We start from the raw sequence: 70,255 nt of genomic DNA on the forward strand, positions 1-70,255 counted from the left end.
AATTCAAATCTTCTCCCCTCCCCAGCTGTTTTTAAAGGCTTTAAAAAGTGTAGTTTGGACCTTAGTGTCATGGGTTAAAAATGCTCTCCCTACATCATTTCTGTTAAATTGAGGCACATTTTAAAAATAAAACTTTGTGCAAACACTAGAGGGCGATAGAACATAAAGGATGGGGGATACGGGAGAAAACTTGAGCATTAGTAACATGCAAAATATCTGCAGGTATTTTTTAAGTCTCACAGACATACTCAGTTTTGCAAGCCACACACAATCATGTAAGGCTGTAGTGAAACTCAGAAGTCTATATGCTGGACTGTGGTAATTATGGGATTACTGCAGGTGGTAGACTACATGAGTGTTCCTGCAGAATTGCTCTCCAACCCGTTTGTTTTTTATAACAAGGTCAACATCTGTACTCTAGGATCACTCCATTCTCCACACAGCTGAAGTGTATTTTACCTCCAATGAGATCACCCACCACAATAAAGCTGTCGCCATGTTAGAGCTTCCTAAATGAGGAGCCCATCGTAAATACATACCTGTGCACAGGGCACATGTTAACACTGCTTGATTTTCTACGTTACATGAGTCAAAGAGAAAGATGTTGACATTTCTTCATCATCATCATCATCTTTTATTTGTATCCTGTCCTCCCCAGCCAAAACCAGGCTCAGGGCAGCTAACATCCAATATATAATATTGGTATAAAATCAAACATTAATTAAATTACCTCCTAAAAACAAGTCAGGATCAAATTAAAATCTAATTAGATGGCTTTCCGCAGGATTAGGGTTGGGAACAGTAAATGCTCACCAGGCCCAACTGTTTACGCTGTTCTTATATGAGCCTGTGAGAATGATGGGAGGCCTCTTTCATACTAGTTCTTATACAAAAAGAGAAGGGGAGTCAGGCTGAGCCCTGACCAAAGGCCTGGTGGAACAACGCCATCTTGCAGGCCCTGCAGAAGGATGTCAAATCCAGCAGGGCCCTGATCTCTTGTGGCAATCTCCCCAATTCTTACAACCCTTCTTTCCCTTCAGAATGGACATGTGGGCAAACCTTTGAACTATTCCTCAATCAAAATTTGGTAGGTCCATCAGGGATTAAATGGCACTCCTTCCAGGAAAGGTGGATCAGCAAGGCAACTTTTACCCATCCTTCTTCTATAGGAAGGAAAGCTGGCCATACTCCGATGAGGCAAGTTGTCACTGCTCAGCCGTGGTGTCTCTCAGTCTACCCTAGACTGTGAACCTGAAGGAGCTTCTCCACCCCCATCATCCAGCCCAGAGACTGAGGTCTAGCTCTGGGGTCCTTCTTGCGGTTCCCTCATTGTGAGAAGTGAAGCTACATGGAAACAGGAAGGGCCTTCTCGGTAGTGGTGCCCACCCTGTGGAATGCCCTCCCATCAGATGTCAAGAAGATAAACAAGCATACAACCTTCTCCAGACAAGTATACAACCTTCTGTTAAATTAAATCTGAAGGCAGCCCTATATTGAAACACTTTTAATGTGTGATATTCTGTTGTGTTTTGTATATTCTGTTGGAAGCCACCCAGAGTGGGCTGAATCAACTTAGTCAGGTGGGTAGAACTCAAAAAATAAAGTAACAACCACCATGCAGGGCTGCTATGAGGATAAAACTGGATCATGTGCTTTACCCTGCTTTGAGCCTTGCTAATCTTTTTAAATCTTTGTTATGGGAACCAAACACAAGGCATTGCCCAAAAAGCAAAGAATGCAGGTTTTTACTGGTTAAAGTAGGGAACAGAAAGAGCAGAATATGTATAAAAATTACAAAGTTGAACTCAAAACATTGCCAAATAAATACAGATGTTATTATCTCCTGTATATATATACACACACACAATAAAAGACAATGGGGGCTAGTGCTCAGCCAACTGGGATCTACAAAAGACAGAAGAGCCAAACAAGCTCAAATGCCCAAACTCAAGTGAAATGGAAGTTAAGGTGAGAAACGGGCAACAGGGTCGCCCTCCCTAACAGTAGAGATGGGGCAGGCCTGGTGTTGGAAAGTGGGAAGAGTCTAGGGAAAGACATGGGAGTGAGCTGAGCAGCCTTGCTGATTTTTCAGACTGACTCATGAAGGCTAATTCTTATTACTGCAGAGGATCGAGGCTAGGCTGATGCATAGGGAAGTAGAACTAGAGGGAGCAAAACTAGGGCTTAACCCTGGAGTCCTGCAATTCCCCCTCTTGTCTCTCACTCCTTCAACCTAGTGTCTTTGAATGTATGATAAAAACAAATCCAACCTTGCTGGGCCCTAGATAGCCAAGGTAGTGTCCTCCAGATGTTGTTGGACAACAACTCCCATCAGCCCCGGCTATCATAGCCAAGGGGGAGAAATGCTGGGAGTTGTAGTTCAGCAACAGCTGGATGGCACTGCCTTGGCTAACCCTGCCCCAGGCCTTTGATTTTCTAGATCCTCGAAGAGGTAGCAAGTTCAGCCTGCAGGCCAAGCACCACCAGGCGGGAGAGCAGTCCCCCCACTTGCCGTCTCCTCCTCCTGCCCCCTCACTTCATTCACTTTGTGCCTGATACGCAATGGTGGCTGCAGCCTGGCTCTGGGATCCTTGCACTTTGCCATTCACCACTAGCAGGAGAGGCGTCTCCACCCGGATGCTAGAAAAAGTAAAACTCTGAAAAAGAGGAATGGAGAAAAGGTTACGGTGCGGAGGAAGGATTCAATCTAAGTAAGGCCTCCCTCCCTCCAAACCTTGCTGACTGTAACAGGGACTACAGGGACTATTTTCGGGCAAGATTTGCTCACACATTGGCAAATTCAGGCAGCATAATCACAGCTGATGGAGAGAACCTTGCACAACAAAACCAATGTCTCCAAAAGACATGACATTTTGCAATAAGGAAAGTGACAGGAAAATGCACTGAGACAGTGTTAACACTTGCTTAGGTGTAATGTCTAGCTTTCCTGCAAACAAATCAAAATGAACTATGCATTAAATATCTGGCACTGCTCAAATGAGCAGGTTATCTGAAAATACACACACACCCAGATTTACATAACTCCCAACTGAAACGAAGTTTTAAAAGTGCCATTTTTAAAAAGACATAGAGGCTTCCTCTCCACTTGGAATCTTTCTCCCAGAATGACTGATCTGGGAATGGGTGGGGAAAAATACATAAGAACAAGGGGGTGCCAGGACAGACAAGATGACGCCAGTAAGCCTCGAATTGTTGCCTCTGCTTTAAACTGTTTCCATCACTTGTGCATTCAAGTAATTCTGTGCTGTCTCTTCCAACTACCTCTTTGGACAAAACAAAAAAAAATTCCTTCCAGTAGCACCTTAAAGACCAACTAAGTTAGTTCTTGGTATGAGCTTTCGTGTGCATGCACACTTCTTCAGATACACTTCTTTTCGTGTGCATGCACACTTCTTCAGATACACTTCTTTGGTATCTGAAGAAGTGTGCATGCACACGAAAGCTCATACCAAGAACTAACTTAGTTGGTCTTTAAGGTGCTACTGGAAGGAATTTTTTTTGTTTTGACTATGGCAGACCAACACGGCTACCTATCTGTACCTCTTTGGAGGCTCTGGTTGCATCACGAGCAACATGGAAACAGGTACATAATAGAATTTGAAAGGGCCAAAGAAAGAGCACAGACGGAACTCACCTTGCCTTGGTGCTGGATGTGATGATGCCGAAGGTGAGGCTCAGGGATGGCCACCGAGTCCCCAATCAAAACCCCCCAGCTTTGTGCCATGTTGTACACAGTGACAGCAAAACAGGGGCCCTCGGTGGAGTCAGTCAGGCCAAAAGTGCTGTTTGAGTAAAGAGAGGAAAGAACAAAATATGTTTAAAAAGAAGTATCAGTCAGGTTGCTGGATGGGTAGACAGGCAAGTGGAAAGATCAAGAGATGAGCAAGATGGATACTTGCCCACACAGCAGAGCCCAAGGAGCTGGTCATGGTTGATAAAGCTCAAGAACAGACTAAGCATCTTGTAGGTGTCATAGTCTCCAAGCTCAACAGAGAGTTCCCTGTTATCCCATCAAAGGTAGTTTCTCCTTATTAGAACTGCCTTCCTCTACAGCAAGGATGGACAACCTCCAGCCAGTGAGCCAATCTCAGCTTGTGTGGTCGTTTTCTCCAAAACATGGCTACCACTCATAAGCCAACATCAGTTGTGATGTCAGCTGAGTTGGCAGGTGGGTGAGTGAATTTGGCCAGCAAGGCCAATCCTGATAAGGATCTGGCTCATAGAGCCAAAAGGTTTTTCACCCCTGCTCTAAAGAACCAACAACACATCAAGCTGAACACATTTCAGAATCAAGATTAAGGTATTTACTTCCGTTTAAGCAAGCGTCTGGTGGCCTCCATAATGATGTGCGTTTGTGGGGTAAGCTTCTACAGCTTTTTGCTACTTTTAAATAATTATTGAAACCTATCCCAAACCTATCTTCCTAGGGAAGAATATAAGCCCTAACAAACTATGAAGAGAGCGGGATAAAGCTAAGCAGGAAGGAAAAGGTGGATATAGTCGGGGGGGGGGGGGACAAAGGAAAAGATTCCAAGGCAGGATGTGGCAGAAACTCACAAGGGCACCTTTTCCTCTGTGGTCAGACTGAACAGCACCTTCCCCAGCACCACAACACCAGAGTTGACGCCAGACCTCAAGGTGCCCAGGGGGCGCTGTTCCAGTTGCACCTTCTGACCCGAGGGCCCTTGGTAGCGCCCATCCCCACACGGGCCCAGCTGGGAGGTACGCAGGCTTCCCAGCATGCTCTGCAGCTTCTTGCCTTTCACTTTTCCCTGCAAGGGAGAAAAGCAGCATGGTGAGTCACCTTTGCATTGTTGGACGATGCTACGTTTGCATGGGTCAGGCAGTGAAAGGACACCAAGTCTTGTTGCCGTTAATAATACCTTGTTTTCAAGGAGGCTGGTTAGCCGCTCCAGGAAATCTACGAGCTGCTGCTCCCGTCGGCGTGGTTCAGGACAAGCTGGATCAAGGGCTGCTGCCTGTGCAAAGCCCTCCAGAGCTTCCATGTAGTTTTCTTCATACTTGTATAGCTGCCCCCAAAAACAACAGAGCAGAAGGTGATAAGCTAGGGTCACGTGGAACATACACTACTATGGAAATAGGAAACTGCAGGCACAGATCAGTTAAGTCAGAACAGGGGCAGAGATTGAAAATCGGCCCCTTGGTGACTGCTTAGATGGTAGCCTTAAGATGTATTTCACTTGGAATTGCCAGCCCCCCATCCTCTAACCTATCCCACACTTTTCAGAGTTCTCCGCGATAGGTCAAGCACAAGCCAGCCAAACCTATCTTGCCCCATGACCCTCACCGTGGCTCGATTAAGATGTAGATCTGGATTACAAGATGCCGTGGGGTCCACCTTCTCCTACAGAAAGAAGACCAAGAGAAATGCATGAGCATCCACCATCACTTCCTCTGTGAGGACACACTCCTCCTGCTCCCCAAGCACTTTCCACCACAGTCATTTTTGCTTTTACCAGCTGCAGCCCAAAATCCCCATCCATCCACCATCTATAGCACACCTTTAGCTACCTCATTTTCTTTCCCCTTAATCGGTCCAGCTCACAAAATCCACAGAACAGTTACATAAGTAACCAATCCTGATATGTGTTGTTCCAGGCATTTATATGCTCACAGGATCACTCTGGAAAGTTATTGCATGAGTACCAAACTTTTTTTCTAGGCTGCCTCTAACTATCCCTATTGGGCAACTTTAGCCTTCATTTTGATCTCTTGCACTTTTCCACTATGTTGGTGGGTCTGGGTGGGGACAGCAGCTGAGCTGAGCAAGAACCACTTTACAGATATGCCACAAAGTCACAATTTAGAAAACCAGGCATTCTTCTACACCAACTACTGTCTGCCTCTATCCTATTCAAAGCAGAGGAGCACAAAATTATGCACCATGATCTGAATGTGCACAGAGGTTTTTCTCTCTCACACACACAGTACTAGAACCCAGGGTCACCCAGTGATGAGGAATATTGGCAGATTCAGGACAGACAAAATAACTTCACAGACTGCAAGGTTAAACTTTGATACTCACTATTATAATATTTAGCTTTAAAACAGGATTAGAAGAATGCACGGAGAATACAGCTCTCAGGGGGTACTAGTCATGATGGTTATATATTAAGATTCAGACGCTGATGTCAGAATATCAGATGTTAGGGATCACGACCACAACTGCACTCATGCCCTGCTTGTGAGCTTTCCGTGGGCATAACTGGCCACAATGAGAACAAAATGCTGAACTCAACAGGCCTTTGGTATGACCCAGCCTTTGGGCTCTTATTTCCAAATAACGTCTTTTGTCAGATACTAAAAAATAACAGGAGGTGAATATCCTCATCATCCTGGGTATGAGAACTTCCCAAGAGCATGGCAAACTTATGCTAGTGAAGATTGCAACATCTTTATTTTATTTTGCAAAATGCATTAATTTGCTTTACATTAGAAATATCAAAGCAATTTATGAAACAGGAGGGACCTTTAAAAACAACACGTGTATCACATTTTTGCCTTACAGCAAGTTGGTTAGGTAGAATAGATTGAGGTTAGGCGTGTATATGCAGCAAAAGGAAGTGGCAGAATCCCGAAATGCCACCTCAACCGGCAGACAGGAGGTGCCCTTTCAGTATCCTTGCCTGTGTGGACAGACAGTATGCTGTAGTGGTTAGAGTGTTGCACTAGGACGGAGGAGACCAAGGTTCATATCCCCACTCAGCCATTAAGTTCTCTGGGTGACTTTGGGCCGGAAACTATCTAACCTACTTCGCATGACTATTGTGAGGATAAAATGGGAAGTTGGGTGGGGGTGGGAAAAAGAACCGTGTATACTGCCTTGAGCTTCTGGGAAGAAAAGTGGGTATCAATCTAATAAATAAATTAACACAGTTACATAACTAGCATTCCAAGAAAGGATTATAGCCAAGATTATAGCTCCAGCTGTGCAAGTTTCTCACTTGGAGAGAGGGTTTGCTATTTATTTTATCTGTGTGGTTTTACTTAGAACATTGGAAAATGTGATCTCCCTGCATGCAGTCATAGGGGCCTTAGCCTGTTCCACCCCTTCACAGTGCAACTTGCTCAGGTAACCCGGTAAGCTTTGCAGGCAAGGAAGAATTTGAAACTGGGTCTCCCTGCATCCATTAACAGCCCTCTAATCTGCCACCTAGAACTAGCCATTTCCACCTCAACTCCTGGTAATGTAGAATCTCCAGAAAAGGCTTAGCCTGGGCCCCCAACCCCCTCCTCCCCACCATACCACAGGCTTCCTCTAGAGTCCCCTCCAGCACCTACTGCTTGGGCATAGGCACTCAGCGCCTGCTGGGAGATCTTGGGGTTCTGCCCTGAATTGAAGAACAAGGAGAGGTAGGCATTGCCCAGAACATCTGTGGAATACAGAGAGCATAATTAGCAAGTTGCACAGCCGGTTCCCTTCCTTGTTCTATCCCATCCCACCTCAGGAACACCTGAAAAGGGGCACATGACAGACTCACACCAGGAGCGGCCATCGCGCACATCCATCTGCACTGCCAGCTTGGCCTGCCGCACGCTGTCCATCACATTGTGTGCATGCTCATCAGCAGAGTTTGTGCGCAGCTGCCTCAGCACCATAGAGAGATTCTGCAGGGAGGCCTTGTTCTTGCACTGAAGAGAAAAGGGGCAGGAGAAAGACAAGGCTTCTGCAATTAGCAAGAATTCAAATCCTACCTAGTGAAATGCAAAATATGACTCTCACTTCCCCAAAATTTTCCTTGAGGTATGTCCTTTGTCTGAAAAGTCCTGGCTTGAAGTGCCAAGCAATTCTCCAAACTAGAATCACCGCCTGCCCAAGGGAGGACTGAGGGGGGACTTACATGGCTAAGCGCTCCAGAGAAGCAGGTGTGGGCAGCAGAGACATCACCCTTTTTCCAGTAAACTTCCCCTAACTGATTCCAGGCTTCTACCAGTTCTGGGTCCAGCTTGACAGCTTTGGAGAGCAGCTCTTCAGCCTGTGCATTATAATCTGGGGACACATTCAAGGCTTTCCCCTTCAGCATCAGTGTGTGAGCTCGACCCTTAGACAGGCCTAGCAGAGGATGGGAGAAAGAGAGATGCCGTAAGTGAACTGCAAGTCCATAAAATCCACACTGTGCTAGAAATTCAGTCACCGAGCTCATCCAAAAGAAATAATAATAAAAATTTTATTATTTGTACCCCGCCCATCTGGCTGGGTTTCCCCAGCCACTCTGGACGGCTCACAATAGAATATTAAAAACACGGTAAGACATCAAACATTAAAAACTTCCCTAAACAGGATCATACATAACCACTCTAATATTACCAGGAGCACAAATAATCAGGAATGCGCAATAAAAAGGACACCTGCAGAGCCTCACAGCATATGAGAAAGGAGGAGGAGGAATGGTATACAAGTTGGGGAAAGGAGAATGCTGGTTCTGTTGAGATTTACCTTCTAATGCTTCCATTTTCTGAAGAGTCTTCTCCATCTCTTCTTGTACATCCTGCTGCTTTTTCCCAGCATCTTCCACCTTGTGGCTCTCAAAATAATGGTCTCGGAAATGATATAGCTGGTCAACCAGTTCCTATCAGGAAATCGCCAAACAGAGAACGTTACCATCAAACCAGATCAACAACGTCTTGCCAATACACAGCATGCACCGAAAACAGAAGCTAAACACACACTAGTCTATCGCTACCTTGACATTTAATGGTGGTTAACAGGTACCAAAGGAAGCATGTATGGGAAATATGCGCAAAATGAGGTGTCTTTAGTTTTCCATTCATTATCGTTCATTTCCAGGTTCCAGCAGTCTAGAGTTGCTCAGGCACGAGCCAAACCCCCCCCCCCCCAACTTTTAAAGACATGGCTGAGCACTCCACACCCTTGATTTCAATAACTAAGCTCTGAAAGTGATAAGAAAAGGGGTTGAAATAAATGACCCTCAGGGAATTGGACTAGATGCCCCCCCCCCGCCAACGTGCTACGAGTCCTGGTCCTCAGTGGCTTGAGGGGCGAGCAAAACCGAAGTACAAAGAAGAACGGGCAGAATCCTATGCAGTCAAAAGAAAGGTTGCACCCCCTTCTCTGTATGGTTTCCACATCCACATTCCTCCACTCCCCCTCTCGCTACATCTCCTCCCTCATCGCTTGAAGTATTGTAATGGGGGGGGGGGGGAATTCCTGCTGGAGAAGCATATTCGGCAGCATATTCCCAGTAAAATGAGATCCGGGTGGATCCTGACACAGTTAAAACACCTGCACGGAGCAGGATGGAACTCCTGGCTGCTGCTTCCATGTTTTGCCAACTCGGGTGGGGGGCGAGGAAACTGTTCGGATAATATATTGACTTTAGCAGAGGTCAGAGGAAGAAGAAAAACGGTAGGCTTATGACACGGCGAGATGTTTTGCTCGCCCTACCTGCAAACCTTGCCGAGCTTGGGGGCTTTCTTCTTCTTCCTCAGCCATGATCGCTCGAGACTCTCCTCCGTTTCCTGTTATTCTCTTTGCTTGCAACCACGGAGGCTCCTGCAGAGACATCTAAAGGACTGGAGGCCAAACTGCAAGCCACAAAGAGAGGAATCGACCATTCTTCCTGGAAGCAGTAGGAATCATCCTGGCCGTGTTTAAATAAATGTTTTGCATTACACCTGCGTGACAGAGATGTACCTTCTTTTCTTATGCTGTTTCATAGCGATGGTGTTTTGAAAGATTCCTTATATTCGTTAAAATAAAATAAAAACAGCTTGTTCCCTGCCCAGTGGAAAATATTCTGTACGTGCTCTGAGACACTGTTTCTGAAAGACGAAGCTGCAGCTATTCAAAAGGAAGCTTGTCATATTTTTCCTTGTGTATTTTCAGCTGTATCTTATGTGAATTGCTTACAGGTTTCTGCGATACAAATGCCATGAAATTACATGCTGTATTTACATTTCATATTAAAATGTTTTCACTAGCAAGACAGAATCCAATCCTTTGCATAGGTAGGCATGCTTAAACCCATTAACTTCAATGGTTTTGTGCAAAAATCATGAAACAGGTTGTGTCTGGGTGCTCAGTGAAATTTTATTTTTATTTTGTATTCCTCCTCTGCTTTCTTTCCCAAGAAATGGATGTTTGCAATTATGGTAATACAGACTAGTTACCCTTTATGCATCTTAATCACTCCATTCTATATATGGTGAGGGTGACATCAGAAGTGTGAATACAAAATCAAATGGTGATTAATGCAGGTAAAATGCATAGAATCAAAGGGGCTGGAAGGATCCAATTATCTGATTTGCAGAGTAATACAAACTCATCTGAAGTCTAGTAAATGCCTAAAATTTTAAAACAGGCTTCCTTCAGCCCTCCAGATGTTTTTGACCTACAACTCCCTTGATCCCTAGCTAGGCAGGACCAGTAGTCAGGGATGATGGAAATTGTAGTTTCAAAACATCTGGAGGGCCGAGGTTGAGGAAGCATGTTTTAAAATGACTAACTTAGGTTGTATCCAATGCTAGTCCTACTCAGAGTACATCCATTTGAATTAATGAACCTGTTAGTCATGTCTATTCTACTCTAAGTAGGACTAGCATTGGCTACAACCCTAAGTTCTAACAGCAAAAACTGCTCATAGTGGTATGTACCAACAAAAAGTGTGTGCACACTAATCAGAGGCAAACACACCAGGCATATTAGATTTTTCCTCCCCACCCCACAAAAAACCTCAACCCCACCTGTTTCAATAAGCAGTGAACAAATTAAACACAGGCTTGCAAACATGTTTATGCACGTAATTGGAGAAAAAAGTACCATTACATTACAACACAAATATGGCAGTTCAAAGCATTAATCGGGATGAAAGATCACATAACACATTAGTTGCAACAATATAGTAATTAAACAATTAGGCTGTAATCCTGTACATCTGTACCCAGACACCACAAAGTTCAATAGACCTTATTACCAGGTAAGTATATGTAAGATTGCAGCCTTGGTGCCAGAAAAAAATGCTTTCACATTTCACTTTAAGGAATCATAATTTGTGTGAGAGCCAGAGTCATAATCATATGTTGCAGGGCAGGAATTAATCTTGCTGAGTAATGGAACAATGACAGCATATATGCAACAATATCTAGAGGTGCGGGTGGCTATGGTAACCATTAGCAACAACTGGAACACTCTGCTGAGAGAAAGAAAGAAGCTTAGAAAGGAATTGGTTTTAACTGGAGCATTTACTCCTTTAGTCCTCACTGCAGGCTCTCTTCCTTTAAAATTTGCTACTTCTGAGATTTCAGGAAATTTAACGCACATTAGACTTCACTGAGATCTGGCCTGTAGGTTCTTTTTAAAGCCTCAAGTCTGCAACGAGCATTTCAGTCCAAAAAGCATTTCATGCCTAACCTGGATATTCAAAAAGGCCTAAACTTGTCAACATAAGTTACAATTTATATTCTCTTAATTTTATATGCCTTGTTGCCTCCTGCATGCTGTTCCAAACCATTGCCAGGAGAAGTAAAGAAGCTGTTGCCAGACTGGCCCAGTGGTGGAGAGGCAGCAAAGAAGGGTTTGAAATGGAAGTCCCCATCACCACGCCAGCCCTGGATAGGTGTTGCATTCTCAGAGAACCTGGCAGCATTACCTAGAACATGTGAACAAGAGATATTGTATTAGGGGGATTTAATCTATAAGTAAGCCAATATTAGGGACGCAGGTGGCGCTGTGGGTTAAAGCCTCAGCACCTAGGACTTGCCGATCGAAAGGTCGGCGGTTCGAATCCCTGCGGCGGGGTGCGCTCCCGCTGCTCGGTCCCAGCGCCTGCCAACCTAGCAGTTCGAAAGGACCTCCGGGTGCAAGTAGATAAATAGGGACCGCTTACCAGCGGGAAGGTAAACGGCGTTTCCGTGTGCGGCTCTGGCTCGCCAGAGCAGCGATGTCACGCTGGCCACGTGACCCGGAAGTGTCTCCGGACAGCGCTGGCCCCTGGCCTCTTGAGTGAGATGGGCGCACAACCCCAGAGTCTGACAAGACTGGCCCGCACGGGCAGGGGTACCTTTACCTTTACCTTTAAGCCAATATTAGCCACAGTAGTATGTTAACACAGAGAATACTCAATATATGCCTACAGTTTTACTAGAGTAGAGTAGACTGATGGATTGATTGTTAAGCCTCTCTGGGAATTGTAGCTCTGTGAGGGAAATTTAGGGATCTCCTTTTGACTCCTTACAAACTACCATTCCCAGAGATTGAGGCAGGAGGCTATGGTAGTTTAAAGTGGCAAGATCCTGCTTTAAATGTATAGTGTAGATAAGGAAATGATTAGGGCATATTCAGTGAGGTGTGGCACTCAAGAGAATTAACCACAAAAATTGGGCAAAGTTCCATTTGCTTTGCTAGGAGAGACAGAAGAAATGAGTTGGTAACATCATCATCATTGTCATCATAATTTATTATTTATATGCTGCCCATCTGACTGGGATGCCCCAGCCACTCTAAGTGGCTCCATGTGTCTGGGGGCAAAACTATACTTTTATAATATACATAGGATTTCCCCATCATGCCTATGTTTCTGTCATATTGCTCTTTGTGGGGAAAAAGTTAATTGCACTGAGTATGCTAGTACAAGTTTAACTACCCAACTGAAAGGCCCCTGTCCTTACCCAAAGAGAAACCAAATACAGGCTGGGGCATCATAGGAGGCTCTTGGCCTGCCTCCTGGTTGGCCACAGCAATGTTGCGCAAGCGTAGGCTGTCATAGAGGCCCTGCAGTTTCTGGTACTGCCGATTGCGCTCCATGAGTTTCTCTGAGAGCTCAGTGAATTTCTTTTTGTATTCTTCCAGTACTTTCTTTAGGGAGGAGACCTCACTCTTCATGGAAGTCAGCTCCACATCTTTGCTCTGGAGTTGCTGGGTGTAGACTTTCTCCATCTGCTTCAGGTGACCCTCTGCCTTGCTGTAGGTATATTCTTGGTATAAGCGCTCCTGGTGAACCTGCAAGGATAGAAGATAGAGTAAGCAGGAGCATAAGAGCCACTGTGATGTCAGGGCTGAGCAATATGTGCTTGATGTATTCCCCCCTCCCTTGATTCTTTTATTCTTCCTCATTATTTTTCTTCCTTTCTCTTTCAGCTGAAATCTCTAGCAGAAGTTGAGCAGACTGGAGGCTGGAGTAGTAGTACAGTCAAATCTCAGTTGTCAAACGCAATCCATTTTGGAAGACAGTTCAATTTCTGAAATGTTAGACAACTTAAAACTGAAGCGGAATCCTCAATAAAATAAGAAAACTCAAAATGGAAGTCACGTTACACGTTCGGCTTCCAAAAACCGGAGCAGTTACTTCTGAGTTTTAGGCGTTCGGGAGCCAAAACATTCCAAAACGGAGGCGTTCGGGGACCAAGGTTTGACTGTAGCAATAGTAAATTTAATGTCTATACCTCCCTTCATCTAAGGATCACAGGGTGGTTTACACAGCACAAACATGCATAACATAGTAACAAAACAAAGCAAAACAACAAAAGAAAAGAAAAGAAAAGAAAAGAAAAGAAAAGAAATAACCCCCAACACACAGATTTTAAAAGGCCATAAATTGTTTAATTAGCCAAAGGTAGTTTCTTAACTATTTTATGTCTGGTTTTTCTGTTACAAATCCACCCCAATCTGCATCTCCTCTTGATAGTGAAAAGACAGCTAAATTTTCAAAACCTTAAAATTCCATTGATGGAAACCTGTTCAAGGAGTGTTTACCTGGTATGTCCAGAAAGCCAGAGCCCTGGAACTGATGTCCAGAATAATCTCTGGTCGCAGTCCAGATAGGACCATGGCTTTGTATTCCTCAGAAGGACTGAGTTCTGTTCGAACAATATCCAGTTTACCAGAAAGAGCACTGGTGCAAGCAGGGCAGACTGCAGGCGAGCGGCTAAATTCCCCACTGCCATGTTGGTCACAGAAAATATGTGAGCAGGCTGTGACCCATGCGTAGCCTGAAAGTTTGACTCGGCATTTGCGGTAATTGCAAAGAAGCATATCCTCACAGACTGACATGTTTGATGGAGCCAGTGCAAAAGTTTTACAAGTACTTTTTATGCGATGGAAAGGTAGCGCTCACCATACCACACCTATAAAATGAAATAAGTATTAATGCTAGGATTTTCAAATTGCTTATAGGCTATGGCTGCCTGGCGGAGAACTGGACTTAAGATCATTATATGTTCATTTAGCAGATCTGCAATTCAGATTACCTAAAAGATTGCCTCCTCCTATTACAATATATGTCTACCTGAACCTTAAGATAGTCTTCTCAGGCCCTGCTCCTGGATCCCCTAATTGAAGTGAGTTGGGTGGATTCCAAAGACAGGATCTATTCAGTGGTGACACCTCAGCTACAGAATAGCCTCCTCAAAAGATGTCTGGGGCCTTTTTCAGCACCACATTAAGACATTTTTTATTGACTCAGGCTTTACTATTGCATTTTGAATCCATGCAGTAGCTCACCCCCAGCCACCTGAATTCAGTGGCATATTGCCCACAGCTATCATGGCCTTTGACAGTCAATAAATTTCTCCAGTGTCTAAGCTCATCTAAACAAGTGACCATTGCCACATCTAAATCAATAAATAAAAATCATGTGACAGCAAATTCCATAAATTATGTGCTGGGTACTGAAGCAGGTCTTCCAGACTTGGTTGTAGGAGTTCATTTTTATAGTACTAGTTCTGTCATGGACTTTAGGGAGGATGCTAGGCAAGTCATTTTCTCTGCCTCAGTAAGATCCCTATCTGTAGCATGGCATTTATTTTGTCCTGTTTCACAGGATTGTTACAACAATGAAAGCAGTAAAACTGTAAAGTATGTTGCAACTTTGACATGTTGTTGTTGTTTAGTCGTTTAGTCGTGTCCGACTCTTCGTGACCCCATGGACCAGAGAATGCCAGGCACCTCTGTCCTCCACTGCCTCCCGCAGTTTGGTCAAACTCATGCTGGTAACCTCGAAAACACTATCCAACCATCTCGTCCTCTGCCATCCCCTTCTCCTTGTGCCCTCCATCTTTCCCAACATCAGGGTCTTCTCCAGGGAGTCTTCTCTTCTCATGAGGTGGCCAAAGTACTGGAGCCTCAGCTTCACAATCTGTCCTTCCAGTGAGCACTCAGGGTTGATTTCCTTCAGTATGGAGAGGTTTGATCTTCTTGCAGTCCATGGGACTCTCAAGAGTCTCCTCCAGCACCATAATTCAAAAGCATCAATTTTTCGGCGATCAGCCTTCTGACATACTGTACAAAAAAACAATCCGTAGTACTTTCTTTACTGTCAGTGAGTTTCTTTCTTTACTGTCAGTGGGGGAATATATTGTCAATTGGGGGGGGGGGTGGAATCACAAAAGGAGTTGTATCTGTTATTCAGACTTGGAATAATCTCAGTGAAACTAATGAATCAAGGGTTGTATCTGTCGAGTTCCACTCATGCAATAGGACTTCCCTTTCCTCTCATGCACCCCCAAAATCTCCAGAGATCCTCCGAAACGGGCTTTGAGGGTGCACAGGGGGCTGCTGAGGAGAGGGAAGTTTTGCTGCACAAGTAGAACAACAATGTTGAATACAACCAGTGCTTTCTTTTCATTGGGTTACTCAAAGGTACGCAGTACCGGCACTTCCTTTTAGCCTCTTGGGTTAAAAAGTGTGACACTTAATGTAACAACTTCATGACAAGTACAGGCACCAATGTTCTAGGTGGGAATGCACTGGATACAACCCATACTAAGTTCCATTAATTTCAGTGGGCCTACTCTGAGTAGATGCAGCCCAAGGAGTGCAAAACAGCCAAGAGACCAATCATCCAGTTCACGTTTTAAAGCATATTTGAAACACACTGTCCCTTCCAACTCTGCAATTCTATTGTTCTTCTCCTTGAAGAATTCTAGGCACTGCGCTTTTCCCTACAGTTGCACTTTCCAACAAATAACAGTGCCCAGAATTCTTTGAAGGAAAGGATGCTCTTCACCCTCCACACCCCATGCCCATCCACAGAGGATTTTTTTATAATATTTATATACTTTAAAAACACACACACATTAAGCCCACTTTTTATTCGCAACACATCAGTTCAGTACTAAAACACTACCCATTGTTCTTTTTTCTTATAGTGGGAGGCAAGTCCCAGAAAATTAACAGACTTTCAATTTCCCTTCAAGGAGCATAAAATCCTGCTGGATCAGACCAAGCAGCCCCGTCTAGTCCAGCATCCTTTTCCTCACAGCAGCCCACCAGAAAATGCCTTTGGGAAGCCCATCGACTAGATAAGATTAACCAGATGTACTTCAGCCTCCCACACAGCTGTCACGGTGTGAACAAAAAGTGGCACTCTTGAGTAAACAATAAAAGTTCAGCGAGTAGCTATTTTTGGCGGGGGGGGGGGGTGCAAAAACAAACAAAACCCTGTTGTTTTAAAAGAAAGCCAGGAAGTTGATGCTTTTGTGACGTAATATATTGAACTCTTTCGAACGAGGTATTTTACTGACATGAGTGCGCAGGCTTGTGAGGCAGTTATTTACAAATGGGAGTTAGAAAGATGGGCGATGGGGGAGGGGGAATAGGCAGCGAAGAAAAGGCGGGAAAATATGTAGAACGCCGAGGTTGGAAAAGAAGAAAGATGCTCACGCGCCGCCTCTTGATTGGTCCCCCCCCCACCCCGCGTCTCCAACGGCCGGAGCTCGCGCTGCTCTTCAAACCTACTTTTAATTCCAGCTCTTTTTGCCAACGCTTCCCCTGAGGCTCTAAAGAGGGCGAGGGGCGGGAGAGGGGGAAGTGGATAGGAATGCGAATCGCCAGGGGCATATCGCTGGCGGAAAGAAAAGCGAGTTAAGCACGGAACTGTCGTGTTTGTGTTTTTAAGCTGGACTTCTCCACGTCCCCGTCACAAAAATTAAAATGCCCCTCACGTGCCAGTCAGTGAATTATAAAAGTTGCAAGCCGGAGTTCTGCAAACAACCAAAAAATGGTTGGATTGCGCACACACACACACACACACACACACACACACACACACAGCCCTCACGCACGCTCCCCAGCCCTATGAATCCCAGCTTAGTGTGGTTGCTCCATTTCTGCTTTATATACAGTACTAAGAATAACTAGGCAGTGGAGAGTGTTTTAAGTCATTGCCTCTCTCGCACCCATGCAGTACTTAATCCATTTAAGGCAACTTCAAGTGCAAAAACCATTGTATTGAATGGACAGTAAAATAACTTTATTAGAGTCAGACAAAAACAAATCATCAGTGCAAGTTTTCAATGTCCATCAGAATTGTTCCCGAGCCTAGTATGTATTTTTATGTAACACAATAGCAGCCACAGCCAACAAATAAGTTTGAAGTTTCCTGTCCCCACATCAGCCCTTTTCAAAGTGAACTCTGTATCCATAACATCTCTTTGCACATCCCAGTTCTAGTACTGTACTGAAAACCACCATTTGCCAGTCACAAAAAAAGTGTTATGGGCCGTAAAGGTATCCTCTATATACACAGCCTAATTTTGATGCTTTTATTCCAGGCAAAGCTATGCACCTTTTTGCTATAGCTTTAGTCCAAGGCTGGTAATATTCAGAAGACTGGATTCTTGTGTCTGTTTCAGTATGCGTGAAGCCTCCTACTTGCAGTACCAAATGGCTGAAAACTTATAAAAACTGACCAACTCTTCGCGGTGGAATATTTGTGGTTTGGACTTTTAACAAATCATGGCCCCTTTCAATTTTTAAAAGGCTTATTTTAGATATGCAGGTGGCATTGCTCCCATCCAAATAAAACTGAAAAATTACACTCCATTTCAGCTCACTGAGCACAAGCCATGTTCGTATTTTCACCAACCCAATAACACTAGATAAACTAATACCCTGTGTGTTGCAATTCCAACTTGTTTCCTTGGTTCTCTCAGGAACATTATTCCAGCAGCACACTTAAAATTTAAGCTGACTCCATTTAGACCAAACCTATGCTATCATGCTACAAACCTGTATAGCCATACTCTCCACTCTCATGGCTTTTAAGGTTTGCGTCTCAACTAAAGGGTAGACTATTTTAACTAGCCACTTGATATGTTGTGTCTCTAATAGACTTTGTTAATATGAATATTGCCAAGATGTCACAACTATAAAAGATGTCACATGCTTTGACAACGCTCTAAAATTAAAGTGTCAACTTAGATGAAAAACTTTGTCATTGGCTACACTAAGTTAGGGACGCAGGTGGCGCTGTGGGTTAAAGCCTCAGTGCCTAGGACTTGCCGATCAAAAGGTCGGCGGTTCGAATCCCTGCGGCGGGGTGCGCTCCCGCTGCTCGGTCCCAGCGCCTGCCAACCTAGCAGTTCGAAAGCACCTCTGGGTGCAAGTAGATAAATAGGGACCGCTTTCTAGCGGGAAGGTAAATGGCGTTTCCGTGTGCGGCTCTGGCTCGCCAGAGCAGCGATGTCACGCTGGCCACGTGACCCGGAAGTGTCTCCGGACAGCGCTGGCCCCTGGCCTCTTGAGTGAGATGGGCGCACAACCCGAGTCTGTCAAGACTGGCCCATACGGGTACACTAAGTTAAGTGCTGTGGGTTAAACCACTGAGCCTAGGGCTTGCCGATCAGGTTGGCGGTTCGAATCCCTGCGACCGGGTGAGCTCCTGTTGCTCAGTCCCTGCTCCTGCCAACCTAGCAATTTGAAAGCACGTCAAAGTGCAAGTAGATAAATAGGTACCGCTCTGGCAGGAAGGTAAACGGTGTTTCCGTCCGTGCACTGCTCTAGTTCGCCAGAAGCGGCTTAGTCGAGTGTAAGCGGCTCCTCTCCTCTCCCGCTTTCCACGGAGGGAAGGAAGGGGAACCATGGATCCTCTGCTCACGACTGCAGCAGATCCCGCCCGCCACCCGTAGGCATTCCCTCCATAACACGCACAGACATTTCCCCTTACTTTCTAGGAGGATAAAAGTGAGTGTTATGGTCAAAAAATACGGTATTTTGGGTGAGGGTATACAAAGCAGGTTTATGGTATCAAGATGGAGTTTTTATCTCCAAATGTTGGTTTTGGAAAACAGCTTTTTCTCAGAGTAAGATACAACATGTGCTGGAGGGAGCTATTTTCCATGTACACTTGCTCACCCATCTTCAGATATATGGCACTCTGTTTTCCATAACCATATTGATGTAATTATACTCCAGCAACGAATTTGTGAAAATCTGAAACTCGACCATTTCTTAATATGAATTGTACACAATTTCAAAAGGTATTCAACATATACTCCACTTAGTAAATGTGGACAATAATGAGCTACAACTTAATTATTAGGACAATTTTTTTATTGTTGGTGGTCACACATATAGAGAGTACACACATCAAGAGAGTAAGGAGCCACTATCTTGTTTTCACATGTTACAGCAAATTCATCCATCTTCTGTACCACTTTTTTCCATGGTGAAACAGGGAAATACTGTTCTCACTTTAATGCCTGTGTTCAACAAACCTGTGGAAAATGATTTAAACATTTAGAAATGTAATTCAAGCTTCCTGTTAAAAAGCTAGGCAATCACAGCTCAGTTATTCCATTAAAAAACACTCCTTTTGGCTTGCTGGCTCATGTTTTAAAGCTTCATGTTTGCGTTTTTCAAAATGTCTGGCCCCGCAAAATTCAATAGTGCCAACAGACAGCCAACCCATCCAAAGGCACACTGAGTGAAGAAAGGCCAGCTTTAATATTTGATGACACAAAATCTCACTGTCTACGGCTTGCGACAGCAAGAGGAACAGTCATCATGCATTTACTTTTGAGCACACTTACCAACCCCTACTCCACCCACCCCTATTTATACTTCAACCTTCCACTATTATTTTGATGATCCACTCCTTTTAAAGAACTTGTTGCCCTCCTGAGGATGTTGGACTGTAACTCCCATAGTCCCTAGCAGCTGGTCATGCAGGCTGGAGTCTGAAAACATCTGGAAGGCCAAAGGTGCTTTAGAGGCACTGACACTGTCTAGTTTGTTTGAATCCTGCCCATTAGATTTCATACTATGAAAGATAAATTCTACTATATAAACAGCAACTTCTTACAAGACAGGAATCAGTGGTTTGGATGCAAATGTCTTCTGCTAAGTGGTGAGAGAAAGCTTCAGTCCTTACATTTTGCAGTGGCTCAGGATGGGGAATGTGCACCGTTGCTGTCTCATCTCTTTAGAATCATCTGCCCTATAAAAGAAAGAGTGGCAGATCTTTAGTTAGCAAGCATCCTTCTTTAGATCTGACTGGTTCTTGCTCCCCTCTCTGCTGTAGAAAATTTGGTTACCGTGGAGTGGGTTAAAGTACAATGTCTCCATAAAAGCAATTTAAATTTTATTCCACTGTCTAATTTCTATTGACTGGGTGTCCCCCCCCCCTCTATAGCAGTGCAAATATCAAGCAAACTCCCCAACCTCTCTTCATAAGAGGGTGAGAGAAGACCATTGTCACTTGACCTACACAGGAAACCTATCACAAGATAGGAAGAACTCAGTTTTGCACATTCTTGTCTGGTGGAGTGGGAGGGACAACCCATATGAGGTGAGGATCCCCTCCTCCCTGCAGGAAAATAAGTCACCACGAACCAAACACCAGTCAAAACTTAAATGCTTTTTTCCTTACATCCCGCGCCTTGGTGTTCTTGCTTCTGTTCAGCAGAAAATTAAGAAGTTTTGGGTTAGTACGAAGAGCTAAGGACCTGGTACAACTTCCAGTTTGAGGAAGAAATCAGCAACTAAAAGCTTGCAATCAGATTTAATCTAATTGGTCCAAATAAATCACCATCTTAAGCATTTTTAGAGAAGTATGCCTAACACTTTGGGGGAAGTAACTCTTGAGTTCATCACATACATGCCTAGATAAATATATTTAGTTGACCCTATAAAAACCAAGAATGGCATATATTTTTAAGATAAACACGTCATTCAGGTATTGTTGCAATAGGTTACTATACTGTTTCTGTTATCTAAACAACATCAAGCCTTAACAAAAAGAAAACATACACTCATCAGCATTTTTATGGAAATATCGCTTGAGCCAAGGAGAGATCTGCTCAGAGCATGTGCATAATCACGGTTAATCAGGTGAAACACGGACAGAACATGCAGTTCATCATAACAGGCTCCCCAAGTCTCTTGCCATCTCCTACTTAGCAACCAAGATACCTCAATGTCTTACTTCAAGAGAAACCAAGGTCATACCTTTTTCTCAATATCAATTCCGACTTCCAGAAATCCTAGTATTTTCAGTGTTTGTTCAGTCCATTTTGTATTACAGCTGTTCACTCTATGCAACTCTTCAGGAGACGTATTTGGTGTTCATTTTCTTCCAAACACATGCTCTCTGAAATACAACCACTAGTTGTTATTACTATTTGCATGTGTCTGCCAACAATATCCTTAAGCAGACATACACTCATCAGCATTTTAATAGAAATATCACTTGTGCCAAGGAGAGATCTGTTCAGAGCATGTGCATAATCAGGGTTAATCAGGTGAAACACGGACAGAACATGCAGTTCATCATAACAGGCTCCCCAAGTCTCTTGTCATTTCCTACTTAGCAGCCAAGATACCTCAAATTCTTACTTCAAGAGAAACCAAGATCATACCTTTTTCTCATTATCACCAAATGGACCAAACTCCATGACTTCCAGAAATCCTAGGAATTTCCTGAATTTGTTCAGCCCATCTCTGACTGCAACGGTTCCCTTCAAAGAATTCTTCTGAAGAAATATTTGCTGCTTCTCGAAACCCATGCTCTATGAAAGAAAACCATTATGAACTGAACATAACTTTTGTCAGCCTAAAAGTTGCAGATATGGGCAATGTATCATCATATTGTCCTCTTCTTAGCAATATGTGCACACAATTCAATGACTATACTGAGAAGCAGAAAACTGGAAGCTGTTAGGCAGAGCATGGCCAAATTAGTAACTACCCTTCTCCAGCAGAAACATGTGCTATTAACAATCAGGCCAAGTCTAATGAGGCTAGAGGTTTTTAGCATCATAACTAATGGGTTTATTCCTCCCCCCCCCCCTTTAGGTATGAGACTAACACATTCAATTTTTTTATCATAGAACTTCTATTCAAAATACAAAAAAAACACCCTTGAACCAACCTCTCCATTTTACCATTCTGTACTTTTAAATGAAAGTAATCCACATCATCTTTATGTGCCTCTCAGCCTTTCACCACATTGTTATTATATGCGCAGGCATTTGTACACAGCAAATGCTGGAAACAAATGTGTACTACAAGCAAGTTCAATTTGCCATTCTTATTTATATACAGGGCTGCCTCTGAAGATAGTTGCTGATTTTTCTTTGTTCTTATTATGTATGCATTTTGTGTTTTTAGCTTGTATCTTTATGTTGCGAACCGCCCTGAGATCTAAGAATGAAGGGTGATATGCAAATTTAATAAATAATATTTACAGAATACACTTGCATAAAAGATCCCTAGGACTACATGCGTCCTACCAAACCATGGAGTTGCAAGGGTTCAAATCTCCACTCTGCCATGAAGGTTACTCTCTCTCAGCCTAACCTCATAGGGTTGCTGCGAGGATAAAGTGGGGCAGGGAGAACAGCATATAAGCTCCTTGGAAAATGCAGTGATACGTAAATGCATTAAACACATACTTTCACAGTGCAAAACCAGAGGCACAAGAACTCCCCTTCACAAAAGGCTTACCCAAATGAACGGACAAGAGAGTGCATTCCAGAAGCGAAGCACTGCTTTGATGATGCAGATGCTTCAGGTAGGAGCCGTCCATTTTTCCGCAGGCTGTAGAAAGCAAGAGAGATGGGGAGAGCATTAAGGGAGCACACAAGCAAGCCTCAACTCTCATTTGGAGAGGTTTGGCTCCAATTAGGTCATTAATGTAAAGTGGAGGAAGAACACAAGACTACAGAAAGGCTTAAGAAATACTGCTTTTTTAAGGCCAGAGTTTTAACTGCCTGTTCTCCTACCAGGCCTTAAGAACCTTTGGGCTTCTTTTTGCTATTTCTGGGGAATTGTTTATAATGAAGCATCTACACAACAGGCCTAAGCAAACCCACACCTATTTTTATCCTACTTTTGTACTAAAACCATTTTCACACCACCCATCAATAGGACCCAAACATGGCATTAAGCTTCCTAGTGTAGTAAACTTTGCTAGATATCTTGCCCCCCTGAAAAGACCCACCGTGAAGTCCCCCCCCCTCCTCATTACCAACTCAATGGGCCAGAAGAAAACTACTTCGGAGCGAGCGTGCCCAGTTTCCACCCCCGGACCAAACCCTAAAAGCTTCGTCTTCAACATGTAGCCCGCATTTCATTTCATATCACACCGACGCAATTAAGAAAACAAACACGTGCTCTCTGCGGAAGGGAACAGAAGAGCGAGCCTTGATTTCCACTAGGATCTTTTTCACGGGAAAACACTAGGCACCGACAGCGCTTTCAATGGTGCAGTAATCGGACAGTACCATGCTGCTTTGGAAGCAAGCCCCACTGAAATCAGTGAAGAGCATACTCACGAGCACTAATGCTAGAGTGGGGTGCAAACGATCTGAAAATAAAAATCTAGCAGCCCAACCCCCACCCGCACCGCGACTCTTTCCAAAGGCATTACAAGAACGGATGGCAAGAACTAACCTGCGATTAAGAATGGATTCGATAGCACAAACGACAAATGCTTACCCAGCGCCAAAGAACCGCAAGGCAGAGGAAGAAGGTAGGCGGGCCAGGAAATACTGGCAGACCGCCTTGGCATTGGCTGAGAAGGCAAGCCAATCATCTCTCGAGAGTCTGGGCGCTTTTGTAACACTAAAGCAAGAATACAATTTGAGTGAAAGACTGTGAACAAGTCGTGATCTTACTGTTGCAAGTAGGTGGCGCTAATAAGGCCTTTCCTTGGCTTTGCTGCATCATTCAACCCAAGAAGAAGAATACAGATTGTAAAGAATAATTACTTTCCATCAGCACTCTAAGGGTTAACCGTTAAACTAGTGGCTGGAATCTGCTTTTTTTTTTGTACACAGCTGCAATCATAGCTATGTGGGTGCCTGCGGTAGTTTCCCAGAAAGACAAAAAAAAAATCTTAACAGCACTTTTCATGATATTCTTAGTGCATAATAGAAAGCAGTTTTATTTGTATTTATTGTTAAATTTCCACCCTGCCTTAGTTCTAAACAGCTTAACACTGCATAGATCATAATATAAGAGCCTGCTAGATAGTATTTGAAATTATTTTATTCAGAGTTTCAGTCTGGGTTGGGGTGGTTTTTTTAGGACAAGGAAAGAAGGGGCAGAGATCTAAGACAAAATGTTGTTCTAGTTCTGGTGTTTGCGCACATTTCAAAATATAGCATCCTGATGCAGTCAAGGACTGGTTGCCACATCTAGAAACTTTTCAAACCACACAATTCATAATGTCTCAAGATTAGATTAGATAAGTCATGTTCTCAAATATCTAAATAGCAATACCCCAAATGGTTGTAATGTTCTTACAGCAACTCCATTCTGCTCTGGAAAATTGACTTACTTATAAATGTTGTTTCAAATGAATTCATTTAATTATGGTTTTCTTATGAAGCAAGGGCCTAGGCATGGACTAACACAAACTATGAATTCTATGTGTCCGTCTTATATGTGGTGTTGCTTCATTGCTTCTTTTTAGTGTCTAAGACAAAAATGTTGTTCCAGTTCTAGTGTTTGTGCACATTTCAAAATAAAACATTCTGATGCATTCAAGGACTAGTTACCACATGTAGAAGCTTTTCAGACCACACAATTCAACAATCTCTTGAGATTAGATTAGATAAGTCATGATGGTCAATAAATAGCAATACTAAATAGCAATACTTTCCAAACCCCAAATGTTTGTATTGTTCTTATAGCAACTCCTTACTGATTTTATGACAAACCAACTTTAAGCAAGCATTTTCGAATTTGACCTTCTGGGTGTTGACTTAAAAAGATCCAGCCCTGCTGGATCCAGACAGACAAAGGCCAATTTATAGTTGTGTCCACAATGGTCAGCTAGATGCTGCCTGGAAGCCCCCAAACCAACAAAGTGGCAATAACTGATATGATAAGGCTACAAGGTTAACTGGAAGACCAATTTAAGCCAGGGTCAAGCAACAGAAGATGCGAAATACATCATCATTATCACAGTTCTATATCTGCAGGTGAGGCAGTGGATGTGCTGAGCCTTGCCTTTCCTAACTAATGAACCAAATGAGAGCCAACAAATTGAAGCTCAACAATTCATTCCATCTCTTTAAAAAAAAAAGAAGGCTCAACATGTCCACGAATGCTCTGGAGGGTGGCAGATGGGAATGGGCCTTTTCTGTAGTGGCTCCCCATTTGTGGAATGCTCTCCCCAGGGATGTTCAGCTGGTGCCTTCATTATACAGCCTTAGGAGTCAGGCAATAGTGTTCCTCTTAACCAGGCCTTTGGCAGGTTGACATCCAATACCCTTTTAGAGGTGGTGTGGGAGAGGTTATTGGTTAAATATAAAACATATTTTGGGGGCCCTTGGGGTCCCCCACACCTTGAAGCCCTTCTCTGTGCGCCCACTCCAAAGGAGGTGCCGAGAGTGGCAACAAGAGAGTGGCATCAAGAGAAGAGCCCTTTCTAGTAGTAGGCTTGCCTGCCACTGATGTTATTAGCTTTTGAATGCCAGGCAAATACACTTTTCTCCTGGCTTCTGATTCTTTGAATCAGTGCAATTTCTATCTATTGCTTTTTTAAAAACAGAAATTATATCCCACTTTCTACATCATAGGTCTCAAGTGGCCTGTAACAATTAAATGTACAATATACACAACTTAAAACATCGCTTAAACTTCCAAAATGTAAAGTCTAAAGAATTTAAAATCTCTCTCTCTCTGAAAAGAATATTAACCACTGGCATTGACCAGTTTAACCATCTGAGATGCATTCAGGATCCAAAGGCCTCCTGAAAAGAACAGTTTTGAACAGATCTCTTGAACTCAGTAGGGAGAGTGTGTGCCTAACTTCTTGTGGCAGGAAGTTCCACTGAAGACACATCTCCTTGTTGACACAAGACATGCTTGTGGTCCATAGAGAACCACTAATCATGCTCCCCCAGTGATCTCAGGGATACCTCAGGCTATCTCTGAGGTATCCTGGACGTAATGTATTCAGGGATTTGCACACAAGTACCAGAACTTTGAACCAAGCCCGTAGCTGATGCAAGGTCAGTGGTGCCATGTGTTTGTGATGTTTGTGGTGGTCATCATGTTTCAGGGCCTGTTCAGGTTTTCCTTTGCGCTTCAGTCAAACCTAACTTACAGAGGTGTTGTGGGGAGAAAACAGAGTTGGGGATCTTCCTGGACAATGGAAGCTTAGATCAATACTATGTTCTGCACATCCCAATCCCAAAGTGGGGAGAGACTCCTGTGATTCCTGTGCTTACCCAGGATTCAGTTTCCTAGGACTGAGGGGTACTGAACACTGTGCTGTACTGTATATACAACCTTAGCATAGGATGGGGGAACACAAAACATTAACACTCCAAGAGATCTTGCTCCCCCATTGAGTTTATTGGGAAACCCCCAACTCAGCTTTGTGTCCTGCACAGAGCAAGACAGAGAATGAGAGAGAGACAAAGAGATCCACTTCTTCAGTGCCATTCATAATCTTGTAAATTTCCATTTTTCAAAAGTCACAAACATGTTACACCTTTGTTACAAAATTATCAAATAACTGTGTCGTTTAGTGGCAGATCAGCCCACCATTCATCATTTGTGAGAAGGGATTGTGGAGAGAGAGAGACAGAGAGACCCAAGGATCTATGCCTTAGTCTAAGGTTTTTATTTCAACAATAACAATACAAGATAAATAAAGTTCCAACTCTATGATTCTATGATTCTATGGTTCTTTTTAATAAGTTTGAATTTTAAAATTACATTCTTAATTACTCATGCACACTGAAGCAAACACGCTGGTCTGGCCATGGAAATCCCTCTCGAGATTAGATTAGGTAAGTCATGTTGGTCAATATCTAAATAGCAATACTTTCGCAAACCCCAATTGTTTGTATTGTTCTTACAGCAACTCCTTACTGATTTTATGACAAACCAACTTTAAGCAAGCATTTTCTAATTTGACCTTCTGGGTGTTGACATAAAAAGAGCCTTGCTGGATCCAGACCAAAGGTCAGTTTATAGTTGTGTCCACAATGGTCAGCTAGATGCTGCCTGGAAGCCCCCAAACAATAAGGTGGCAATATAAGGCTATGAGGCTTACATGATGACCACCGTAAAACAAATTGTTCATCCAGTAAATCTCTCAGGGACAAGCAACAGAAGATGCAAAATAAGTCAATTTGTTAGTTGCTTTATCTTACCCAGGGCAACACTCGCAGTAGCTTTATCCATACCCATATCAGATTATTTCATATCCATTTCCCCATGGCCTCCTAGGTCTCTTCCAAATCATCAGAATCAAATTGCATTTCAGTTGTCCCTTGCAAAAAGTCCTCCTTTTTGTTCAACATCAGTTTGAACCTAATAAAATTCGTTGAAAGTTCTACAGCACTGGTACATGCATCCATTCAAACTTAATACAATTAATGGGAAGATTACATCATTATGTCCCCCAATATCCTCTATGTGAGATGAGGGGTTGAGTACAGTGGTACCTCGGGTTAAGAACTTAATTTGTTCTGTAGGTCTGTTCTGAACCTGAAACTGTTCTTAACCTGAAGCACCACTTCCCGCTAATGGGGCTTCCCTCTGCCGCCACGCCACTACTGCGCAATTTCTGTTCTCATCCTGAAGCAAAGTTCTTAACCCAAGGTACTATTTCTGGGTTAGCGGAGTCTGTAACCTGAAGCGTCTGTAACCTGAAGCGTCTGTAACCCAAGGTACCACTGTATTCCAAATATGGCAACAGCATACATGTGTAATAATGTGGTCAAGTATTATTATTATTTATTAAAATTCTGTATCATTTTAAAAGGCTACAGATTGTTTAATTAGCCAAAGGTTTGGGAGCAGAGGACTTAATTCAGATCTCTTTTATGCATGGATTTTACAGACCTGGAATTAAACCCTTATGGAAAAACTAACTGCAGTACAACAAGAATATCGCACCGAGGGGGGAGGAATCTTATTTTCTTATGAAATGGTTTGATTTTATTGAATATGCACAATCCACTGAACATGCTTTCTGTCCACCAGCATCACATGGAATATCATGGAACGATTCATTTGTTTGACAACCCTAGAAAATGGTATATATTCTAAGTTCCGCTAATGCTATATTTTTGTTCCTGGAAGACTCTGCACTCTGAGAAGGGGAGTGGAAGGGTTTTCTTGTGACTGTTATCTTCGTTTATCATCTGAAAAGAATCAATAAATGTGTCTTATAGTTCCAATGTAGGTGGAGCGGTGTATAGTTTCTCATTAACCCATAGCCTCTTCTATCCTATATAAACAGCAACTGTTCACACATTTCCTTCATTCTCCACCAAGAGAAGCAGTTGCCACCTACTACAAAACTTTCTGTGTGAATACCACGAATACCGGTAAGTCTTGGAGGGATACTGGGCAGGAGCGGAGAGAAACTACTTTAGAATTTGGGGCATAAGGGAGGGAGTATTTTGGGGGACCTGTAGTCTAACTACCTCTTTATAATTATAAAGGATATAATCATAAACTCTAAGGTTTTTATTTCAGCAATAATAGTACAAGTTAAATGAAGTTCCTTTTAATAATCCAACAACCAGTATACTAAAACAGACCATGTATTCTAGCAAAAAAACTTGAATCTAAAAATGACATTAATGCATATTCAAGCAGAATCTTTCTCTGCACAGCTGAAGCAAAATCCCAGGGTGTTCCAGGTGGTGCTTCTTTGTGGACCTGTAGTTTAACTACTTTTTTATAATTATTGAGTGCCAATGATATTCCCTGTGTGATCCATATCACTTCACTTCAATGTCACTTCAATGACATGGAGCCTTCCCCAGTGGCGGAGGAAGGGGGCGCCCCCCCCCCCGGGTGCCATCTCTGAGGAAGTGTGACAAGAGTGTTCGCCACTGAGTGTTTCTGAATAGCAATGAGTAGGGCTTCATGAGTCACCAGGAGACAATGGCTATCTCAATGCTTTGTGAAAATTTATTTCATAAGGGAGTTTTGCATTGTGTGGAAATGTATGTTCTTTTGCCTATCACTGACTCTGCTGTCAGGTTATTTTAATAGGACCTCTTGAGCTCTAGAGTTATGGCAGCAGAAGAGGGAGAGAGGAATAGCCACTTCTTTAGTGTCATGCATAATCTTATAAACTTCTGTTATGCCCCTATTGTTATATTCCTGAATCAAAAATACCCAAATGGTGGGGTTTAGTGGCTGATCAGACTACCAACTCTTCTTGTGTAGGGTGAGGAAGAGATTCCTGAATCAATAAAGAATTGGGATTGGGAAATCCCTTCTCTTCCCCCCATATCCCCCATAGATGTGTCCTTCCATCCGCTCCTAGCTCTGAACCTCAACAGTCTGGCACTATAATACTATTGCTGCAGTTCCTGTACTGAGGTTGAGGGTAGGCAGGTGAGTTTATCTGCCCCTTCCAGTGCTGTATGGGTGAAAAGATGGTGTCAGTTATGCACACAATGAGAATTTGCTCCTCTTTCCAAGATATTCTGAGCTGTTAGGCAGTCTCTTCCCATCACAGCTGAGATAGGAATTAATTAGAACAGCAGTTACCAGCATGGCTCTCATGAGTGCCTGGGTGCCCTCGGATGGTGCCCACAAAAGGTCTCAGTTAAATATCCCCATAAAATCCACTGGCTCAGCCTTGGAAGGGGTGGGTGGGTCGCCTATCAAATGGAGAGAGAAATAGATAGAGAAATATGTCTTGACAAGCAGAAGATGTTTGGTTCGTCTTTCAAAGCACCTCACAATTAATTAGTAATCATTTACCTTTGGCATCATATTTGGCACTGGCAGGTATATTGTGTTAAAGCACTGAGACTGCTTCCCAAGAGGTCAGCAAATTCTGTTAAATCTTTCATTATTAAAAATAATGTACATTAATAATAAAGTAATTACAAAGAGTAAATGAATGATCAATTTGTGAAATCTTACTGAATACATTGCTTTCTTTTCCTAGAATCAAGCGCCATGCCAGAGATAGTCCCTAAGAACAAAGCCCCAGGGGTTGATTTCTGTGGGGTAGATGAATATTACTACATTGTCCGCTCAGACATGGGCTGCTACATGAGGTCCACCAATTTCAATGAGGGCAAAGACCTTGAAGTGTTTAGCCTGCACAGTTCCTGCACGGGAGGAGATCACTACTTAGCCCATGAGGATGACCTATTCTACATCATCAAAGGAGACAACTATCGCCGTGTCAGCAACATGAATAAAGACTCGGATGCTATAGTATACAGCCTCCATCCCAACTGCCGTGGAGGGGACCATTACCTCTCAGCCTTTGGATCCTTCTATATCATTTTCCAGAAAAGAGGTGTTTACCGTCGGGTCACTAATATGCATGAAGATACAGATGCAGTTGAATACACACTTCACCCAACTTGCAAGGATGGTCTCTATTACTGGGGCAGCAAAGATTACTATTACTTTGTAAAACCCCATGATGAATGGGGAGTCCAGTACTATAGATGCACCGACTTCCATGAAAATTTGGATGCTGTTACATACTCCTTCCATAGGGATGTTGTGAACATACTCCCTGGAGGAATGGCTATTACCCAAGGCCCAGCTTATGGTAAGTGGGAAGCTATCAAGACCATCTCCAATGACTCCAGCACTCCCATTGTATGGAATAAGAAGATCACTAAGAAAGTGGGATACAACAAGCAGAAGATGAGCAGTGTGGAGCACAACTGGAAGATTTCCATGACTGCCTCATATCAGTCAGGCGCACTCACTGAGGCCATTGCCAAGTACCAGTTCTCTCTCACTGCTGAGTATGGTGGGAAGAGTGTCAACACAGAGCAGGAAGACTGGAATGAAGCCACTGAGATCGAAGAAGCTATTAATTTGACCCTTCAGCCTAATGAGAGGATGTACATATGGCAATATCAGCTGGGTTTGGGCAAGGAAACGGTTTTGTTCTGCCGTGATATGAAATTTACGAATGATTCTACTCCACCTACAGAGATTCCTTTGCCACCTTCCAATAAGTGAAAAGAAAAGTGTTAAGTCAAAAGGCACCTTCAAAGGCTTCCTCTCTATTATAACATTTAATTGATTACTATGGGCTAATATTTAGACAATCTTGAGCTCTCATAAGGGGGAATTAGCTGAGTAGCATATAGACATGCATAAGCTAAACACGAAGTGAGATTAATGATTACTAGACATATTATATACTATCATATGGACATACACATCCTGCTGGGCTACAGTTAGGAAAGCATATCCTAGTTTGTGCACGATGCAGTGGACCCAAGCTGAATGCCTTTTAGATAAGCTACTATTTCCCTGGTGCCTATGAATCACTTTGTCAAATTTGTGCCTTCATCTTAATTTGTACCTGCTGAACTCTGGAATCTGTCCCACTGTTCTACAAATCAAATAAAATGAATAATTAATGGTTTAAAAATGTGTTCTGTGCGCTTTTTACACTTGTGTACAAAATGATTTTCAACATATATTTTCCAGAAGACACAAATACAGTGGTGCCTCGCACTGTACCTTCTTCCTTTTGCAGAAGCTCTTTCCAAAGGGTATTGAGGAAGTGGGGAGCTCTATGTACAATTTCATGCTTGTGTGCCATCAGAAACCTTCACATTTTTACATCATAGTTTTTAGCTGTCTCCAATTTTGAGGGTTGGCTTAGTTCAGAGAAGGGTCCAGGGGCCTGATCCAGCACCACAAGCATATTTTTATTTCCACTTCCCAACCAAACCCACAATCCCACTAATTTGGCGGCAGCAAAACCAATCTAAAGTTCAGACACAGTGTTCAGGTGGTCAGATATATTTATGCATGTGTCCTGTGTTCACAGGCATGAGAGTGTGAGGTGACCATAGCCACTTTGGGTCACTCACCAATGGCATGCTGGTCCTGGAGAGCTTCCTAGGGGTGAATGTGCCTTTATAGCTAAAAAGCAATAGCTCTTTTAACCCTGCCCCCTCCCTCTCCTAGAGGTGCTAGGAAGGAACATTCTCTTTACTCTGGTTGCCAATTGATTACTAGCCCCTATTCAAATGCTGGTTTCGACTTACGTGGTTCAGACTCTCAGTACCTCAAGGACCTCTCCTTCCCATATGAAAAATGTGTTCTGTGTGCTTTTCACACTTGTGTACAAAATGATTTTCAACATATATTTTCCAGAAGACACAGATACAGTGGTGCCTCACAAGATGAAATTAATTCGTTCCGCGAGTTTTTTCGTCTTGCGAAGCACGGACTTTGGAAAAGCTTCAAAAATCACCAAAGTCTTCAAAAACCTCAAAAAAGGCTACCACACTGCGTGCTATGAGTTGCTCCTCGAAGTGAATGCACGGTTTTAAGAAAAAGGAAAAAAAACTTGCAAGACAAAGGAAACAAAATTGCAAGACGTTTTCGTCTTGCGAAGCAAGCCCATAGAGTATTCCGTCTTGCGAAGCAACTCAAAATTCAAATACTAGTCCCAATTCAAATGCTGGTTTCGACTTATGTGGTTCAGACTCTCAGTACCTCAAGGACCTCCCCTTCCCATATCAACCTACCTGAACTCTGCAGTGATCACTGGAAGCCGTTCTCTGTGCCCCCCCCCAACGGAGGTGCCGAGGGGGTCAGCAAGAGAAGAGGCCTTGCTAGTGGTAGCCCCTGGTTGTGTAGAGCTCTCCCTCATTAGGCTTGCCCGCCAATGATGTCATTTGCTTTTGAATGCCAGGCACATACATCTTTCTCCTGGCTTCTGATTCTTTGAATCAATGTGATTTTTATCTATTCGTTTTATTTCATTTATTTTAAGAAATTATATCCTACTTTCCACATCATAGGTCTCAGGTTGTCTTTAACAATAAAATGTACCATATACAGAATTTAAAACATCACTTAAACTTCCAAAATTTAAAACCTCAAGAATTTTAAATCTCTCTCTCAGAAAAGAAAAACAACCACCAGCAGTGGCCATTTTAAACTTCTGAGAAGCATTCAGGAAGCAGAGGCCCTCTGAAATAAAACAGCTAGAGTGTGGTGGGAAGAGACCCTAGAACACAGGAACTATTCCTCACTCTAAGGTTTTTATTTCAACAAAAACAATGCAAGATAAATGAAGTTCCAACTCAACAATTCTAGGATTCTATGGTTCCTTTTATTAATACAACAACGTGCCTACTAAAACAGACCATGTATTTCAGCAACTGAGTTTGAATTATATAATTACATTCTGAATTACTCATGCACACTTAAGCACACACACTGGGCTGGCCATGGACTCCCTAAGCTCTAGATATTAAAAATGGTAGGATTTTGACTTATTGGGATAGGACAGGATAAATACAAGCAGCAGAGGAATTAGCCTATGGAAAATGACCTGGCCAAGTTTGAACCATTAAGAAGCAATACAGGGCTATTCAGGGCCCTTGGGAAGGCAAGAGAACTGTACTTCCCCCGATGCGCTGAGCTGTGACAGAGACGGGATTTGGAAGGTTGCTGGGGTCACTAGGTGTGATGCTGCAGGAAGAGTTGGGGGGGGGGGCTTTGGCTCAAGACCTCAAGTAGCAGCAGGTGAGGAGGCACCACAATTTCTGCGGGCTGGCTGAAGTTATTTTGTGAGAGTTGCCTTGGATTCCAGTGCTGAACTCATGTAGAAAACAAGCCCCTATTGGAGCTTGTTAGGGGCTTGTTAGATGGATTCCCTCCAACTAAATTCCTCTGCAAATACATGAATAAATCATGTTTCGTAAAGCTTTGGCAGTATCCGCCCTGTCTTCAAATCTTAAAATGAGGTTGAGGGCCAAGCAGATCCCATCAACCAAGGTCACTCAGAGTCCATGGGTTTAGGCGATACGGAAGTTGCTTGCCTTTATTTAGCCCCATCAGAAGGCAAAGGGGGAGGGTTCTGGCCACCAAGGTGGGGTGGGTGTGGGTCAAGGAATTGTTCATAAAGTGCCCCCAGCTAAAGCCTGGTGGCAAGATTTGGATTTGGAATATGCGACAAGAGATGGAGTAGGCTGGACCACCAAGGGGAAGCAGCAGGAATCCTGAGCCTCTGTTTTGAATTGGCCACGGAAACTCTTTTGGGACTTGTGGGTATGAGTTTGGAGACTGCGACTGTTATGTACTGAAGTTCTCATCCTGGGCCAGCAGGGGGATACTGTAGATAGTTATGCAAATGAAGGATCAAAAGTGATGTTCAGTGATTGGATAGTTTTAGAAAGTTGCTACAGTAACGTTGTACTGGAGCTCTATATAAGCAGGCTGACTGAGCCCTTCAGTTCAGTTCTGTTCTGCCCTCTGAATAAAGAAGACCTGTTTGAAGAATTGCTGTGTCATCTGATATGTTCACCCACAACTTAACAGCGACCATAATCCTACGAGAGCCCTAGGAAGACTGAATGTGGACTGGGAACTTTGGAAGGGATGTTTGATTTACTTAAGGGGAAGATTTCTGTGGAAACTCCAGGCAAACTACTGCAGCAAAGGGAATCTTTGTAGGCCCTGGCAAAGACCTCCTCCCCTCTTGGTGACAAAACGAGACCAAGGACTCACACATCACAATGTCTACTGGGATTTAAAATGGCCACAACTTTTATTATCAATTTCAGATGTAGGAAACCTTGGCTTAGGCAATGGGCATCTATCCCTCTCAGCCCTGCACCCGGGGGAACTGAGGCACAGCGGGGTTCATCAGATCAGAGGGGGCACTGCAAAATGCATGTTTACACAGCAAGCCCCCCCCCCCCACGCACCTTTGGGGCGTTCACTGTGCCAGTCACTCCCTTCACAAACCTCCTTTAATGGGGAACCCTGAAAACACTGTTGCAAGGGGGGAAGAGTCACCATTTCGCGCTCCCCTATAAGAAGGATCCTCTAAAGGATTCCACCTAAGGTCTAAAACCACTAAAGGTGTGACAATTACCATGGGGAAGATGAAACCTGCTATGCGGGGGGAATTCCTTTCCGGTCCTTTAACAGCAACCATCATAGGACCGTAGCAACGCCTGCAAACCTGAAAAGGTTAACCTTTAATAAAGCTGGTGATCACAAAGAGGGTCAGGTGGGTGGAGCTCCAGAGCCAACTGCGCACTCAGAGCAGGCTCCGCCCCATATTCCAACCCCTGGAGTGGAGCAGAGTGAAGCCTGCTCACCTGCGGTCTGCTCACCTGGCCCCGCCCCCAACAGAGCTGCGGATAGGTGTGTTTGATCAGGGGGTTTGGCGGAACCCCCAACGCTCCATGGCACCGGGAAGGTGGGCCACATCCTGCAAATCCCAGTGAGGATCGGGGTTTGCTGCACGCCAGGGGCCTCAAATAGCACCCACGGAGCGCTTATTTGGACTCTAGGGACTGTGGAGTGATTTACATAGAGGCTTATATAAGAATTGCTCAGACAATCTTTCTGTGTGTCCAAAAGTTGTTTGAGATACATAACAGTCTGGCACATGTACCAGAGATGACAGCTGGAGAAGGGGCAATATTATGGAATGATTCATTTTCAACAAGACTAGAAAATTGTATATATTCCAAGTTCTGCTGATGCAATATTTTTGTTCCTGGCAAACTCTACACTCAGGGGAGTGGGAGGGTTTTATTGTGGTTGTTATTTCTGTACATTGTCTGGAAAAAATCAATAAATCGTGTATTTGGTTCCAATGTAGGTGGAGCAGTGTGTAGTTTCTCCTTAATCCGTAGCCTCTTCTATCCTATTTAAACAGCAAGTGTTCACACATTTCCTTCATTCTCCACCAAGAGAAGCAGCTGCCACCTACTACAAAACTTTCTGTCTGAATACCACGAATACCGGTAAGTCTTGGAGATTTACTGGGCAGGAGCGAAGAGAAACTACTTTAGAATTTGGGGCATAAGGGAGGGAGTACTTTTTTGTGGACCTGCAGTCTAACTACCTCTTTATAATTATAAAGGATATAATCATAAACTCTAAGGTGTATATTTCAGCAATAACAATACAAGTTAAATGAAGTTTCTTTTAATAATCCAACATTCAGACTACTAAAACAGACCATGTATTCCAGCAACAGACCTTGAATCTAAAAATGACATTAATGCATATTCAAACAGAATCTCTCTCTGCACAACTGAGGCAAAATCCCAGGGGAGGTGCTTCTTTGTGGAGCTGTAGTCTAACTACTTCTTTATAATTATTGGGAGCTAATGATATTCCCTGTGTGATATTGAAGTGACATGGGGCCTTCTGCAGTGATGGAGGAAGGGGGCGAGCCCCCTCCCCGGGTGCCATCTCTGAGGAGGCGTGACAAGAAGGCACCCTACGGGGGGCTCACCCTGCCACTCCCAGGCGCGCACCACCATCGTGCTACCACTGACACGTGCGGACGATCCTCTGCTCGTGGCTGCACCCTTCTCCGCTGTCCGTACAGCACTCAGGCGCTGCCACTGGCAAATCGACCAGTGGCGCATGCACGGCGCCGCTCAAGCGCCATACGGCATACCGTAACCCTCCACCACGGCTGCAGCCGCAAGCGAAGGTTCCCTCTGATGACTCTGCAGCTGCGAGCAGAGGATCCCAGTGCCATACATACGATGCGAACGCATGCATGGTATGTAGCAGTGCACACATGGTACGTAGCAGCACACGCGCATGCGCCAGCAGGCTGTTTGCCCGGCCCCCTGCCCTGGGTGCCTGTTCTCCTTCCTTCACCACTGGCTTCCCCAAGGCTTTAGGGATTGGTATCTCTGGTCCCTCCAGCAACCAGAACTCGGTCTCCTCTAAATGTCATGAAACACCTTGCAGGATGAGATCATGATGTGATCCAGTGGCAGAATCCCCATTCCTACCAGATTCTGAACTCATATGCAACATCTTCGGTTTGGAAGGGGCCCATGGGTGTCTTTGAGAACGCAGATGGGACTGGAAGGGACCTCTGGGTACGGGAAGGATTCAACAACAGAGAAGCTAGAGCTCCCTGGAACATTTCTTTTGTAAATAGCTTATCAAGTTTATCTTATATTAGGAACATCCATCCCGACCTCCAGATCTCTTTCAGAATACAATCCTATACAAACTGATTGTTTCTGAATAGCAATGAGTAGGGCTGCATATAATCACCAGGAGACAATGGCTTTGTGATTATTTATTTCATAAGGGAGTTTTGCATTGTGTGGAAATGTATGTTCTTTTGCCTATCACTGACTCTGCTGTCAGGCTATTTTAATAGGACCTCTTGAGCTCTAGAGTTATGGCCCCAGAAGAGGGAGAGAGGAATAGCCACTTCTTTAGTGTCACACATAATCTTATAAACTTCTGTTATGCCCCTATTTTTATATTCCTGAATCAAAAACACCCAAATAGTGGAGTTTAGTGGCTGATCAGACTACCAGCCCTTCTTGTGTGGAAGAGACCCAAGAACACAGGATCTATACCTCACTCTAAGGTTCTTATTTAAGCAGTAACAGTACAAGTTAAATGAAGTTCCTTTTAATAATATAACAACCATTGTACTAAAACAAACCACGTATTCCAGCAGCTGAGTTTGAATTTAAAAATGACATTCATGCATATTCAAAAACACTTTTCTCTGCCGAGCTGTAGCAAGATCCCAAGGTGTTCCAGGGACTCACCAGTGCTCCTTTGGAAAACTGAAGACATGGTAGAGACTGTTGTAGCTTTAAGAAATATGATTTATACACATATTTAAACCTTCAGTCTGCATGGAGGGGGTGCAGATCTTACAGCATGGCAATCCCAAGCAGGGATGCTCATCTAGTCTTAACAATCTGCACCTCCTGGACACGTTGGTGTTTGAAGGAACAAATCAGATGCCACAAGAAAATACGAGGGGGAATAAAGAATTGGGGAATCTCTTCTCTTACCCCACAGCCCCCATAGATGTGTCCTTCCATCCTCTCCTAGCTCTGAACCTCAACAGTCTCTCACTATAATACTATTGCTGTAGAGCATTAACTACTGAGGTTGAGGGTAGGCAAGTAAGTTTATCTGCCCCTTCCAGTGCTGTATGGGAGAAAGGGTGGTGTCGATTCATGCACACCAGTTTATCTGCCCCTTCCAGTGCTGTATGGGAGAACAGGTGGTTTCGGTTCATGCACACAATGATAGAAGCAGCTTCAGATCTGAATTTTGCTCCTCTTTCCAATATATTCTGAGCTGTTAGGCAGTCTCTTCCCATCACAGCTGAGATAGGAATTAATTCGAACAGCAGTTACCAGCATGGCACTCATGAGTGCCTGGGTGCCATCGTATGGTGCCCACAAAAGGTCTCGGTAAATATCCCCTCAAAATCAACTGGCTCAGCCTCTCCATTTAATGGGGCTTCAGTATTGAAGGCCCACTCTTTAATATGTTCTGAACAAGGGAGAGGTGCAAAGAGCTTCTCTTTGTGAGCAAGCACAGCAGTGATGGATATAGGTGTTTTAGCCACAATGAGCCTTCAAACAAGCATTGATTTTCTGCAAAACCTGGATCTTTCATTTCCCAAACGGCCATTGCCTAAAATCACAAGGCAAACTACTTTTAAAACTTATCAGCCTGTCAGATACAATTTATATTCCTTGGAAGGGGTGGGTGGGTCTCCTATCAAATGGAGAGAGAAATAGATAGAGAAATATGTCTTGACAAGCAGAAGATGTTTCGTTCGTCTTTCAAAGCACATCACAATTTCATATTTGGCACTGGCAGGTATATTGTGTTAAAGCACTGAGACTGTTTACTAAAAGGTCAGGAAATTCTGTTAATTCTTTCATTATCTAACATAAGATACTTTAATAATAAAGTAATTACAAAGAGTAAATAAATGATCAATTTGTGAAATCTTCTGATCTAACTGAATACATTGCTTTCTTTTCCTAGAATCAAGCACCATGCCAGAGATAGTCCCTAAGAACAAAGCCCCAGGGGTTGATTTCTGTGGGGTAGATGAATGTTACTACATTGTCCGCTCAGACCTGGGCTGCTACATGAGGTCCACCAATTTCCATGAGGGCAGAGACCTTGAAGTGTTTAGCCTGCACAGTTCCTGCCAGGGTGGAGATCACTATTTAGCCCATGAGGATGACCTATTCTATATCATCAAAGGAGACAACTATCGCCGTGTCAGCAACATGAATGGAGACTTAGGTTCTGTAGTATACAGCCTCCATCCCAACTGCCGCGGAGGGGACCATTACCTCTCAGCCTTTGGATCCTTCTATATCATTTTCCAGAAAAGAGGTGTTTACCGTCAGGTCACTAATATGCATGAAGATACAGATGCAGTTGAATACACACTTCACCCAGCTTGCAAGGATGGTCTCTATTACTGGGGCATCAAGGATTACTATTACTTTGTAAAACCCCATGATGAATGGGGGGTCCAGTACTATAGATGCACCAACTTCCATGAAAATGTGGATGCTGTTACATACTCCTTCCATAGAGATGTTGTGAACATACTCCCTGGAGGAATGGCTGTTAGCCGAGGCCCAGCTTATGGTAAGTGGGAAGCTATCAAGACCATCTCCAATGACTCCAACACTCCCATTGTATGGAATAAGAAGATCACCAAGAAAGTGGGATACAACAAGCAGAAGATGAGCAGTGTGGAGCACAACTGGAAGGTTTCCATGACTGCCTCATATCAGTCAGGTGGGCTCACTGCAGCAATTGCCAAGTACCAGTTCTCTCTCACTGCTGAGTATGGTGGGAAGAGTGTCAACACAGAGCAGGAAGACTGGAATGAAGCCACAGAGATTGAAGAAGCTATTAATTTGACCCTGAAGCCCAATCAGAAGATGTACATATGGCAATACCAGCTGGGTTTTGGCAAGGAAACGGTTTTGTTCTGCCGTGATATGAAATTTTCAAGTGATTCTACTCCACCTACAGAGATTCCTTTGCCACCTTCCAATAAGTGAAAAGAAAAGTGTTAGGCCAAAAAGAACCTTCAAAGGCTTCTTCTCTATTATAACATTTAATTGATTACTATGGGCTAATATTTAGACAATCTAGAGCTCTGATCAGGGGGAGTTAGCTGAGTAGTATATAGAAATGCATGAGCTAAACACGAAGTGAGATTAATGATTACTAGACATATTATATACTCTCATATGGACATACACATCCTGCTAGGCTACAGTTAGAAAAGCATATCCTAGTTTGTGCATGATGCAGGTGACCCAAGCTGAATGCCTTTCAGATAAGCTACTATTTCCTGGTGCCTATTAATCACTTTGCCACATTTGTGCCTTCAAATTAATTTGTACCTGCTGAACTCTGGAATCTGTCCCACTGTTATACAAATCAAATAAAATGAATAATCAATGGATTAAAAATGTGTTCCGCGCACTTTTCACACTTGTGTAAAAAATGATTTTCAACATATATTTTCCAGAAGACACAAATACCTTCTTCCTTTTCCAGAAGCTTTTTCCAGAGGGTATTGAGAAAGTGGGGACCTCTGTTTACAATTTCATGCTGGTGTGCCATCAGAAACCCTCACTTTTTTTCATCATAGTTGTTAAAGGTAAAGGTAAAGGTACCCCTGCCCGTACGGGCCAGTCTTGACAGACTCTGGGGTTGTGCGCCCATCTCACTTAAGAGGCCAGGGGCCAGCGCTGTCCGGAGACATTTCCGGGTCACGTGGCCAGCGTGACATCGCTGCTCTGGCGAGCCAGAGCCGCACACGGAAACGCCGTTTACCTTCCCGCTGCTAAGCGGTCCCTATTTATCTACTTGCACCCGGAGGTGCTTTCGAACTGCTAGGTTGGCAGGCGCTGGGACCGAGCAGCGGGAGCGCACCCCGCCGCAGGGATTCAAACCGCCGACCTTTCGATCGGCAAGTCCTAGGCGCTGAGGCTTTAACCCACAGCGCCACCTGCGTCCCATTAATCATAGTTGTTAGCTGGCACTAATTTTGAGGGTTGGCTGCATTCAGAGATGGGTCCAGGGGCCTGATCCAGCACCACAAGCACATTTTTATGTCGCCTTCCCAACCAAATAAAAAATCCCCCGAATTCGGCAGTAGCAAAACCAGTCTAAAGATCAGACAGTGTTCAGGGGGTCAGAGAGATTTATGCATGTGTCCTGTGTTCACTGGCGTGAGAGTGTGAGGTGACCACAGCCACTTTGGGTCACTCACCAATGACATGCTGGTCCTGGAAGCTTCCTAAGGGTGAATGTGCCCTTATAGCTAAAAAGCAATAGCTCTTTTAGCCCTACCCCCTCACTGTCCTAGAGGCACAAGAAGGAACATTTCTCTTCAACTCTGGTTGCCATTTGATTACTAGCCCTAATTCAAATGCTGGTTTTGACTCATGTGGTTCAAAATCTCAGTACCTCAAGGACGTCTTATATCAACCTGCCTGAGCTCTGCAGTGATCACTTGAAGCCCTTGTCTGTGTGCCCCCTCCAAGAGAGGTGCCGAGGGGGGCAGCAAGAGAAGAGGCCTTGCCAGTGGTAGCCCCTGGTTGTGTAGTACTCTCCCTCATCAGGCTTGCCCACCGCTGATGTTCTTAGCTTTTGAATGCCAGGCAAATACATTTTTCTCCAGGCTTCAGATTCTTTGAATGGATGCAATCTTTATCCATTCCTTTTATTTATTTATTTTAAGAAATAATATACCACTTTCCACATCATAGGTCTCAGGTTGTATTTAACAATAAAATGTACCATATACACAATTTAAAACATCACGTTAACTTCCAAAATTTAAAACCTCAAGAATTTAACATATCTCTCTCAGAAAAGAAAAGCAACCACCAGCAGTGAGCGACAGCACAACAGCACTTTCTCAACCTCATGTTGGCCAGCCCTCAATTAAATATAGTGTGACCACCTCAAGGTACACCAGTTACACAAATTTCTACAATTTACCTCAGATTATCTAGTGGGGGACATGTATGAGGTAAAAATGATTTAGAGTCTCAGGCAGGAGTTGCTCAAACAAACAAGAAAAGTTTTATTAAACAAAGGAACTTTATGACACAAAGTGGGTCGGGAAACGAGTTCTTTCAAGTAGAATTTAACTTATTTACTTTAACTATAAGATGTCTCAGGTTTAAACATAACACTTTAGGCACAACTCTTCTTAAACTTCAGTTACTAAACATCAGTTGGTTCACTTCAGGTAGATAAATATTCAGGTTTTCACAAGAGATGACAAAATGTTCAAATCAGTTTCTGTCACTTAGATAATACAGGCTGGAAACCTCGAGGTCTCCACCTACGTCAGCCAATTGCCCAATCCCACCTAGGGAGGCATTGCCAGAGGATCGGCAGGTAGGGGGAGGGACCACCCACAGAACAGAAGGTGAATCTTACCTGCAAAGCAGTGTCAGTTGGCTCCAGAACATCTGCCCTCCCTCAGTTAAGCCTCCTTTTGCAGGTTAACCTTTAACGTCTTCTCCAGAGGTACGTGGGTGCTGCTACATAATGGTCACTGTTGAAGGGCCGAAAAGGAACTTTCCTGCATTGGCAGCTTTTGCCTTTCCTTTAATAAAACATCACAACTTTGGTGGTTTCAGGCCTTGGGCAGAATCCTTTAGTCTATCTTCCTAAATGGGAGACTGGTGAGTGAAGCGGTGACCCACGCCCCCCTTGCGGTGGTGTTCCCGGGGTTCCCCGTTAAATGGATCTTGAGGGGAGGCATTGGCCATATGCTGAGAGGTTGTCATTGCTCTCCCCTGCAACGGCAGCGAAACGGGGGGGGCAGGCTCTCTGCTTGAACATATGTTCTCCAGAGCCAGCCCGATCCCCACACATTCTGGATAACCCAGATGTCTCTCTGATCCCCGGCTGGGGACTGCGAAGGATAAACGCCCAATGCCTGAGCCAAGGTCTCCCTACATCTGAAACGTAATAAAGATGTGGTCAATTTTATTCTCATAGCATGTTGTCTTGAGTCAATATTCCACTGAGGGGTCACCTGGGCTTGGGGGGACTCCGCCTGTCCACGCAATGCTTTCAACTCTATCCCACTTCCTTCACAGCTTAATACTTTGGCCAAACTGACACGCAGGTAGCCTGAATTCCCACAGGATCTGCCTCTCCTGGCTCAAACTTAGCCCTCCCAGGACACTCCTGTCTGGATACTTTCCCCACACCCTCAGCCTGGTCTCCCTATCCAAGCTGTGAGACTCTGTCCTCTCGCTATGGATAGTCTCCTCAGTGTATGTATGTTTAACTTCACTCAGCACCAGGACTCTCTATCTCCAACCTGAAACCTGTCTCTCCTCCCAAAACAAAATCCTCTCCTTTTCAACTGCCTCCCCTGGAACCCCGGCCATTCAGAAGCTGTTCTTTGTTAACTATTTGCTGGCAGGAAAAAGAAAAAGAAAACACTTGGCGACCCAACGTGCCCAGCAAACAAACTTTTCCATCACACAGTGACCATTTTAACCTTCTGAGAAGCATTCAGGATGCAAAGACCTCCTGAATTAAAACAGTTTTGACCAGACCTCTTGAACTCAGTAGGGAGAGTGTCTGCCTAATGTCTTGTGGCAGGAGGTTCCATAGATTTGAGCCCACAACATTGAAGGCACAACTCCTTGTTGACACGAGACACGCTTGTGGTCCATAGAGAAGCATTAACCATGCTTCCCCCAGTGACCTCAGGGAGGTATCCTGGATGTAAAGTATTCAGGGATTTGCACATGAGTACAAGAACATTGAGTACAACTCTGAACCAAGCCCGTGGCTGAGGCAAAGTCAGTGGAGGTCTTTTAACAGTGATGCCATGTGTTCATGGTGTTTGTGGTGGTCATCATGTTTCATGGCCTGAGACATTTTGGCATCTGAGGTGTGCCTCAAAATAGCCCCCTCCCCCCATTTCCACCAGGGAAGAACGGGTGAAGGAAGATGTACATCAGGGACAAGGGAGGACAAAATATTGACCTCTGCTGCCTCAGTACATCCTGCCGCCTGAGGCAGTCACCTCACCTTGCCTCATGGGTGGAACAGCTCTGTTCTGTCTTTGTGTTCCTCTTTCAGTTGGGGAAGGATAGATTTCCTTATTGGATTGTGGGTAGACAAACACTTTTAATTTTTACATATTTTAAAATTGCATTTGGTTGATATTTATGGTGTTTTTCAACTACTATCTCCCGGGGCCAAAAAACATGTGATGCAAAATAGAAAGCACATCAGGATTTGTACTTATTTATATAATAATGAAGTTAATGGAAATCAACATACATACATGGCCCCTGATTAACCTTAGGAAGCAAATTTTCTCCTTACAGAGTGTATTTTTGCTTACAAATCCTGTCTCAATCCCCCATTGAGTTTACTGGGAAGCCCCCAACTCAGCTTTGTGTCCTGCACAGAGCAAGACAGAGAATGAGAGAGAGACAGAGAGATCCACTTCTTCAGTGCCATTCATAATCTTGTAAACTTCCAAAATGTTTAGTGGCAGATCAGACCACCATTCATCATTTGTGAGAAGGGATTGTGGAGAGAGAGAGGCAGAGAGACCCAAGAACACAGGATCTATGCCTCAGTCTAAGGTTTTTATTTCAACAATAACAATATGAGATAAAGAAAGTTCCAACTCTACGATTCTATGATTCTATGGTTCGTTTTCATAAGTTTGGATTTTTAAATTACATTCTTAATTACTCATGCACACTGAAGCAAACACACTGGGCTGGCCATGGAACCGCCTCTTGAGATTAGATTAGGTAAGTCATGTTGGTCAACATCTAAATAGCAATACTTTTGTAAACCCCAAATGTTTGTATTGTTCTTACAGCAACTTCATATGGATTTTATGACAAACCAACTTTAAGCAAGCATTTTCAAAAGCCTGTTCTAATTTGACCTTGTGGGTGTTAACATAAAATGAGCTCTGCTGGATCCAGACCAAAGGTCAATTTATAGTTGTGTCCACAATGGTCAGCTAGATGGTGCCTGGAAGCTCCAAAACAACATAGTGGCAATAACTGATATGATAAGGCTACAAGGTTAACTGGATGACCAATTTAAGTCAGCTAAATCGACCCTTCCCAGGATCAAGCAACAGAAACTTCGAAATACATCATCATCATGACAGTTCTGTATCTGCAGGTGAGGCAGTGGATGTGCTGAGCCTTGCCTTTCCTAACTAATGAACTAAATGAGAGCCAACAAATTGAAGCTCAACAATTCATTCCATCTCTTTAAAAAAAAAAAAAGGCTCAACATGTCTACGAATGCTCTGGAGGGTGGCAGATGGGAATGGGCCTTTTCTGTAGTGGCTCCCCATTTGTCGAATGCTCTCCCCAGGGATGTTCAGCTGGAGCCTTCATTATACAGCCTTAGGAGTCAGGCAATAGTGTTCCTCTTAAACCAGGCCTTTGGCTGGTTGACATCCGATACCCTTTTAAAGGTGGTGTGGGAGAGGAGGTTATTGGTTAAATATAAAGCATATTTTGGTTAAATATAAAGCATATTTTGGGGGCCCTTGGGATCCCCCACACCTTGAAGCCCTTCTCTGTGCGCCCCCTCCGAAGGAGGTGCCGAGAGTGACAACAAGAGAAGAGCCCTTTCTAGTAATGCTGGTTTCGACTTACGTGGTTCAGAATCTCAGTACCTCAAGGACCTCCCCTTCCCATATCAACCTACCTGAACTCTGCAGTGATAACTTGAAGCCCTTCTCTTTGCACACCCTCCAACAGAGGTGCCAAGGGGAGCAGCAAATGAAGAGACCTTGCTAGTGGTAGCCCCTGGTTGTGTAGAGCTCTCCCTCATTAGGCTTGCCCACCATGGATGTTATTAACTTTTGAATGCCAGGCAAATACATTTTGCTCTTGGCTTCTGATTCTTTGAATCGATGCAATTTTTATCTATTCCTTTTATTTTATTTATTTTAATAAATTATATCCTACTTTTCACATCATAGGTCTCAGGTTGTCTTTAACAATAAAATGTACCCTATACACAATTTAAAACATCACTTAAACTTCCAAAATTTAAAACCTCAAGAATTTTAAATCTCTCTCTCAGAAAAGAAAAACAACCACCAGCAGTGACCATTTTAAACTTCCGAGAAGCATTCAGGAAGCAAATGCCCTCTGAAATAAAGCAGCTAGATTGGGGTGGGAAGAGACCCAAGAACACAGGAACTATTCCTCACTCTAAGGTTTTTATTAGAATAGCAATACAAGATAAATGAAATACCAACGCTACGTTTCTAGGATTCTATGGTTTCTTTTATTAATCCAACAACGTGCCTACTAAAACAGACCATGTATTTCAGCAAATGTTTGAATTATATTACATTCTTAATTACTCATGCACACTTAAGCACACACACTGGGCTGGCCATGGACTCCCCTAAGCTCTAGATATTAAAAATGGTAGGATTTTGACTTATTGGGAAGGACAGGATAAATACAAGCAGCAGAGGAATTACGGTAGCCTATGGAAAATGACCTGGCCAAGTTTGAACCATTAAGAAGCTATACAGGGCTATTCAGGGCCCTTGGGAAGGCAAGAGAACTGTACTTCCCCTCCTGCCCTGAGCTGTGACAGAGACAGGGCATTTGGAAGGTTGCTGGGGTCACTAACAGTAGGTGTGATGCTGCAAGAAGAGTTTTGAGGAAGGGGCTTTGGCACAAGACCTCGAGTAGCAGCAGGGGAGGAGGCAGAACAATTTGTGCTGGCTGGCTGAAGTTATTTTGCGAGAGTTGCCTTGGATTCCAGTGCTGAACTCATGTAGAAAACAAGCCCCTATTGGAGCTTGTTAGGGGCTTGTTAGATGGATTCCCTCCAACTAAATTCCTCTGTAAATACGTGAATAAATCATGTTTCGTAAAGCTTTGGCAGTATCCACCCTGTCTTCAAATCTTAAAATGAGGTTGAGGGCCAAGCAGATCCCATCAGCCAAGGTCACTCAGAGTCCATGGGTTTAGGCAATACGGAAGTTGCTTGCCTTTATTTAGCCCCATCAGAAGGCAACGGGGGAGGGTTCTGGCCACCAAGGTGGGGTGGGTGTGGGTCAAGGAATTGTTCATAAAGTGCCCCCAGCTAAAGCCCGGTGGCAAGATTTGGATTTGGAATATGCGACAAGAGATGGAGGGTAGGCTGGACCACCAGGGGGAAGCAGCAGGAATCCTGAGCTTCTGTTTTCAAGTGGCCACAGAAACTCTTTGGGGACTTGTGGGTATGAGTTTGGAGACTGCGACTGTTATGTACTCAAGTTCTCACCCTGGGCCAGCAGGGGATACTGTAGATAGTTATGCAAATGAAGGATCAAAAGTGACGTTCAGTGATTGGATAGTTTTAGAAAGTTGCTACAGTAACGTTGTACTGGAGCTCTATATAAGCAGGCTGACTGAGCCCTTCAATTCAGTTCTGTTCTGCCCTCTGAATAAAGAAGAGCTGTTTGAAGAATCGCTGTGTCGTCTGATATGTTCACCCACAACTTAACAGCGACTATAATCCTAAGAGAGCCCTAGGAAGACTGAATGTGTGAATTAACCAGAGTGGACTGGGAAGTGTGAAAGGGATGTTTGATTTACTTAAGGGGAAGATTTCTGTGGAAACTCCAGGCAAACTACTGCAGCAAAGGTAATCTTTGTAGGCCCTGGCAAAGACCTCCTCCCCTCTTGGTGACAAAACGAGACCAAGGACTCACACATCACGACGTCTACAGGGATTTAAAATGGCCACAACTTTTATTATCAATTTCAGATGTAGGAAACCTTAGCTTAGGCATTGGGCATCTATCCCTCTCAGCCCTGCAGCCGTGGGAACTGAGGCACAGCGGGGTTCATCAGATCAGAGGGGGCACTGCAAAATGCATGTTTACACAGCAAGCCCCCCCCCCCACGCACCTTTGGGGCCTTCACTGTGCCAGTCACTCCCTTCACAAACCTCCTTTAATGGGGAACCCTGAAAACACTGTTGCAAGGGGGGAAGAGTCACCATTTCGCGCTCCCCTATAAGAAGGATCCTCTAAAGGATTCCACCTAAGGTCTAAAACCACTAAAGTTGTGACTATTGCAATGGGGAAGATGAAACCTGCCATGCGGCAGGAATTCCTTCCCGGTCCTTTAACAGCAACCATCATAGGACCGTAGCAACGCCTGCAAACCTGAAAAGGTTAACCTTTAATAAAGCTGGTGATCACAAAGAGGGTCAGGTGGGTGGAGCTCCAGAGCCAACTGCGCACTCAGAGCAGGCTCCGCCCCATATTCCAACCCCTGGAGTGGAGCAGAGTGAAGCTGGCTCACCTGCGGTCTGCTCACCTGGCCCCGCCCCCAACAGCGCTGCTGATATGTGTGTTTGATCAGGGGGGTTGGCGGAACCCCCAACGCTCCACGGCACCAGGAAGGTGGGCCACATCCTGCAAATCTCAGTGAGGATCGGGGTTTTCTGCACGCCAGGGGCCTCAAATAGCACCCAGCGAGCACTTATTCGGACTCTAGGGACTGTGGAGTGATTTACATAGAGGCTTATATAAGAATTGCTTATACAATCTTTCTGTGTATCCAAAAGTTGTTTGAGATACATAACAGTCTGGCACATGTACCAAAGATGACAGCTGGAGAAGGGGGAATATTATGGAATGATTCTTTTTCAACAACACTAGAAAATTGTATATATTCCAAGTTCTGCTGATGCAATATTTTTGTTCCTGGCAAACTCTACACTCAGGGGAGTGGGAGGGTTTTATTGTGGTTGTTATTTCTGTACATTGTCTGAAAAAAATCAATAAATTGTGTATTTGGTTCCAATGTAGGTGGAGCAGTGTGTAGTTTTTCCTTAATCCGTAGCCTCTTCTATCCTATTTAAACAGCAAGTGTTCACACATTTCCTTCATTCTCCACCAAGAGAAGCAGCTGCCACCTACTACAAAACTTTCTGTCTGAATACCACGAATACCGGTAAGTCTTGGAGGGATACTGGGCAGGAGCGAAGAGAAACTACTTTAGAATTTGGGGCATAAGGGAGAGAGTACTTTTTTGTGGACCTGCACTCTAACTACCTCTTTATAATTATAAAGGATATAATCATAAACTCTAAGGTTTTTATTTCAGCAATAATAGTACAAGTTAAATGAAGTTCCTTTTAATAATCCAACAACCAGTCTACTAAAACAGACCATGTATTCTAGCAAAAAACCTTGAATCTAAAAATGACATTAATGCATATTTAAGCAGAATCTCTCTCTGCACAGCTGAAGCAAAATCCCAGGCTGTTCCAGGTGGTGCTTCTTTGTGGACCTGTAGTTTAACTACTTTTTTATAATTATTGAGTGCCAATGATATTTCCTGTGTGATATTGAAGTGACATGGAGCCTTTCCCAGTGGTGGAGGAAGGGGGGCGCCCCCCCCCGGGTGCCATCTCTGAGGAAGTGTGACAAGAGTGTTCGCCACTGAGTGTTTCTGAATAGCAATGAGTAGGGCTTCATGAGTCACCAGGAGACAATGGCTATCTCAATGCTTTGTGAAAATTTATTTCATAAGGGAGTTTTGCATTGTGTGGAAATGTATGTTCTTTTGCCTATCACTGACTCTGCTGTCAGGTTATTTTAATAGGACCTCTTGAGCTCTAGAGTTATGGCAGCAGAAGAGGGAGAGAGGAATAGCCACTTCTTTAGTGTCACGCATAATCTTATAAACTTCTGTTATGCCCCTATTTTTATATTCCTGAATCAAAAACACCCAAATGGTGGGGTTTAGTGGCTGATCAGACTACCAACCCTTCTTGTGTAGGGTGAGGAAGAGATTCCTGAATCAATAAAGAATTGGGAAATCCCTTCTCTTCCCCCACAGTCCCCATAGATGTGTCCTTCCATCCTCTCCTAGCTCTGAACCTCAACAGTCTGGCACTATAATACTATTGCTGTGGTTGCTGTACTGAGGTTGAGGGTAGGCAGGTGAGTTTATCTGCCCCTTCCAGTGCTGTATGGGTGAAAGGGTGGTGTCAGTTCATGCACACAATGAGAGAAGCAGCTTCAGATCTGAATTTTGCTCCTCCTTCCAAGATATTCTGAGCTGTTAGGCAGTCTCTTCCCATCACAGCTGAGATAGGAAATTAATTAGAACAGCAGTTACCAGCATGGATCTCTTGGGTGCCTGGGTGCCCTCATATGGTGCCCACAAAAGGTCTCAGTAAATATCCCCTCAAAATCAACTGGCTCAGCCTCTCCATTTAATGGGGCTTCAGTATTGAAGGCCCACTCTTTAATATGTTCTGAACAAGGGAGAGGTGCAAAGAGCTTCTCTTTGTGAGGAAGCACAGCAGTGATGGATGTCGGTGTTTTAGCCACACTGAGCCTTCAAATAAGCATTGATTTTCTGCAAAATCTGGATCTTTCGTTTCCCAAACAGCCATTCCCTAAAATCAGAAGGCAAACTGCTTTTAAAAGTGATCAGCCTGTTAAACGCAATTTATATTCCTTGGAAGGGGTGGGTGGGTCTCCTATCAAATGGAGAGAGAAATAGATAGAGAAATATGTCTTGACAAGCAGAAGATGTTTCGTTCGTCTTTCAAAGCACATCACAATTTCATATTTGGCACTGGCAGGTATATTGTGTTAAAGCACTGAGACTGTTCAGTAAAAGGTCAGCAAATTCTGTTAATTCTTTCATTATCTAACATAAGATACATTAATAATAAAGTAATTACAAAGAGTAAATAAATGATCAATTTGTGAAATCTTCTGATCTAACTGAATACATTGCTTTCTTTTCCTAGAATCAAGCACCATGCCAGAGATAGTCCCTAAGAACAAAGCCCCAGGGGTTGATTTCTGTGGGGTAGATGAATGTTACTACATTGTCCGCTCAGACCTGGGCTGCTACATGAGGTCCACCAATTTCCATGAGGGCAGAGACCTTGAAGTGTTTAGCCTGCACAGTTCCTGCCAGGGTGGAGATCACTATTTAGCCCATGAGGATGACCTATTCTATATCATCAAAGGAGACAACTATCGCCGTGTCAGCAACATGAATGGAGACTTAGGTTCTGTAGTATACAGCCTCCATCCCAACTGCCGCGGAGGGGACCATTACCTCTCAGCCTTTGGATCCTTCTATATCATTTTCCAGAAAAGAGGTGTTTACCGTCAGGTCACTAATATGCATGAAGATACAGATGCAGTTGAATACACACTTCACCCAGCTTGCAAGGATGGTCTCTATTACTGGGGCATCAAGGATTACTATTACTTTGTAAAACCCCATGATGAATGGGGGGTCCAGTACTATAGATGCACCAACTTCCATGAAAATGTGGATGCTGTTACATACTCCTTCCATAGAGATGTTGTGAACATACTCCCTGGAGGAATGGCTGTTAGCCGAGGCCCAGCTTATGGTAAGTGGGAAGCTATCAAGACCATCTCCAATGACTCCAACACTCCCATTGTATGGAATAAGAAGATCACCAAGAAAGTGGGATACAACAAGCAGAAGATGAGCAGTGTGGAGCACAACTGGAAGGTTTCCATGACTGCCTCATATCAGTCAGGTGGGCTCACTGCAGCAATTGCCAAGTACCAGTTCTCTCTCACTGCTGAGTATGGTGGGAAGAGTGTCAACACAGAGCAGGAAGACTGGAATGAAGCCACAGAGATTGAAGAAGCTATTAATTTGACCCTGAAGCCCAATCAGAAGATGTACATATGGCAATACCAGCTGGGTTTTGGCAAGGAAACGGTTTTGTTCTGCCGTGATATGAAATTTTCAAGTGATTCTACTCCACCTACAGAGATTCCTTTGCCACCTTCCAATAAGTGAAAAGAAAAGTGTTAGGCCAAAAAGAACCTTCAAAGGCTTCTTCTCTATTATAACATTTAATTGATTACTATGGGCTAATATTTAGACAATCTAGAGCTCTGATCAGGGGGAGTTAGCTGAGTAGTATATAGAAATGCATGAGCTAAACACGAAGTGAGATTAATGATTACTAGACATATTATATACTCTCATATGGACATACACATCCTGCTAGGCTACAGTTAGAAAAGCATATCCTAGTTTGTGCATGATGCAGGTGACCCAAGCTGAATGCCTTTCAGATAAGCTACTATTTCCTGGTGCCTATTAATCACTTTGCCACATTTGTGCCTTCAAATTAATTTGTACCTGCTGAACTCTGGAATCTGTCCCACTGTTATACAAATCAAATAAAATGAATAATCAATGGATTAAAAATGTGTTCCGCGCACTTTTTACACTTGTGTAAAAAATGATTTTCAACATATATTTTCCAGAAGACACAAATACCTTCTTCCTTTTCCAGAAGCTTTTTCCAGAGGGTATTGAGAAAGTGGGGACCTCTGTTTACAATTTCATGCTGGTGTGCCATCAGAAACCCTCACTTTTTTTCATCATAGTTGTTAAAGGTAAAGGTAAAGGTACCCCTGCCCGTACGGGCCAGTCTTGACAGACTCTGGGGTTGTGCGCCCATCTCACTTAAGAGGCCAGGGGCCAGCGCTGTCCGGAGACATTTCCGGGTCACGTGGCCAGCGTGACATCGCTGCTCTGGCGAGCCAGAGCCGCACACGGAAACGCCGTTTACCTTCCCGCTGCTAAGCGGTCCCTATTTATCTACTTGCACCCGGAGGTGCTTTCGAACTGCTAGGTTGGCAGGCGCTGGGACCGAGCAGCGGGAGCGCACCCCGCCGCAGGGATTCAAACCGCCGACCTTTCGATCGGCAAGTCCTAGGCGCTGAGGCTTTAACCCACAGCGCCACCTGCGTCCCATTAATCATAGTTGTTAGCTGGCACTAATTTTGAGGGTTGGCTGCATTCAGAGATGGGTCCAGGGGCCTGATCCAGCACCACAAGCACATTTTTATGTCGCCTTCCCAACCAAATAAAAAATCCCCCGAATTCGGCAGTAGCAAAACCAGTCTAAAGATCAGACAGTGTTCAGGGGGTCAGAGAGATTTATGCATGTGTCCTGTGTTCACTGGCGTGAGAGTGTGAGGTGACCACAGCCACTTTGGGTCACTCACCAATGACATGCTGGTCCTGGAAGCTTCCTAAGGGTGAATGTGCCCTTATAGCTAAAAAGCAATAGCTCTTTTAGCCCTACCCCCTCACTGTCCTAGAGGCACAAGAAGGAACATTTCTCTTCAACTCTGGTTGCCATTTGATTACTAGCCCTAATTCAAATGCTGGTTTTGACTCATGTGGTTCAAAATCTCAGTACCTCAAGGACGTCTTATATCAACCTGCCTGAGCTCTGCAGTGATCACTTGAAGCCCTTGTCTGTGTGCCCCCTCCAAGAGAGGTGCCGAGGGGGGCAGCAAGAGAAGAGGCCTTGCCAGTGGTAGCCCCTGGTTGTATAGTGCTCTCCCTCATCAGACTTGCCCACCGCTGATGTTCTTAGCTTTTGAATGCCAGGCAAATACATTTTTCTCCAGGCTTCAGATTCTTTGAATGGATGCAATCTTTATCCATTCCTTTTATTTATTTATTTTAAGAAATAATATCCCACTTTCCACATCATAGGTCTCAGGTTGTATTTAAGAATAAAATGTACCATATACACAATTTAAAGCATCACATTAACTTCCAAAATTTAAAACCTCAAGAATTTAACATATCTCTCTCAGAAAAGAAAAACAACCACCAGCAGTGAGCGACAGCGCAACAGCAGTTTCTCAACCTCACGTTGGGCCAGCCCTCAATTAAATATAGTGTGACCACCTCAAGGTACACCAGTTACACAAATTTCTACAATTTACCTCAGATTATCTAGTGGGGGACTTTTGTGAGGTAAAATCTAATGATTTAGAGACTCAGGCAGGAGTTGATCCAACAAACAAGAAAGGTTTTATTAAGCAAAGGAAGTTTATGACACAAAGTGGGTCGGGAAACGAGCTCTTTCAGGTAGAATTTAACTTATTTACTTTAACTATAAGATGTCTCAGGTTTAAACATAACACTTTAGGCACAACTCTTCTTAAACTTCAGTTACTAAACATCAGTTGGTTCACTTCAGCTAGATAAATATTCAGGTTTCCAGAAGAGATGGCAAAATGTTCAAATCCGTTTCTGTCACTTAGATAATACAGTGACCGCTCCACACATTAAATGGGGGCGCCTTTTGTGTAGTCACACACAGCCCCCCCCCATCCCAGTGCGTCTCCCGGTAGTAGGGACTGGCTTCGCCCTCCCCAGGCTGGATACCTGGAGTTCTCCGCCTACCTCAGCCAATCGCCCAATCCCACCTGGGGAGCCGTTGCCAGAGGATCGGCCAGGTAGGGGGAGGGACCACCCACAGAACGGAAAGGTGAATCTTACCTGAGAAGCAGTGCCAGTTGGCTCCAGAACTTCTGCCCTCCCTCAGTTTAGCTTCCTTTTGCAGGTTAACCTTCAACCTCTTCTCCACAGGTACGTGGGTGCTGCTACGTCATGGTCACTGTTGAAGGGCCGGAAAGGAACTTTCCTGCATTGGCAGCTTTTGCCTTTCCTTTAGTAAAACATCACAACCTTGGTGGTTTCAGGCCTTGGGCAGAATCCTTTAGTCTATCTTCCTAAATGGGAGGCGGGTGCGTGAAGCGGTGACCCACGCCCCCCTTGCGGTGGTGTTCCCGGGGTTCCCTGTTAAATGGGTCTTGAGGGGAGGCATTGGCCATATGCTGAGAGGTTGTCATTGCTCTCTGCTGCAATGGCGGCAAAACGAGGGGTGGGCTCCCTGCTTGAACATATTGTGGCGATCACACAGGGCCCCCAGACGTTTGACGATCTATTGACCCTGTGCCACCACTGTGGTTGCCTTCTTCGCTGCCACCACCCCGCTTCTCACGGGGACACACGGAGTCCAGACAGTTGTTAACATTAACAAATAATCAAGTTTACTTTTAAATGCAGGAACAAGCGTATGGTTTCAGTTTATTTTTATCTTGTCAGTTTCTTAATCTTAGTTCCTAACAACTACAAACTGATTACTCCAACTATCTATCTGACTCAACCTAACAATTCCTCTCACTCTCTCACAATACAACTCTACCAACCCACACCGAATTCTCCTTCTTCCTTCTTCAACTCCCAAACCTCAACTCTCAACTCCCAAACCTCAACTAACTCTCAAACAGCTCCCACTCTAACTTTTACTGCCCCCTTGCATTCTCACTGGCCAATCACATCACACCCATTTTAAGTATTTCCTTATGACCCATCCTAGGAGGCAAACGCCACACATATGTTCTCCAGAGCCAGCCCAATCCCCACACATTCTGGATAACCCAAACGTCTCTCTGATCCCCAGCTGGGGACTGGGAAGGATAAACGCCCAATGCCTGAGCCAAGGTCTCCCTACATCTGAAACATAATTAAGTTGTGGTCAATTTTATTCTCATAGCACGTTGTTTTGAGTCATTATTCTGCTCGGGGGTCTCCTGGGGTTGGAGGGGACTCCACCTGTCCACGCAATGCTTTCAACTCTATACCACTTCCTTCACAGCTTAATACTTTGGCCAAAATGACACCCAGGTAGCCTGAATTCCCACAGGATCTACCTCTCCTGGCTCAAACTTAGCCCTCCCAGGACACTCCTGTCTGGATACCTTCCCCAGACCCTCAGCCACACTGCTCAACTCCTTCTTGTTGTAGCTCCCTATTGGAGCTTGTTAGGGGCTTGTTAGATGGACGCCCTCCAACTAAATTCCTATGTGAATATGTGAATAAATCATGTTTCATAAAGCTGTGGCAGCATCTGCCATGTCTTCAATTCTTAAAAGGAAGTTTTGAAGTACGCCCCTTAGCCGCGGACAAATTAGCTCTTATTTCGCCTCTCCTCCAACCCCCACCCCTCCACCCATTCAATTCACCCTTTATTTAAAACCATTTCTTATGAGGCAATAATTGATATTTATGGACATATTTTTAGTCGATTTCGCGCCCCCTGTCACCTATGCCCTGGCGGGGCCCACCTCACCACCCCCTAGCCACGAACCTGGGTATAAGTTTGGAGGCCCTCACCCTAACCACAGGAGAGCCCTACGAAAACCAAACTTGTGAATTAAGCAGAGTGGCCTGGGAAATGTTCTTCAATGGGACTGTTTGATTTATGTAAGACGAAGAATTCTGTGGAAATCCAGGCAAACTACTGCAGCAAAGGGAGTGTTTTCGGCTCTCGGGGCTGTGGCCTGATTCACAAAGAGGCTCTTCCTGCAAGATCAACAAGTATTTTGGAGTGCTATGAAGCCATTTTTGTCTTTCCCTTTCTTGCATGCTGGTTTAAGGATTCCTTAAGAATTGCAGGTGCTTTTTTTCTACAAAAAAAAAGTTTAGGGGTACTCTCATTTTCCTCCTCATATTGAAATACAGCTCCTCAATGAGGACCTTAGATTCACAAAATGTTTAGGGAGTATGCGTACCCCTGCGTACCCCCGGGGGGGGGGGAAGCACTGAGAATTGCTCATATAATCTTTCTGTGTGTCCAAAAGTTGTTTTGAAATGCAGAACTGTCTGAAGTATGCACCAGAGATCCGAAGCAACTTTTTATGCTCTACCTCAAAATGGCTCCCCTCCTCCATCCCCTATTATTTATATATTTATATAATAATAGAAGTAAATGAAAATCAACACACACAAACCAGCTCCCTTTATTAGCCAGAGGAAGCAAGCTTTCCTTAGCACCCCAGCCTTACCTAACTTCCAGAGTGGCTATGGGTGGGAAATGGGGTTGTGGATCTTCCTCGATATTGAAAGCTTGGATCCAAATCCTGTTGCACACACCCCAATCTGCAAGTGGTGAGAGGCCTCAGCAGTTGCTGCACTTACTCAGGGTTACTCAGTGGACTAAGGGTTACTGGCGTTTGCCAGCTAACCTCATATAAACCAAACACCATGGAAAGGCTTCAGCTTGACCTAAAATAGGCAAGCACTCACTACACCCCCGTCCCCCCCAAGGCCAAATAAAGAAGAGGGCTGTTTAAATAGGATAGAAGAGGCTACGGATTAAGGAGGAACTACACACTGCTCCCCCTACATTGGAACCAAATACACAATTTATTTATTTTTTTCATACAATGTACGGAAAGAACAACCACAAGAAAACCCTCCCACTCCTCTGAGTGCAGAGTTTGCCAGGAACAAAAATATTGCATCAGCAGAACTTGGAATATATACAATTTTCTAGTGTCGTGGTAAAAGAAATGGATTGTTTCATAATATTCCACCCTCTCCAGCTCTCCTCTCTGGTGCATACTTCAGACAGTTCTGCATTTCAAAACAACTTTTGGACACACAGAAAGATTATATGAGCAATTCTCACACAGCAGGGTGGAGTCAGGCGGAGCCAGCTTATATAACCTATCAACACCTCTCTGCATGAGGCGAAATCGCCATCGGCCCATGTCATTCTCCCCGCGGGAGATACAACCTTTTGCCATCTTCCACGGTTGGAGGGGTGTGGCAAATCCGTCCCCCCTATAAATGAGGGAGATGGCATTCTGAACCAATAGACCCTGCTGTCATCTGTTTCAAGGCCCTCTATGCTAAGGTTACCAGATATTTTTCAATGAATCCTGGGACACTATCAATCAATACTACACGTTCATGTTTCCCTTTCCTCCGAGGCTTCTATCTCCTTTCTCCATGAGCCCGGGCAGCCCCTGAGTTGTTGATTCTTTGGTGGTGGTGGAGGTGGTGGGGTAGAAGTTGGGAGGCTGCTCCGATAGGCAGCATGAAGCCTCCCTTCACAGCTTAGTTGCTGGGGTCAGGGAAGGTGGAGGCAGCCCAGAAGCTGCAACTTAGAGCCGCTGCACCACCATCATATGGTGACTTCCGAGCAGCTCCTGAAGCCAGCCAGAGCCAAATGCTGCAGGCTGCTGAGACTGCCGCTGCTGCGTTTCCCGGGGACATGAGATGAAATCTGGGGACATTCCGGGATGGAATTTGTCCAGGGACTTATTCACAAATCTGGGGACTATCCCAAGGAAACGGGGATGTCTGCTAACCCTACTCTACGTGATTATGGGTAAAACTTGGAGGGACACTGGCAAGAGGGAAGAATGACTACTTTCCACTTTGGGGCAGAGCTTTCCAAACTTTTCATGTTGGCAACACATTTATTAGACATGCATCATTTCGTGCCACAGTAATTCAGTTTTACTAGCAAACCATAGGTTCAACTTAACCCCTTTCCAGCCCCAGGAGGAGCATGGGGAGCATTTGTGCAACTCACCTACACATTGCAGCCGACACACTAACATGTCACAAAATACAGTTTGGAACGCTGTGCTTTGGAGTGTAAGGGAGTGGGTGTATCTTTGTGGACCTGTAGCCTAACTACTGACTGCTTAATGACCTTTGTTATGTACTGAAGTTCTCACCCTGGGCCAGCAGGGGGATACTGTAGATAGTTTTCACTCAGGTCCACGTCAGACGGGAAACCCTGGGTTTTTGTTGCTACAATGTTGATAGCTGGCTGCCTATAAAAGCAGGCCGGCTGAGCTGTTTGTAAGCTGTTTGTCCAGCTTACAAAATAAAGAGCTGCTTTGGAGAAATCGCTGTGTCGTCTGCCATGTCTACCCACTATTCAACACTGGCGACGAGGATGGGATGAAAGGGTGCCGTTAGGGCATGGCGGATGCCCAGTCCCAAAAGATACCGCTCAAAAGTGCCTGACGTGAACTGCGGTCCGTTGTCGGAGACAAGGACATCAGGACACCCATGCGTCGCAAAGAGGCCTCGCAGCACCCGGATGACGGCCTCGGTAGTGGTGGAGGGCATCAGGGCCACCTCCAGCCATTTGGAATAGGCGTCCACCACTACCATAAAGGTCCGGCCGTGAAAGGGGCCAGCCAGATCGATGTGCACCCTCAACCAGGGTGTCTTTGGCGTCTCCCAGGTGTGTCCCTTAGCTGCCGGTGGTACAGGCCTCGATTCTTGGCACGCTTGACAGGCGGACACCCAGGCAGTGATGGCATCGTCCATGTTAGGCCACCAGACGTAACACCGAGCCAACGCCTTCATTTTGACAATTCCCGGGTGGCCAACGTGCGGAGCCTCCAGGACGCTTTGACGGAGTCTTTGGGGAATCACGACGCGGTCTCCCCACAGCAGACAGCCGCGATGAGCCAAGAGTTCATGTTGTCTGGTTGCAAAGGGCTGGAACTCCGATGCAAAAGGCCCTTGTGGCCACCCCCTCCACACCCAGTTGAGCACACGGCTACCTTAAAAAATGTTAATGACAATGATGCTTTCTACGCTATATAGAAGTGACATGGTGCCTTCCATTAAGTTTTACAGATTGGTACCAATGCACTTACTCCCATCTGGATTTCTTGAAACACCTTGCAGGGAGTGAGCATGATGTGACCAAGAGGCAGAATCACCCTCTTTTTCTTTCCTCCTTTCCAACTGTGAAGTACAAGAATAAAAGACTGGGATGGCGTGTAACAATACTTAAGCATACAGTGGTAGCTTGGGTTACAGCTGCTTCAGGTTACAGACTCCACTAACACAGAAATAGTACCTCGGGTTAAGAAGTTTGCTTCTGGATGAGAACAGAAATCATGTGGCAGCAGCAGTAGGCCCCATTAGCTAAAGTGGTACCTCAGGTTAAGAACAGTTTCAGGTTAAGAATGGACCTCCAGAACGAATTAAGTTCTTAACCCGAGGTACCACTGTAGTTACATAATACTTAAGCACAGTTATGTAACCTAACCATAGTTCCCCACCTCCTCTGTGATACTGTGCTCGATCAGGCCAAACTAATTTTCATTTTTCACCTCTTTTTTAATTTATTTTTTTAAAAAACACAGAGCAGGAAGACTGAAATGAAGCAGCTGAGATTGAAGAATCTCTTAATTTGAACCTGCAGCCCAATGAGAAGATGTACATAAAGCAATACCACCTGGGCCTGGGCAAGGAAGCGGTCTTGTTCTGCCGTGATATTAAATTTACGGCTGATTCTACACCACCTACAGATATTCCTTTGCCACCTTCTAATAAATGAAATATGGTAGGTCAACAGGAACGCTCAAAGGCGTCCTCTCCATTTGGGGTTATTTTAGGCTGCATCTAGAAAAGTACGTCCAAGTTTGTGTACAGTTCAGGGGACCCAAGCTGAACACCTTCTAGATAGGCTGCCATTTCCGTGTCCCCATATATCCCTTTGCCAAACTTGTTGTGCCTTTATTTTGCTTTGTATCTGCTGAGCTTCTCAACCTGTCACACTACAGTAATACAAATCAAATTAAATGAAGAGTGGCTGGGGAAACTCAACCAGATGGGCGGGGGTTTAAATAATAAAAAAATAAAATAAAATAAAATAAAAAGAAAACCTGGACAGATTGCTTTTCCCCTTCAAGACAGTGTGCTGTCAGGCAATTTTTTAATGTTGTGAACATTAAAACCAAAAATCGGAAAGGAAACCTTTTTTGGGGGGGAACTCCTCACACAAGATGTACTAAATTCAAAAGAGCATGTCTACTTTTCTAGGATGGGGAGACAGGAGGCTGGCAAATAATATAACAATATGGTTGCAGTGGAGTTCTGCATAACTCTAACCAGTCTAATCAGAGACAGCCAAAATGTTACGTATAACCTCTCCCCAAATCAATTCTTCTCCCTTTCTGCAATCTGTGCAACTAAGAGCCAACAAATGTGCCTACACTGACGCTTAGTGGATAAATGTTGTCTATGCATTTTAGACTGGAGGCAGACAAAAAGTTTTGGCTCTGTGCAAATATACAGCTTGAGCAATGATCCTAATATGGGAGCATTTATCATTGCAACATTCCATTTTCTAGTGTGGATTAAGCTCAGAGGACATGTGCTCTGTGTGGTATCAGCATAAGCTGGCTATGCACAGTGGACCACTAACCCACCTCCCCAATCCTTTCTCATCCACTGTGCAAGGGGAGCAGCATTCTCCAACCTTTCCAGACTACAACGCCCATCAGCCCCAGGCAGCATAGGCAATGGTCAGGAAACATGGGCATTGTAGTCCAAAATATCTGGAGGGCACCAGGTTGATATATTAGCCATCAGAAACCATGGGTTGTATATCTTGCTGGTTTTCCCCCCTCCTTCTTCCTTGCATATTAAGTCTCCTACACCTGTACAAATGTAGTAAGAGCAAGCTGCCCTTAGATGGCTCATAAACATAAGAAGCTACCTGTAAGTGGATGTTTAATCCCACTGTTGAGGCAACAGTTATTGCATGATCTTACCTATAGCAGTTAGTGATTTAATCTTCCCCCTAGAAGAGAGACATACTTCAGATTAACATGTTTAAAAGATCCTATTCTAGAGTCTCGTCCCCCCTCTCCCCGCCTTGCCTTTACAGAGCTGGTATACTATCAGGGGTCAGTTTTATGTCGTCTCTTTCGTTTCTGCATGCAGGGATTCTGCTAAGGGTGTTGACCCTGCCGAATTGTCAAGGCTGATGATAGATCCCAGAAACTTCAGTTCCAGCATCCCACTACACTACTTGAAATGCACACAGATGCACTTCCTTTTAAAAATATATAATAATTTTTATTAGTTTTCCAGTTATAATCCAATGATAGCCTCATAATGCCACTTTAAAATACAATTACTAATATCAATCATTCAAATAGAAAATTATATAATTTAGGATAAGATGGGGCCCCCACATGCTGGAATTGATTGTTTTGATGATTTTCTTTATTTCTGCGTTCCAAAATCTTATTGATTTCAATTACATTCCGGTCATGATAATAATCCCTTATATTATAAACTGCAATATTTATAAGTGTTAACACTTTAAATGATTTACAAGTGAGTATCTCATACTGTATCATTGTTCTTCCTGTGTGACATTTATTCTGCCCCTGGCAGGACTCAAGACAGCTTCCAGATAAAAACAAGGGGGGGAAACAATAATGGGGGGGGATACACACCAATAAAATTTAAACTATTTTGATATATAAATTTTGTTTAAAACATACAAATAAAAGAAATCTGTTTAATGCATACTTTCTGTGTGAGCCAAGGGTTAAGAGCTAACTTTGAAAGAGGACTCTGCATTTTCTTTTCTGTCTCTGTTTTTATTTAGATTAATCTGTTTTTAATGGTATTGTATTATGAAAAAAAAAGCTTAATACAATTTTATGGGAAAACACCACGGCACCAGCCCTTTGATTAAAAGCAGGCAGTTCCTACAAGGCTGCTGGTCTATACCTGCCAACAGAAGGACAGCAAGGAGGGAGATCCAGAGTCCAGGAACATCCGTGGAGAAGGTCCTTCCATATAAAGCTGTTGAGTAGTTCAACCATTTAGTGTTACATGCCACCTGCAACCTCCAGGGAGTTCCAGGCACTTATTGAGGGTCTATGTGTCCTTTGGAAATTAGGCACAGTGGAAATGGTGGTGTGTTTATATACGCATATGTAACCTGGATCTTGGGTGGGCCTGCACGGCATAGCTCATAGCTTCTCTGAGTTATTCAAGCTCCTTTGCCACGGCAAAGCAGTGATCCATGAAGGGATAAAAAACCTTTTAATGAGGGTGAAAGAGGAGAGCGCAAAATATGGTCTGAAGCTCAACATCAAAAAAACCAAGATCATGGCCACTGGGCCCATCACCTCCTGGCAAATAGAAGGGGAAGAAATGGAGGCAGTGAGAGATTTTACTTTCTTGGGCTCCATGATCACTGCAGATGGTGACAGCAGTCATGAAATTAAAAGACTCCTGCTTCTTGGGAGAAAAGCGATGATAAACCTAGACAGCATCTTAAAAAGCAGAGACATCACCTTGCCAACAAAGGTCCACATAATTAAAGCTATGGTTTTCCCAGTAGTGATGTATGGAAGTGAGAACAGGACTGTAAAGAAGGCTGATCGCCAAAGAATTGATGCTTTTGAATTATGGTGCTGGAGGAGACTCTTGAAAGTCCCATGGACTGCAAGAAGATCAAACCCATCCATTCTTAAGGAAATCAGCCCTGAGTGCTCACTGGAAGGACAGATCGTGAAGCTGAGGCTCCAATACTTTGGCCACCTCATGAGAAGAGAAGACTCCCTGGAAAAGACTCTGATGTTGGGAAAGATTGAGGAGAAGGGGACGACAGGGGACGAGATGGTTGGACAGTGTTTTCAAAGCTATGAACATGAGTCTGACCAAACTGCGGGGGGCAGTGGAAGACAGGAGTGCATGGCATGCTCTGGTCCATGGGGTCACGAAGAGTCGGACACGACTAAACAACAACAAACCTGGATCTACAGTGGAAGGGCTTCCAGCATTATGCCCCAAGCAGGTCCTGTTTCTCTCATGGTGCCAAGTTGGATCTAAAGCTGCCAGCCCCCATGGTGCTCCAACCCACTCCCTGGCTGTCTCTTGCAAAATGCAGCTATTTCCCCTCTTCTGCTTGCATCTGCACCCACTGCAGTTCTGACCCTCCCTTCTGGCCTTTGTTCCTTTCTAACTAACCAGCTGTTGAAGGAGGAGGCTCTCCCATTTGCCCTCTGGCACAGAGACCCTCCATTGTCCCAGCTAATGACTCATCTTTAATGCATGATCAGCAGACTTTGTTCTCCTTAATGGTTCCTCTGCCAGGCAGTTTCCTGGACTGGAAAAACTGGTTTGGCTGGTCTTGTATTTTCAATGCCCCAAATTTCGATTTGGGGTCTAACTTTAATTAGATCCTGAAATTTAGTGGGATCTGCCCCCCAACTCATAACAATATATTTGAAGGAATACATTTCTGTTCCTTTCAATACAGTAACCTTAAAAACAGGGAAGGAACAGTCCTACCATTAGGTAAAGGGAGGAGGCCACCTCTGACAACTCATTCTGAGCATTAGGAAATTTAATGCTTGCTTCAATTATTATTATTATTATTATTATTATTATTATTATTATTATTATTACAGTGGTACCTCAGATTACATACGCTTCAGGTTACATACGCTTCAGGTTACAGACTCTGCTAACCCAGAAATAGTGCCTCGGGTTAAGAACTTTGCTTCAGGATGAGAACAGAAATTGTGTGGTGGTGGCGCAGCGGCAGCAGGAGGCCCCATAAGTTAAAGTGGTGCTTCAGGTTAAGAACAGTTTCAGGTTAAGAACGGACCTCCGAAACGAATTAAGTACTTAACCTGAGGTACCACTGTATTATTATTATTATTATTATTATTATTATTATTATTATTATTATGTTTTTCCTCCAAGGGAGAGGTGCTTGTGGGATATTGTTTCAGGTGCCACAGTAACATGGCCAGTCCTGGGTAACCTGTGTTTGAAATGGTGGGGGTGGGGTGTCCATATGCTTTTCTGCATCAGATAGCAAAATGTCTTAGGCGGGTGTTGCTATCTGTGTTTCCCGCCTGCATTTGTTCAGCTCTGAATGCCTTTTCTTAATTTCGTTTCCTGACTTATGCAAGAGATTCATGTGCATGACGAATTTGCATGCACGGATATGATCGCAGTCACCGGGATCAGTCATGCCTCATGCTGCCCACCACTTGCGATGCAGTTCTGCCAGCTTTGCAAATGAAGACAGACAGTTTGTACTGTTTGTTTCTGCTGCTGAATGGAAAGTTGAGAGGACAGTCCAAATGACAACAACAAACCGCATCACCCAGCCTGAGTCATCATGCCCTAAGCCTAGCATAGCTGAACACTCCACCGATGCTCTTTTGGGGCATTCTAGATGTGGGCTATTAACAGGAATATGAGGGATGGTCTCTTTGAAGTAGGCTCTGCTCCTAACCTGCAGACACTTATGTTATAAGAATTTTAAGGTCTTATATATATAAAATAGATGTTCATAAATGTACCAAGCAAACACATACGAATATGTAAACCACATGTCTGAAACCCACAGAAAAGTCCTGGAACCATTTTCTCTCTCCCAAAATGACCTCAAACATTTCTCTGCAAGGTCGAAGGAAATGGGAAATCTCCCCATTGTCTCTTTCACAAATCCTGTCTTAAGGGCACATTTAAGATATGAATAGGGTGTGAGCCTGTGACCTGTGACCTGGCTTCAGGAATTGAGTAACAAAAGAGTGGCCAGGATGCCCAGGTAATCCAATCAAGCAACCTAGCAGACAAGAGGGGAAAAGCAACACACTCAGATTTCTGTTGTAGTCTGCCCCTTCTGTGATGTATGTATGATGTTTCTGGGGGTGGTCTAGAGTTTGAGGGCGGGCAACTTAAAAAGTCTATATAAGGGCAGGCACACCTTTGTTCTGGGTCCTTTCCCCCCTATTGCGTGTGAGGAGAACACCCTGTTGCAGCAGCTTTAATAAAGTTCAGGCTTACTAGCGGCTTTGCTTCTTAATATTCTCTGGTTGGTCTCTGTTATTTTCTCCCACTGATAGAGAACCTACAGAAGGACTCTATATGGGCTCTTGGGTACCCGATAAGGGAAAAGGAGCAGTTTTTTTCTCATAACACTCATGTAGCGAGTCACTAAAGACAGAGTGCATTGCAGGGGGTGGGATACCCTATGGGTCCCTTTCATTTTGAATTATGGTGCTGGAGGAGACTCTTGAGAGTCCCATGGACTGCAAGAAGATCAAACCTATCCATTCTTAAGGAAATCAGCCCTGAGTGCTCACTGGAAGGACAGATTGTGAAGCTGAAGCTCCAATACTTTGGCCACCTCATGAGAAGAGAAGACTCCCTGGGAAAGACCCTGATGTTGGGAAAGATGGAGGGCACAAGGAGAAGGGGACGACAGAGGACGAGATGGTTGGACAGTGTTCTTGAAGCTACCAGCATGAGTTTGACCAAACTGTGGGAGGCAGTGGAAGACAGGAGGGCCTGGCGTGCTCTGGTCCATGGGGTCACGAAGAGTTGGACACGACTAAACAACAACAACATGGGTCCCTTTCAAGTCTACAATTCCATGCATCTATGAGAGGGATGGAGCCTGCTGCCAAGATGGTCTGAGCCAACCACATTCATTATGCATGTTTATGAATGCATGAAAAGAGCCTGAAAATTGACAGATTCACCCATGTCTAGTCCCAGGACGGGCTATGTGTCTTCTCTGCAGACCATCTTCCGAGAGAGATATGTGGGTGCTGAGCTGCATGGTATCTGCTTTCCTCCTTTTGCCACTTATTGTGAGCTGTAAGTGGCAAAGGGGGATTTGAACCCTGATGAGATGCCCGAGGACTCGTAGTGCTGGGGTCTTTGCTGCCTGTGCCCCAGGTGTTCATGCAGGAGTGGGCTGTAGATGTGTGCTGTAGCTGCATTATGTATGTTGTTATGTAAGGAGACAGGAGGCTTTCCTGAGTGGCAGGTCCCCCACCAATGTGAGTTCACTGGCTTCCCTCCATGTACGGGCAGCATGTGGGTGTTGTCGTGTTTGTTGTGTATTCATTTCAATCTGCCTTTCTGGTCATGCCTTCCACACACACAGTTTATACAACGCAAAGGGTGGAATTCAACACTAATGCAATCAAGCTGTCAAGAACTCTGGTTAGAATGGCAGCTAGTATGTTCTAGGTGACATATTAACAGGGATCTCCATGTATTTTGTTCTTGCCATTTTCAATGTAGCAGGAAGTTCAGGGAGGTCTTTACGGGGGAGGAAGTATCTTTGGGAGGAGGAAGTGCCCTGAGCTACGTACACACTATACATTTAAAGCACATGAGAGCCAGTGTGGTGTAGTGGTTAAGAGCGGTAGACTCATAATCTGGTGAACCGGGTTTGATTCCCCTCTCCTCCACATGCGGCTGCTGGGTGACCTTGGGCCAGTCACACTTCTCTGAAGTCTCTCAGCCCCATTCACCTCACAGAGTGTTGTTGTGGGGGAGAAAGGGAAAGGAAATTGTTAGCCGCTTTGAGACACCTCCGGGTAGGGATAAAGCGGGATATCAAATCCAAACTCTTCTTCTTCTTCTTCACCCAAAGAATCATGGGAAGCGTAGTTTCTGCCTCTCTATAATACAATTTCAGCACCCTTAATAAGCTATAATTTCCAAAATTCTTCAGACTGAAACCCTGAATTAGCAAATATTAATTTGGGAAGCCTGAAGCACAAAATAGACTCGAAGAAATTAATATCAAGTCTGGCAACTGCATAAACAGTTAAAGTTTCACAAAGTGGAGGAATTGCTTTCCTGGGATTAGACAACATAAAAACCATCTCATCAGCAAATGAATTGATGGAATGTTCCGCTCCCTGAATGCCTACCTGCTTCTTATGACAACTGGATCTAGTTTTATTCTCCAGCTTTCCAGTGACTGATACAAATAGCAGTGAAAACAAAGGATGCCCTGCTTAGTTCCTGTCTGATCAATAGATATAAGCTGACCAATACATTTAACCTGCGAACTATAACAGCCGATAACAGTTTGTGGGTCTGCATCCCTGACTATTGACCATGCTGCCTGAGTTTGATGGGAATTAAGTTTCCCACAACATAAGGATTTCGCAGGCTTCCCTTCCCTTATAAAGATGGAGGTTTGTGAGTGTCAGTGGTTTGATTAACACTTACGGTCTTTGCTTATAATATTCTTCTGCCCTTTTTTCTCTTATTGAGCAGGCTGCCACTTTGCAAGAGACATTCTCTTCTGGCCTCCCACTTTTCCTGGGATGTAGCCAGGCTGCCAAGGAAGAAAATTTTTGAGGAATATCAGCATTTTATCAACATTTATGACACCCACTACATCAGTGATGTGCAGCTGAGTGTGCCACCTGCTGGCTGTGCAGACATGCAAGATAGCGAGGGGAGGGTTGCAGAGAGCTGCCTGAGCTTGGAGGTTTCTAAGGGAAACACCTGGTTATTTGAGTGTCCTTCCCAGAATACCAGAGGAACTACATCCTTGGAATCTTCCATGAGGCTTATGCCAAGAAAGCACTGAAGTTGCGGGAGGAGATAATCAGGTGGAAATGCTCTTCTCAAAACCCGGAGAAGCCCAGAACTTCTCAGCATGGATGGAAAGTGCAAAAACAAAGCATGGGCTGATGTTTCTATTTGCAAAGCAAATTTTGTATGTGTTACTACTTTGTCATCCCTTTGGAGCTGCATTGTAACTTTGTATTTTTGCTTTTCCAGACTCTTGTGCTTTAATGTTCTAATTTTTTTGACTCTGCATTTCCTTTCTTTTTGTTATGTTCGCACATCTTTGATAACAAATCAAGAAATTTTTTTTATTAATTTTGGAGGGGAAAGCAATCTGTTTTAGTCTATCTTATTGTGGCCTTAACTTTCTGTTTAAAATTATGGTTGAAAATTCTTTAGTGCAAATTTTATTATTTTATCTTTTTTGTAAACTGCCTTGAGGCTTTTTCTACAGTCAAGCGGTATATAAATTGTTTCATTTTAAAGAAAGATGTGAATGGGGGAAATGCTTATTTTCATGTGAATGTGGTTTTGGAAATTGTAATACAGTGGTACCTCAGGTTAAGTACTTAATTCATTCCGGAGGTCAGTTCTTAACCTGAAACTGTTCTTAACCTGAAGCACCATTTTAGCTAATTGGGCCGCCTGCTGCTGCTGCGCCGCTGGAGCACGATTTCTGTTCTCATCCTGAAGCAAAGTTCTTAACCTGAAGCACTATTTCTGGGTTAGCAGAGTCTGTAACCTGAAGCGTATGTAACCCGAGGTACCACTGTAATGAAAACTGTAAATAAAATTTATATTTTTAAAAATAAACTTTACTACAGAAACAAATGGGGGACGCAGGTGGCGCTGTGGGTTAAAGCCTCAGCGCCTAGGACTTGCCGATCGAAAGGTCGGCGGTTCAAATCCCTGCGGCGGGGTGCGCTCCCGTCGTTCGGTCCCAGCGCCTGCCAACCTAGCAGTTCGAAAGCACCCCCGGGTGCAAGTAGATAAATAGGGACCGCTTACCAGCGGGAAGGTAAACGGCGTTTCCGTGTGCGGCTCTGGCTCGCCAGAGCAGCGATGTCACGCTGGCCACGTGACCCGGAAGTGTCTCCGGACAGCGCTGGCCCCTGGCCTCTTGAGTGAGATGGGCGCACAACCCCAGAGTCTGTCAAGACTGGCCCGTACGGGCAGGGGTACCTTTACCTTTACCTTTACCTTTACAGAAACAAATAAACAAATAAGTAATATGAGGTCTCTCCATCCACCGCACCACCATTATAGGGAAATCTATGAGGAAGAATCTTTGTATCTCGAGGAGATAGGTATTGGTTTGTACTAACCTTCCTCCCTGCTTATTATCACCCTGGGAACTGGCAAGCGTTTTTGGATTGGATTTACTGCTTGGGCTCCAGGGATCAGTTGCAGCGGGATGAGGGAAGATAAATTTCTCATATGGGCTCTGATCCTTGTGCTTTGATGCAGGCCCAGACTCCAGTGGCTGGAGTCTCTCTGTTATCGATCCCTGGAGCTCCTGATAAATGAATGGGGAAGTATCTCATCTTGTTCGTGCTGTGTGTTATCTTGCTTAAAGAATGTTTTGGTTGTGCTGCCTATTTAATAAAAGCACTGAACTTCCCTCCACTTGTGTTGCTGTTGCCTTTGAATCCTCAAAGAACACTTGCATTTGGCAAAACAAGTGTTGAGGAAGGAACCACTGCTCCAGCTCACTGCATTGCACGTCTGGATTCTCATCTTCCCTGGGAAGGGAATTTGGGATGCAAACAGAGCTGCTGAAGGCGACCGAGAGTGAAAACCAGACAACACTGGAACTTCTTAGATTCCTCACATCTCACCCTTTAAGTCCCTGAGATAGGAGAGAACAGACATAGACAGGCAGAAGGCTTAGAGGAATCTCTTTGTAACCCCCCAACACAGGCAGAACACCCTGGATGTTCAGATAACCACAATCCTAATAGTGGGTTGGTGTGTAGCAGTTTTTATTTTGCTGATTTTGGCTAAGGAAACAGAGCAACTGTGCATCAGCAGGGAAGTGGAATGTGCCTTCCTGTCTTTTATTTTTTAAGCCAGGAATTTCTCTTTCATATTGTCCACAGAAACACAAGACAAACCATAGGGCTGAGGCAGGCTGTGTGCTGTTTATGCAGTTTTATGAGCATGGCTGAAACAGAGCGGAATACATCTGAGAGAGAGAGAGAGAGAGAGAGAGAGAGAGAGAGAGAGAGAGAGAGAGAAGCGGCTCTCTTGTTGAGAGAAACATTTTGATCCAGAAGTTTTTGTACCTTCATAGTGGAGGAGGAAAGTGGAAAGGCTCCTCAACTAAAGTACAATCCCAATGTCTCTGCCCAGTTTGCTCCCATTCCTGTTTGTTCTGAGGAAATAGGGTTAC

The 70,255-nt window shown here is 44.2% G+C and overlaps 5 protein-coding genes and 3 long non-coding RNA genes across 18 annotated transcripts; 5 read left to right on the forward strand and 3 right to left on the reverse strand.

Annotated features, from left to right (window-relative positions):
• Positions 1-1,728: 1,728 nt before the first annotated feature.
• On the reverse strand, positions 1,729-11,375 carry TTC5 (tetratricopeptide repeat domain 5). Its single transcript, XM_083707470.1, has 10 exons — positions 9,449-11,375; positions 8,480-8,612; positions 7,884-8,095; positions 7,524-7,674; positions 7,324-7,415; positions 5,330-5,386; positions 4,905-5,051; positions 4,579-4,793; positions 3,656-3,803; positions 1,729-2,657 (listed from the first exon to the last, which is right to left on the reverse strand). The coding sequence occupies exons 1-10, from the start codon at positions 9,566-9,568 to the stop codon at positions 2,538-2,540; spliced, it is 1,395 nt and encodes a 464-aa protein (XP_083563596.1). The 5' UTR covers positions 9,569-11,375; the 3' UTR covers positions 1,729-2,537.
• On the reverse strand, positions 10,778-16,647 carry CCNB1IP1 (cyclin B1 interacting protein 1). 6 transcript variants are annotated; one of them, XM_083707549.1, is made up of 4 exons: positions 16,522-16,647; positions 13,754-14,124; positions 12,670-13,000; positions 10,778-11,651 (listed from the first exon to the last, which is right to left on the reverse strand). In XM_083707549.1, exons 2-4 carry the CDS (start codon positions 14,048-14,050, stop codon positions 11,458-11,460), a joined length of 822 nt encoding a protein of 273 aa, XP_083563675.1. In that variant the 5' UTR covers positions 14,051-14,124; positions 16,522-16,647; the 3' UTR covers positions 10,778-11,457. The 6 variants fall into 6 exon arrangements, with proteins under 6 accessions (XP_083563675.1, XP_083563678.1, XP_083563677.1 ...); XM_083707552.1 differs by having other exon boundaries at positions 16,177-16,627; XM_083707551.1 differs by lacking the exon at positions 16,522-16,647 and adding an exon at positions 16,221-16,515.
• Positions 16,648-16,736: 89 nt separating this feature from the next.
• LOC310829332 lies at positions 16,737-24,664 on the forward strand. Its single transcript, XR_014557234.1, has 2 exons — positions 16,737-18,265; positions 18,907-24,664. It is a non-coding gene; the product is annotated as an uncharacterized lncRNA (long non-coding RNA).
• LOC310829314 lies at positions 19,313-24,957 on the reverse strand. Of its 6 annotated transcripts, none has more exons than XR_014557209.1 (6): positions 23,717-24,957; positions 22,724-22,816; positions 21,637-21,786; positions 21,227-21,368; positions 20,151-20,216; positions 19,313-19,494 (listed from the first exon to the last, which is right to left on the reverse strand). It is a non-coding gene; the product is annotated as an uncharacterized lncRNA (long non-coding RNA). The 6 variants fall into 6 exon arrangements; XR_014557210.1 differs by having other exon boundaries at positions 23,314-24,957; XR_014557211.1 differs by having other exon boundaries at positions 23,672-24,955.
• A 498-nt stretch (positions 24,958-25,455) lies between these two features.
• On the forward strand, positions 25,456-32,967 carry LOC310829330. Its single transcript, XR_014557232.1, has 2 exons — positions 25,456-25,608; positions 32,788-32,967. It is a non-coding gene; the product is annotated as an uncharacterized lncRNA (long non-coding RNA).
• Positions 28,348-31,624, forward strand: LOC310829241 (uncharacterized protein). The gene is made up of 2 exons (XM_083707504.1): positions 28,348-28,575; positions 30,162-31,624. Exon 2 carries the CDS (start codon positions 30,173-30,175, stop codon positions 31,202-31,204), a length of 1,032 nt encoding a protein of 343 aa, XP_083563630.1. The 5' UTR covers positions 28,348-28,575; positions 30,162-30,172; the 3' UTR covers positions 31,205-31,624.
• A 2,847-nt stretch (positions 32,968-35,814) lies between the features above and the next one.
• Positions 35,815-40,476, forward strand: LOC310829240 (uncharacterized protein). Its single transcript, XM_083707503.1, has 2 exons — positions 35,815-35,976; positions 39,017-40,476. Exon 2 carries the CDS (start codon positions 39,028-39,030, stop codon positions 40,057-40,059), a length of 1,032 nt encoding a protein of 343 aa, XP_083563629.1. The 5' UTR covers positions 35,815-35,976; positions 39,017-39,027; the 3' UTR covers positions 40,060-40,476.
• An 8,388-nt stretch (positions 40,477-48,864) lies between these two features.
• Positions 48,865-52,284, forward strand: LOC310830683 (uncharacterized protein). The gene is made up of 2 exons (XM_083710507.1): positions 48,865-49,008; positions 50,825-52,284. The coding sequence occupies exon 2, from the start codon at positions 50,836-50,838 to the stop codon at positions 51,865-51,867; it is 1,032 nt and encodes a 343-aa protein (XP_083566633.1). The 5' UTR covers positions 48,865-49,008; positions 50,825-50,835; the 3' UTR covers positions 51,868-52,284.
• Positions 52,285-70,255: the final 17,971 nt, after the last annotated feature.

Source organism: Podarcis gaigeae (assembly GCF_964106915.1).
Source record: "Podarcis gaigeae genome assembly, chromosome: 13".
Classification (NCBI taxonomy): domain Eukaryota; kingdom Metazoa; phylum Chordata; class Lepidosauria; order Squamata; family Lacertidae; genus Podarcis; species Podarcis gaigeae.

Excerpts from the sequence above, each read along its gene's own strand:
- LOC310829241 (XM_083707504.1), top strand. The coding sequence starts at position 30,173 with ATGCCAGAGATAGTCCCTAAGAACAAAGCCCCAGGGGTTGATTTCTGT.
- TTC5 (XM_083707470.1), bottom strand. The coding sequence starts at position 9,568 with ATGTCTCTGCAGGAGCCTCCGTGGTTGCAAGCAAAGAGAATAACAGGA. Across the intron at positions 5,052-5,329 it reads TACATCTTAATCGAGCCACG|CTATACAAGTATGAAGAAAA; the intron begins GTGAGGGTCATG and ends TTTTGGGGGCAG. Across the intron at positions 3,804-4,578 it reads ACAGAGGAAAAGGTGCCCTT|CACTTTTGGCCTGACTGACT; the intron begins GTGAGTTTCTGC and ends TTACTCAAACAG.
- LOC310830683 (XM_083710507.1), top strand. The coding sequence starts at position 50,836 with ATGCCAGAGATAGTCCCTAAGAACAAAGCCCCAGGGGTTGATTTCTGT.
- CCNB1IP1 (XM_083707549.1), bottom strand. The coding sequence starts at position 14,050 with ATGTCAGTCTGTGAGGATATGCTTCTTTGCAATTACCGCAAATGCCGA. Across the intron at positions 13,001-13,753 it reads TGGCTTTCTGGACATACCAG|GTTCACCAGGAGCGCTTATA; the intron begins GTAAACACTCCT and ends CTATCCTTGCAG. Across the intron at positions 11,652-12,669 it reads TGTATTTGGTTTCTCTTTGG|GTAATGCTGCCAGGTTCTCT; the intron begins GTAAGGACAGGG and ends CACATGTTCTAG.
- LOC310829240 (XM_083707503.1), top strand. The coding sequence starts at position 39,028 with ATGCCAGAGATAGTCCCTAAGAACAAAGCCCCAGGGGTTGATTTCTGT.